Raw genomic sequence first — 71,548 nt, 5'->3', positions numbered from 1 at the left:
ACCCCACAGGCTCCGTTTGCGGTTAGGTTTTATTTAGACCCCCCTAACCATTCATTCCTAGGCACGGTACGCATCACACCATAAATGAGGGGTTCTTCTGTCGGGTGTGGGATCACTGCGTCCATTTTTTAGGACTATTGTGATATACCCTATTACTCTATGTACACAATGTTTTCCAGTAGCAAATGTGCCTCCGGAATACTTTGCGCATTTGACTGAACTTTGAACCATCTGCCATTGATGGGCAGAAGTCCTAGGTTGCAGTGTTGTAGTTCCCCCAATCTGGCGTGATCAGCCTAATAAAGCTAACCACCTCCCTGGGGGATGCGTTCCAAATATCAGCTGGCTGTAAGTAGTGCTTGCCAAATATTTTGAACCTACGATGGATGTGTGCACTGCAAGAGCAGAGAAGGTGTTGTGAGGTTTCGTCCGTCTCGTCACAGAAACGGCAATTTGTGTTTTGGACGACACCGATCTTGTATAAGTGGTATCTGCTTGGGCAGTGACCAGTTATTAGACCGATGTATGTTCTGAGATCCCTTTTGTTGAGACCTATAAGTTTTTGTGTTTGTGTCGTGTTTATTGTTACGAACCTTTTGGACTGATTCGCATTGGAAACTGTATTCCAATTTGATTGAATTTGACCGAACAACCAGTTGTTCAATTCCGTGTTTAGTGCAGAGTTTGAAATGCCAAGGAATGGCTCTGGACCAATGAACATATTGGTTGATCCATTCCTTGCTAGCTGATCGGCAATTTCGTTACCCTCTAGACCCGTATGTCCTGGGATCCAATATAGTTTAACTCGATTGCGTTCAGCTAGGGATTTCAGTGCAAGAATGCATTCCCACACAAGTTTTGAGTTACAAGTGAAAGCCTTCAAAGATTGAAGCGCTGCTTGACTATCAGAGAAAATACAGATGGTGGCATGTCTGTAATTTCTTTTCAGACACAGCTGCGCACATTCCTTGATTGCATAGACTTCTGCTTGAAATACTGTAGGCCACTGTCCAAGAGAGACAGAGATTTTGGTTTTCGGTCCGTATACTCCAGACCCTGTCAAATTATTCATTTTTGAACCATCTGTGTAGAATTTAATAGATCCCGGTGAAATGGTGGGTCCACCTCCTTCCCATTCCTCACGAGAAGGAAAGACCACCGTGAATGGCGAGTCATAGTTTACCACTTTTTCCATCCAGTCACTACATTTTTCAACAATAGGATTTATCGAAAATTCGTTTAATATACTGAGGTGACCTGTTAAGTCCCCTGACAGTAAGACTGTTGATCGTTTTAGCCGAAGAGCACTTTTCTCAGCATCCAGCTTTATGAATTGATCCAGCCGGGGCAGATTGAGTATAGCATCTAGGGCAAACGAGGGGGTACTACGAACTGCACCGGTTATGGCAATACAGGCAGTACGTTGAATTTTGTTCAGCTTAGCTCTAGCCGTAGCTTCCTTTGTCTTAGGCCACCAAACAAGGGACGCATAGGATATTCTAGGCCGAACGATTGTTTTATAGATCCACATGATCATACTGGGTTTTAGACCCCATGTTTTACCACAGGTCTTTGAGCAAACCCAGAGTGAATTGAGACCTTTATTTGTGATTGTTTGAAGATGGGTGTTCCAATTTAGTTTTGCGTCAAGTGTGATGCCAAGATACTTGACCTCATTTGAGTAAACTAATTGTATTTGGTTCAAGAAAAGAGGGTGGAGTTGTACCTTTCGTCTTTTTGTGAACGGTACAATTGTTGTTTTTGAAGGGTTTATTCCTAGTTTCTCTTTTTGACACCAGGAGAGTGTGTGATTGAGAGCAATTTGCATCCTTGATGAAATAACGCTGTCAAATTTGCCTCGTACAATAATGACTACGTCATCTGCGTATCCAACAACTTCAAAACCCCTTCTTTCTAAGCTATCTAGCAGTTCGTCCACTACTAATGACCACAATAAGGGAGAGAGTACTCCCCCTTGAGGGCATCCCCTTGTAGCCATTACAGTAATGCGCGAATCACTCAGCTCAGATGAGATCTGTCGATTTGCTAGCATAGCATGTACCCAGGTTGCAATGCATGGGTCGAAGTTTCTCCTCAACATTGCCGAACCTATAGACGAATAAGAAGCGTTATCGAACGCGCCCTCAATATCAAGAAATGCTATAAGAGCGATTTCTTTTGCATTAAAGGTTTTCTCGATCTTGTTCACTAGCGTGTGCAGTGCTGAGACCGTTGATTTTCCGCTTTGATAAGCAAATTGGGATTTAGAAAGAGGCATAGTTTTCATAAATTTAGAATCTATATACTCGCATAATACCTTCTCCATGATTTTAAGCATTACCGAGGATAGGCTTATCGGTCGGAATGCTTTAGGGTTGGTTTTGTCCTTTTTTCCTGATTTTGGAATAAAGACAACTCGAACTTGACGCCAATCATTTGGAATGTGTCCCAGAACTAAACTTGCCTTAAAAATCTCTACCATGTGTGGAATCAGTGTCTCTTCCTCTTTTTGGATAAGCGCTGGGAAGATTCCATCCATGCCAGCAGATTTGAATGGCTCGAAAGATCTCACTGCCCTAACAACCCTATCGCGAGTAAAAGCTTCTTTGGCAACCTTTATTGCGTCCCTTTTTGCTCCTGAGTCCCCTGATAGGAACCCGTGTGGAACTGAGACGTCAAGTCTGGCACCTTCAGCATTTAGACTCGTTTGTGGGATTGAATCAGGAAAGTGAACTCTTAGCATTTCACTCAGTGTTTCACGAGGTTCCACAGTGAGTGAACCGTCAGTCCTTTGAAGACTTCCCAAACCATTGGAGTGATCCTTCGAAAGAGTTTTATGAAGTCGAGCAGCTACGGGAGTTTTCTCAATGCTTTCACACATGAGAACCCATGATTTCCGTTTTGCTCGTCTCATTTCTTTGTTATACTCTGTCAGAGCCTTTCGGTATAGACTCCAATCAGAAGTGCGTTTGGCTCGGTTGAATTCCTTCCGAGCAGTTTTTCTGAGTTTATCAAGGTTGAAATTCCACCATGGAACATCTCTGTTCGAACTTACTGTTTTGATCGGACAGCTCTCTTGATAAGCATTTAGAATTTTGTTTTTAATAGAATCCGAAGCTGCTTCTAACTGTATAATAGTCTGAATATTCGGCTCTATTATATAGTCTTCAGAACGGAGAATAGCTGAGTAGGTTTCCCAATCAGTTTTCTTGGGATCTTTAAACGACTTTTGAATCATTAGACCCCCTTCCCACTCGAAGACTATATGTTTATGGTCTGACATAGATATTTCATTAGAAACATGCCAGTTTTTTATTTTATCCGAGATGGATTGACTGCATAAAGTCAGATCAAGGACTTCTTGTCGTAAAATGTTTTCAAATGTAGGCTTATCACCGACATTGCATATGTCAATATTTTTGGAGGAAAGAAACTGCAAAAGATGCTCACCTCTGATATTTGAGTTTGTACTTCCCCATACAAGGTGATGAGCATTGGCGTCACAACCGATGACGAAGGGGATGTTGTGTTTTTGACTGTAAGAGACAAGAGCAGCCATCTCTGGAGGAGGAATGTCTTCTGCGTCGCCAGGGAAATACGCTGAAACCATAATGATCTCAGTACTGCCCCTAGCAGTAGAAACCTCCATCCTGACCGCCACGATGTCCCTTTTGATGAATTCTGTAATTGGAAAACATTTAGTATCATTGCGTGTTAGAATAGCTGCTCTGGGAGAGAGCTGGCTGTCATCATATACCAACCTATACGAGTTTAGTTGAATACCTTGTATTCGAGTTTTGTTGACCCATGGCTCTTGAATCAGTGCCACGGAAAGGTGTTCTTTTGTGAATCTCCTGCAAAGCACATCTGTTGCGCACTGAGCATGATGGAGATTCACTTGGAGGATTTTAATCATTGCTGAGGCATTCCGCATTTTCCGGACGTTTGCCGTCCTTCTTTGGATGTTGCGGATCATCAACTTTTGATTTTGGGGGATGTCTTAGATTTTGGTTTATGTCCTTTCCCTTACCTAGGCCTGCTGGCTTATCCCCTGTGGTCAATTTTACACTTTTGACATTTCCACTGCCCTTATTGGGAGCCATTGATGTGACACCGCTTGGGCCAGGAAGTGAGATCAAACATGCATCTTTTCCATCAGAGGAAGACAAGCTAGCCTGTATGGTGGGAGTTGGTTGTGGGATGCTACTAGAGGCCTCCTCAGATTTCTCTTGGGTCGGCTGTCCAGTTGGATTGTCATTGGAGTTTGGGGTTGTGCTCTTTACTTTCCTCAACTGTATTTCTCCAAAGCGGTAGTTGAGGATGAACTTGGATTGAATGAGTTTTTCCATGGACGGTCCATCTACATTAAAGACCCACACCACATGCTTGTTGTTAGGAGTGAGCCGTTGCATGACACGCCAGTTGTTGGTAATCAGATCGTTCTGACTCTCGATGAGAGCTTTGATACGATCATCGGTGTATTGTGCGCTTTGAGGGAAGAAGGCTCGAATCAGTTCTGGACGTTGAATCTTATCCTCATCCATTGCAACCAACTCAACGCCTTCCAGGGGATTTAATGCAGGTGTTATCTCCTTTACCCATTCCGCAGTCTCCTGATCCTTACAAATAAGAACCATATGGCCAGACTTGTAGATAAGGTTAGAGAACTTGGGCTTCATTGTCGCGTTCCGTTGTTGTTCAATCCGAAGCAGCAGTGCCTCCTGGAGAACGTCCAGCTGAGTCGTTGAAAGTTGGGTCGTGGGGAAGTCTTTTGGGATTATTCCGACTCTCCTGCGACTGGTAATTCCACCGTAGCTTAGACTAGTCTGTTTTTTATCTTCTGGTGGGGGTTTGTTGATCGTCGAGGCTGTTGAGCTGTTGGTTTCCTGTTGCCCAACGCGCTTTCTCGGATTCAGGTGTTGTTTCATCCGTTTCTGCTTATGTTCTTCTTCAGCATTTGTAGACTTGTCAAGGTCCTGCCGAGTGCGTTTCGAAGGAGTTGACACCATAGCCTCACCCCCCGTGATTCTGGATAGGGCCTCAGGGCGGCTTAAGCCACTTTGTCGGAGTGCTTTTAGCTGCTTCCTTTGGCTCCGAGTGATCTTTTTGGTGCCAGTAGGTTTTTGTTTGTTCGCGTCATCTGTTGGATGTTGATCGGTCTTCCCATCAATAGGACCCGAGGTGACGTTCGATCCTGTGATTGATGGCTGCGATCCTGTCAAGTTTATTGTGACTGTAATTCCATCCTCTTCGTCGTCCATTGGTTCAACCGAAGGATGGAGTCCTGGGTCGTTCGGGAGTGTCAGAGGGAGGTCGGTTTTCATGTTTTCATGCGAACTACTGAGAAGCTCATCTTCGGTCAGTCCAAGCTTACCAAAAGCATTCTCTGTTTCCGTTTCGTCCGACTGGGAGAGGCCTTTTTCGAACTGAGGGAGGCAGTCGACACCTTTTATTTTGGTTTGCTTATTTGCACTCATTTTTGGTCCCACGAGTCGCTGGGGAAAGACGGTCCGCTGCATCATTGCCCCGCCCTAATGCAGTAAGAGCTACATACTGGAGAGTTCGCCCTGGTGCTCTCCAGGCTCCGTTAGCGATTGAGCATATTTTAAACCCCCTCAACCATTCATCCATCAGCACGGGTCGCATCACACCTTGGGATTGGGGTTACCTGATTAGTAGATTTTTACTACAGGATCAGGCAATCCGTAGTGTTATTCTTAGCCAGTTGAGACAACCACTACCGACACTACACGGCTATCTAGGCTGCTTGGAAAAGAAGATAACATTGAATATTAACTTCTATGAACGACCAAGCAGCCAGAAATGAGGGGTTACCTGTGAGGTGGACTTTTACCACCGGAACAGGCAGTCCGTAGTGTTAATTCTTAGCCAGTTGAAACAACCGCTACCGACACTACGCGGCTATCTAGGCTACTCGGGAAAAGGAGGTTAAGGCCTTTTGGTGCGTCATCACAAAATGGCTTCTTCAAAAATCATTATCATATTGTTATGATAGTATTGGTATTTGCAACATCGATGAAATATAACTGCTTATCACCTGATTTAATGGATAATTTATGCGAAGAAAAATACTTCAGGTGGTATTTCAATATTTAATCACCACTCCCAGATACAGCATTATCAATTTAGCGACAATATACATGAGATTTATATTCTCAAAAATATCTCCGATTTTATGCCGCATTTCATTGCCTCACACAACTACACTTGTAAATAGATGGTGCTTACCTTTTCCATTGTAATTCTGCAGCAAACATTTGTGTTTCGCATTTCATATTGCGTTTACTACACTTCCACTGAAAAAATCTTTCATTCACTTTCCTTAGAGGAACACATTTCAAACGGGAATCAAATATTTATAAAGTTTTATCAATTGCAACACTCAAAACTATTATGGCGGTGGTTTTCACTTGCTGCGAATCGACGTCGCCACCGCACACTGTGTTTATAGTCTAAAATATCCAACTTTTTTTCTGTTGTATTAATTTTCACTGCGGAAAGGTTGGGCAAAGCATAGAAACTTAAAATTCATACACTGAGAAAAATCTACACGTCAAGGTTGTGTGTTTTACTTATAGATTTGCGCAATGAGGAAAACCACATGATTTGAGTGTGGTAGCCATATGGATTTCATCATTGATTTCACGGTATAATAGCATGTGTATCAACATTAGGTTGTCATGTGAAACAAACATGAATTTCCAAATATTAAATCATGAAAACCAACTGATTTGCTTATTGAATTCGAAATGTAGTAGCTTTAGATAGTCATGTGTGATAGAACATAAATGTCATGGGACTGAAAGAAGAAATTTGGTAGAAAAACTTTTGCTCCCCAAAATATGGATCCGAGGCTCCTCTGCTTGTCGCAAGCTCTCTTGATTTTTTTTTTTTCAAATCCGTGAGCCAGCAACAAGCGGGGCGCCGCAAATCCATAATTTGGGAAGCCATAGATAAGCATATTCCATTTTTTTCGAAACTGAAAGCCAGGAAAATCTGTTAGTGGAATCCGATTTTTCTACTAAAGAGTGATTCCAAGCAACAGCACCAAAATTTGGTAAATTTTTTAATTCATTTTTTTCTATTGAGCTGAAACTTTGCACAGTTTTCCAGTTCCATCTAAATCGTCGTTTTCCGATATCAAATCTTCAAGTTGAGTCACGACTAACTTTTCAAAAGGGTGTATGTGAAAATGGTTCAAAAATATTCAAAAAGCTGCACAGCAAAAACGGTTCGTTCGATTGTTAGACAACTAAAGAAACAAAGTTAGACAACTAAATAAAGATTCCAAAAAAAAATACACACAGTAAAAAAAAAATTTTTTTGCATTAAAAAACATAATTTTTGACACAAAAACTCAAATATCTCAAAACCCTATCGGAATACCAACGTAATTTTTTGAGGGAAAACGGTCCATTATATTAGCTATCTACCATAAAAATTTGGTGATGGTAAACCAATAAACAAAAAAGTTATGACATTTCAAACATGTCACAATTTTCACATTTAGTAGAAAAAAAAAATTTTTTTTTTCGGTGTAAATTATTACGGGAACCGCAGTTTGTTGCTGATTTTATTGTTAAGGGCCTTGCGTGAATTAAACAAGTCGTTTTCATGTATTCATTAGTGTTATGTATATTATATGTATAAATATTATGTATATGTATAAATATTATATGTATATGTATATATGTATAAGTTAAAATGAATTAACAGATTACATGAAAATATTTTTTTTTACCAGGATATTTTTTTTAGAGTATGATCGGTGAGTTTCTAAATGTTATATATAAACTTTAAAAGTTTTGGATTTGGGTATGAGTTATGAGATCATGAAAACATTTTATTAATACTTATTTATTTATTTATTGTTATTCAATTTTTTTACAATATCGAACACTTTTGCATCATTATCAGTACAGTTCGAGTATAGTTTTGTTTTAATTTTATTTTCTGACAATGGAATGAAACAGTGAAATTTTTGGGTTCCTTGGATCGTTTTCGCGTTATTATATTGCTCGCTGAGCTCTGATGCCGTTAATTCGTACTCTTCAGTAGTAGTAAAACAAAATGATAATTTTGTTAAATCTTCTTCTTTTCTGCGATTCGCCCAATCAAATAGTTCTTTTGCAGTTTTAATTGGATGCTCACGTTCTTTGGCTAAACTTGCTCTTGTGGCCATGCGCTTTATGGTTCCTCCAATAGCATCACAAGGACCTTTGCCATGTGACGTAGCAAAGAAATGCCATTCTGCATCAATTCCGTACTTTGATTTAAATTGACATAGGCTCGAAAAATTCTTACGGTTTTTGTACTGCGATGCTGCTCCATCAGACATGAAATATATCTTTCTGATTTCTTTATCCTTATCAACGCGTAAAAAGTTAATCATTTTGGCAATGAACAAATTTACAGATACTGAGTCGTGTCTTAAATCTTCGGAAATTACAATAAAACTAAAATGTTCAATTTGCGTACTTCCATTGAAATAAATAACGAATGGATGAATTGTAGCTTGTTGTACGTTCCAGTGATGGGACTGCACTTCATCTTGCAATACAAAGCTATGGTTTTCAGAAAAATCACAAATGACTAAAAATTCACCATCTTGTAATGTATTTTTCGTATTTTTTAAAAAGCGGGATTGCTCTGTTTTAATAAAGTTGTGAGGAATTAAACTTTCTAATTTCAAGCAAAAAAATGACACAAACTCATCTACAGGTTTTACAATAGTTTCTAGGTCACACCTATCCATGGTCACCCATTGCTCAAATGATAACTGATCAATATAATTTTCTTCAAACTCAGCGAATAAAGTACAAGATCGTAGATAGCAATTTGATGTTGTATTTTCACACAAAAGACTACCAGTTAACATTTCAATATCCTTTGATAAATTGATTCTTTTCAAACTATGTAAGATTAGGTTAATATTTTCGTGTGTTGTGCACACACAAACATTATGTGTTCCTGAATTGGATAGAAGCTTGCATTGCCTTGGACGAAGGCTTGCAAATGAGGAAAAACCTACCTTAATATTTTCGTTAATTTCCTTGAAGAGTGTATACGCTTCTTTCAAAGTAGTCATCATTAATCGTTTTTAGATTGCTTGACGCTTTCCATCTTTTTTTACAGATACATAATCTTTCATCGTCTTCAAAATATTGAATTATTTTTTCTTTTGTCTCATCTGTTAATGAAGTACTCGACCTAGCATTTTTGGTTGCAAGACAGTTATTTTTGAATTGTTTTGCCTCTTTTGCTGTATTTCTATTGGTTTTGAACTCATCAATGGCGTCTTGAATAGATCACGAGCTTGGCAGCATCGACAAAATCAATATTTTTTCTTTCCTTGTCGTGGCTAGATTCGAGAACCTTTCCTTCATATTCATAATTACCTCATCGTAGTCTGTATTTTCCACATCCTCAGGTCCTAATTTGAAGAGGTTTCTTCGTACCGCTTCGTTGATTTCACGGTATTTTTTCTCGGGATAATTGACGTAACCCATCTTCGTCCATTTAATCGGAGTCACTTTTATTCCAGCTATCCCATCGTTGAAGCGTTCGATGTTGACCTTCTGAGCTCTTTCGAACACTTTTTTTCTGCAAACGGCCTGCAACAGTTGAGAAAGCGACTACTCATGTTGCTCGTTAGATTTTAATAAACAAAATCACTTTTAAGTTTCTACTGACTAGTTTGGTGTCGTTTGCTTGACTGAAGAAAAATTTTACAATTAAATCTTTTATAACCATATTTTTAGCTTTTTCGTGAGTATGTTCATGGTATGTACCTATCATGTTTTTGATGTTGTTGAAGTTACTAGTCGTATACCTGTATAGAAAACTTTTTTTGTAGCTTTTGTCTTCAATATTAGATTTCTTATAGGTTTCTTTTATCAAAAGGTTTCAGCACTATTGAGAGAATTTTTCTTCAGTTACGTACAATAAAAATATGACACTATCAAGACTTTAGATCACAACACTGGATCGCGTCTAACTTTCTAATAGATGCTATAATAGTTATGAATAATTAAATAAAATATCATGAAAACAACTTGTTAACCTCATGGGTACCACATGAGGTTAACAAGTTGTTTTCATGATATTTTATTTAATTATTCATAACTATTATAGCATCTATTAGAAAGTTAGACGCGATCCAGTGTTGTGATCTAAAGTCTTGATAGTGTCATATTTTTATTGTACGTAACTGAAGAAAAATTCTCTCAATAGTGCTGAAACCTTTTGATAAAAGAAACCTATAAGAAATCTAATATTGAAGACAAAAGCTACAAAAAAAGTTTTCTATACAGGTATACGACTAGTAACTTCAACAACATCAAAAACATGATAGGTACATACCATGAACATACTCACGAAAAAGCTAAAAATATGGTTATAAAAGATTTAATTGTAAAATTTTTCTTCAGTCAAGCAAACGACACCAAAAAAATTCAAGCAACAAACTGCGGTCCTAAAAAAAATCAACAATAAAAAAAAAATTCACTAAGTGTCAAATTTGTGAAATATTTGAAATGTCATAACTTTTTTGTTTATTGGCTAACCATCACCAAATTTTTATGGTAGATAGCTAATATAATGGACCGTTTTCCCTCAAAAAATTACGTTGGTATTCCGATAGGGTTTTGAGATATTTGAGTTTTTGTGACAAAAATGATGTTTTTTAATGCAAAAAAAAATTTTTTACTGTGTGTATTTTTTTTTGGAATCTTTATTTAGTTGTCTAACTTTGTTTCTTTAGTTGTCTAACAATCGAACGAACCGTTTTTGCTGTGCAGCTTTTTGAATATTTTTGAACCATTTTCACATACACCCTTTTGAATAGTTAGTCGTGACTCAATTTGAAGATTTGATATTGATATCGGAAAATGACGATTTAGATGGAACTGAAAAACTGTGCAAAGTTTCAGATATATTTGAAATGGTCGATCAGAATCGACTTGCATGCCTCCGTGGAATCCCTCTAAACCAGTGGTCACCAAAGTGCGGCCCGCGGGCCGCATGCGGCCCTCGAGAAGGTTTTGTGCGGCCCGCGAACGAATTTTGAATTCTAATAATGTGGCCCATTTGATTTTGTAATTGTAATTGTAATTGCTCAATCCACACCCTGGCAGACAATTATCCGCCCATCTAGACACGGGCTGGGTGAGGACCTACCAAGCCTCCCCCGTTAACATGTCCTATACCGTTTAGCACACCGGGATCTTTCACAAGCAGGCGCTGGAATTAAAGCGGTCCCACAAGCTTCAGATACATTAAATAGATATAGTCCCTCTGGCACTAAACCGAATAGCGGCCTTTATATCATCACTAGCACTGCCTATCCCGCACGCCAAACAAAATGCCGGAAGTAGCGTGCCGTGTAGAACATCCGATGTTCTACACAGCACATCACCTCCGACACCATGCTCAACGTACAGCAAAGACATCGCTAATAAAAAGCGGAATGCGTCATTCGATTCAGTGCCAGAGGGACTATAAATGTAACGAAGAGGAAATGAAAAGATAGTAGAGATGGTTTGGTTGTTGGATTGCTGAAACGAGAAGAAATAAAGTCATTACGTTCAAACGTGGTTTTTATAGTTGAATAAATGTATCGATAGTTTCTCATCTGTTTCTTTTCCGTGTCGTAGTTGCGTCGATTCTATCCACCTCGAGTTTTGTCGTCTCCGCTCGAGCAATGAGGACCGCGATGAAATGAAAATATAAAAATATGACCATTAGTGTTTATCTATTATTTAATATGGTTCTCATTTGCTTTTAAATACCTAAGTAACATGTGAACTCTGCCTCTATCAGAAAATTCTAATGAATTATATTTTATTCTCCTGCACTTTCCCTAACACAAAGTATTCCTATTTAGTAAGACATTTACAAGTGCAAAAGCGCAAATAAAAGTGTGGGACCTCATCGAATCATGTTGATGCCCTCAGAGCACTCATTCTTCGATTTGCGAAAAATGAGTCCGCTGAAAACACCGACCCGACTCGACGCAATCGCGCACCTCTACCAACGCCTCCGCACATGTAAAAACTTCTGCGATAAACCTGTGGTGTGAAAGAAATGCGCAATATTATTTTAATTTCAATCCTAACTGCATGACCCGTAGGCTCTATGCGTATGATTGTTTATTATTTTAGCTAAATATACCAGTTATTCCTGTACATCAGAAGAAAAGAAAAACGATTAAGAATATCTTGCAGCGTAAAGTTTAAGTGATCAAATATTAATCCTTTCTTCGAACCTAATTTCATTACACATTGGGTTATGCTATGCTTCGCGTGTGATACGAACAATTAGATTTATCAATATAATGCATTAGCATCCAAACAAATACCCTAGAAAATTTTCTTATTGTCCGACAAACATTTCAAAACAATTACGAACTGCAAAAATTCAACGGTAACTTTACTCAACAAAGCTTTCATTCGATCACCCTTAAAATACACAGTCATCACTATAATATCCTCCTAATATAACGCTGAGCTAAAAATCCTCTCTTGCGTTACCCAATCTGAACAAGAAAACATTTTCAAATACTTCCCATAATTTGTGCACGGCAAAACAGATTCCACTTTCTACGTAATGTAACCTAGTATGAACAGCTGCCCAACTCTCCAGACCTGCGCCCTCCAAGATCCAAGGTGCTGCTGCCTTACGTTCAAAACTTCTTTCCTCAAAGTCTGTCTATCAATTCCGAACTCTATTGCATACTACCATACCAATCAGACCCTATTCCTGACAAGACACAGAGTCATAACCCCAATGTGATGGATTTACCCAGTAAATCCACAACCTTGTCCTAACCCCTCTTACGTTTCGCTATCCTCGAAAGTCACCCATATTGAAGCTTGGCAAAAAATATCAGTATTCAATCCACAAATCCCAAATTACACCACATTACGTTGGTCCGTTTGGCGTCGCCGGTGGATACCTGTTCTGACATTCGTTTCTTTTAAACTCCATTTCAACCATGTCCCTCCACTTTATCAATACGAATGTTGACGAATCACGATAATCTGAAGATCGTGACCAGAACGGAGGTAGGATAAATCACTAGGGACCAACTACCACCAATAATGTGGCCCATTTGATTTTAATATAAAATTGATTGTTAAAATCATAGCGGATATTTTCTAAAGTGAATTTGTTTGAATGTTATCGAAGCCGAACATTTCAATAACAATTACTGAAGATCTCACGCTTGAGATTTTTATTGCATCAGTTATCAATCACGCAACTCACCAGTCAAAAAATCATGGATGAGTTGACTCATTGTCTCGTATTTACACAGTTTTCTCACAAATAGTGAAGATTTCTTGTTAGTCTTCGAGTTTTTGAAGGGTTTTATGACGGAATCAATTTTGACGGCTTAAGAGTGATTGAGTGATTTTGCATAAAAAACTCAAGCATGAGATTTGCGAAGCAGATCTCTAATGAGTTTGCTCCCGTGGGAGAGCTCAACTAGGGTGAGACTAGAACATTCTCTAAAATTCTGAAGTTTCTCATATTCTCAAGTACTCTTGAATTCAAACAGAAAGCTTTTGGCTTCTAAACATCCTCTTGTGTGTGACAGTCCTCAAAATTTGAAGAGATGTCTCAGTCTTCTAGTAGGGAAGTTCTGCTCTTTTTTGGCCATAATATCCTCCTGGAGAGGGCTTTGTTGAAGGATGCAATAATGTCGAATTTCATTCTTTCAGATAGATTTAAACAATTTAGATAGATATAATTTCTTATGGATTAATTTTATTAAGTTTTTGAATTTGTAATAGTAGGGGTAGCTTTTTTAACATTTGGAGTCATTAACACTAATCATTAGGCTGTTACAAATTTTATTTTTTTTATGTAAAACCCCCTTTGAAAAGACGTTTTTCTTAGATTTTGAAGAAGAGAAAAACAGATCCATTATTTTCTTGGCCCCTGGTATTTAAACTTTTTAAAGTAAAAGCAAGTAAAATGACGATCCAGAGGGCGATTGAATAAAGTATAAAGATAAACTTTATAAATAACAACGCAAAAAATGAACTTCTTTTTATTTTTTGTTCCTTATTTATTTTTGCCCCACCTTGTACCTTTCAAGTTGTTTCGGATAACAAAGAAAATTAATATTTGTATCAGCCCTACTAAGCTTGCGGCCCGTGCCATGTTTTGAATGCATTGAGATGGCCCGCATAGTCTGTTAGGCTGAGGACCACTGCTCTAAACTATACATTATAATCAATGTTTTCTTATAGAAATGTAGAATTCTCGTATATCGGTCAACTTCACTAATAAAAGAAAAATCGAATTCACATATTTTCATCTAACACTTTCGGCTTCAAAATTTGCTTCTTCTCTTTGGAAGCATGATGATGACTGTCGTTCGACACGAGGTCCAACCGCAATTCAGTTCACTATGCATCTAATGGGTTGATCACAAACAATTTAGAAGCTTTGAACATGGAAATCGATAGCATAGCTCATGGATTTCATCATAACAGTCTCATTGCGCAAATCAATGAATCGACCAACTTGAACATGATGATTATGACACAAGATAACCATAAGCAAAACACACTGAATCCGTGTTGGAGTGATGATCTATGCGTCCATAGGTTGACACATACGAATCTGAAGAGAAAGCTTCGGGAACTTATGTGGAAAAAATATGGAATCCCTGTTGTCGGTTACTGAATCAATCCATGAAGCAAAACACAGGAATTTAATGTGTAACACACACGAAGTTTGCAAGAAAATCATAGCAAATCGATATGGACGTTCATGAATCGATCCATAATTTTAAACACACAGATCGAGCGTGTGGATTTTTATCAGTGTACGTTGTTTGTTTTTCGATTCTCTCAAATTACAAAAACCATCTCTACGAAGCATAAAATCATACCAAGAGTTTATCAATTTGAACCACCCAAAATAATTGAAAAGCTCCACAGTGCGATGCGTCGGGATGCGTCGGGACGCGTCTATCGTGTGCAACGGGTGTTTTGCTATTTTCAAGGCTTTATGCCTACAGTAGCGATGGGCATGAGTTTCACTGGCTTCGCTGACTGTGATTGGCTTTGCTTGGTTACTGTAGAGTGAATTTCATGATTTTTCCCAACCCTGCACCTGGCAACACAGTCATCCCTTGCAAACATAAACCGTACCGATGTATAACAGAAAAATGCGATAAATCCAATTAAAAACAGAGAAATTCTGTTGCCCTTCATTGAATTGTAATGTTTTCTTTTGATATTTACAATTGAAGAGTTGATTTTGATTTCCAATACTCGTCAATCTACTAAATTTCCCATGTGTTTACATAAAAAATATGCTTAACACAAATGTTATATTTTTTGTTTGTTTGTTTTGAAAATATACATGAGAAGGCGACACTAAAACTATTACATCAATGATGATTTTAATGATTCTTTGAGTTACACGCCGCTTCACCTTAATATTGATGATTAACTCCTGACGTGCCCAAGCAGCGCCAAAACTATTCAAAAGAAGAGACTGGTGAAGTGGTACTATTTGAGTACTATTTGAATCTAAATCCAAAGGCACACATCTCGAGATCTTAAGGTGAAGATGAATCGAAGCCAAACCTCAAATTTTCAAGAGCACAAATCTGGAGAACCAAACATCCGTTTGACCTGAAAACTTAATCGATTGGTCACTAGCTGGTGGTGACCAATCGATTAAGTTTTCAGCTCTAACGGATGTTTGGTACTCCAGATTTGTGCTCTTGACAATTTGAGGTTTGGCTTCGATTCATCTTCACCTTAACATTATTTAATACAGTCGAAGCTCGTCATAACGACAACTTTTATTGCGACAAATACCTCTATAACGATATTTCCAACGGTCCCTTTTATAACGACTTTTCTTTGTTTCGACCGTTCTCTTTTACGACGTTCGAGCAGAGACCAAGATTTTTTCATCATTTTGAGTAATTTCTACTTCCAGAATCCTACGAAATTGTCTCATCGAAATGAAAATCTTGTTGGTAGCTGCATTGCCAATCGATTACGAAAACAGTACAATACATCCGTTACCGTTCAAGTCGAGTACTGCGAATCGAGTAATAAGGCGTCGCTTGGTAAAATATTGTCAGTTGAAAGAAGATAACAAGACTAAGTACTGATGTGCCATTACAGATTGGTTGGAAATGGTTTTCATTGGCATCTGCATTGCAATTTTTGGTCTGACTGTGTATGCATCATTCAACAGGAAATCATCAAAGTCTAATGGATCTACAGGTATCTGATTTGAGTGATCATATGTCTAAATACGCCAATCTTCGATATTTTTCTGAATCTTGCAGAAATTAATCTGGTGAATTCCTTCGCTATTCAACGATCTTGGAGAAACTTTTGGTACCTTCCAACCAGCAAAACGCACCAGGACTTCCAATACATAGAAGGCGTTCGAGTTCTAACCTGTCTGACGATCGTATTCATGCACACCAGATATGAACCGCTCATGCTGCCGACCTCCCATCCGGACAAGCTTAAGTTGTCTCTCCTGGGAAAATTGGGAAATGTGATGACTCCAACCACCGTGCAGATTTTCTTCACCATGAGTGGTCTGCTGATGGCAGTAAACTTCTTTTCGGAAGCGAAAAAACAGCCAGTGACGTGGCAATTCTTGCGAAACAAGGTGGTGAACCGGTTGATCAGATTCCTTCCGGTTTACGTGCTGTGGATACTTTTCACCGGTTCGGTATACGGCATATTGAGTAGCGGCCCGATGGCTTATCACACGCTCAAAGCGCACAGTTTGCCGTGCCGTAACCTCTGGTGGGCCAACCTGGTGTTCGTTAACAATCTCCCTATCCAGGACAACTTCTGCATGATTCATGCGTGGTACTTGGGAGCTGACATGCAGATGTTTTTGGCCTCCCTTGGATTGCTTACGTTGATGTGGCGGTACAGTATTGATCATTTCTTAAACGCATTCAGATGAACTTATTGATTTTTCTTTTTTAACAGGTTCCCAAAAGCTGTTCCCAAGCTGTTGCTAGCTGGAGCTATTGGCTCCGCTGTGATCATGATCTGTGTTTCGTACAAACACGCGTTGGACCCAGTATTTAGGCTTGGACTTGAGTACGATATTTTACGTTTGAATTAGTTGGTCACATTACCTGTAAGTGATTATTTTTATTCTAGTGACGTGCTGATTGGGCTTTTGCTGTTCAAATGGTTGCGTTTTCTCTACATGCCCGGATATACGAATTTGTGGTCATATCTAAGCGGAATCATCGCAGGGTATGCGTATGTTACCCTCAGCAATGGTGGATATGATTTCCGTGACACTAAGGTATGCACAAATTTTCATCAAAGTTCTCTACAATATAACTAAATTGAATTTCTTTACTGTATTCCAGACCTACAAATTTGTACGAGCCCTATCAACAAGTCTGGTGGTAGCCGTGCCGTTGATCTCCCTAGCCTTCTTCGACGTTACCTACGACCTGCGACCCTCACTTTGGGTGGCACTGATGACCACGATTACACGGTGTTACGTCCCATTATTCGTAGCGGTGCGTTTTGTTGAGAAAATTGCCCGTCCAGTAAATTCAACCCGGAAGCTTCTGAGTAAACCGGCGTTCTGCTATCTCGGGAAGTTGTGCTACATAGTCTACATCATTCACTATAGTATTATAAAGATGCTGTTCAGCCGAGATGATCCAAACGCGATGGTGGATAACGTCAAGCTTTGGGAACGATTTTTCATTGCAACGGTGTCGTCAATTGGAGTAGCGTTTTTGATCTATCTGCTCGTGGAGCAGCCTTTGGGAGCTTTTCTTAGGGCGAAGCTTATTAGGATTAATAAAACGAAAAAGATTCAATAAAAAACTACAAACTCAGTTTTCATTTACTGTAATATGTTTTCCACACAATAACAATGAAATCTCAACAATTCTATGCCTCATCACTTCGATTCGAGCAATCCTCCATTCTCCTCACTCGCCAAATCTTGTAGGGGAACTGGGGGTAAAATGAACACCCTAAGCATTTTTCATGTTTTCTTGCTTATGAAGCTGTCAGATTATTTTTCAATTGCTCAGAATTGAAGAAGGATGTTTATGCAATGTAACAAGTTGAAATATTATGATGGAAATTATAAGTTATGGTTTTGCCAAGGCTAGTAGAAAACATGCGGACTTACCGGAATCTCATCCCAGGGGCTGCCTAGCCTACAGTTCCTGATTTACGGCGGCCCAAAGCCGTCGGATGCTGGACGCCTGGTTCACCCTGGTCCGTTATCGGGGCTTCTCTCCGGCGGGCTTGGAGGTTAACCGCCACACACTTCACACTCGCGAATCGCGGGATCCCAATCTTAGGTGGTTTGGGATATGTTTCACGCAGTCACTTTGGGTTTCAACGGCCTTGGTGGATACTGTCACTGGCCGGGTTCACGTGGTCACCGATGTAGTTTTCTTCACGTGGCACTTCACCGACCGGGTTTTCACGGGTTTCGCGGGTAACTATTCTTAACTATGTTGGCCTTCACAACACTTGCCAACTTCCAGTGTCTAGGCGAATGATTAAGGCTAGCAAAAGTCACTAATTTTCAAAGGGTTTCACTTTCACTTGCGGGGATACTTTATGTCGCGGACCGTACCGAGCACAACTTGCTTGCACGAGCACCAAGCACAAAGAGAGCGAGCTTTCGTTGGGCCATCCGAGTCGGAAACACAACTCGTCTAAATTTTTTGCTCTTTTTCGCCCATTCTTGCCGCGAGTGGGGTTTAGTACAACGGGGGGAGTTGGCGTTTTTCCGACGGCGTGTCGATGGGCAAGTTTTATAAAATACATTTAGCTCCTATTTTCATTTTAATCATTTATATTTTTGATGTTTATTTATAAATTTTAGTTTATTTTTCTATGGGACATTCTCAAATGTAACATTTCCCCCGGGGCACAATAAAAAAAATGTATTTAATATATTTTTTTGAATAAGCAACGAAAAATGTAAGAAACAATATAATAAACAATAAACATACCAAGCTATAAATACTATAAGGAACAAAACTAATTAATAATCAATAATCAAACAAATGGGTTATTTATAAAGTGCTCGAGTTGGGGTTCGCGCATTTGGGGGGACTCCCGTGATCTGGCACGCCATCACGGTGGGTCCAAAGATTTCTAGTCGGTCTCCCCGAACACTCGTAAAGCTCTACCTTCAATTAGAGCTGCGCTGGTTAACTAATTAACTCTAACCGACTCTAGTAGGTCCTGACATCTTCGTACAACCTTTCCAAACACCGAACAAATGAAGTTCACGAAGGTGGACATACAAATATCAGACAATTTTGGTTCACGCTGCTTGCAATCGGAGGATGATACAAACATCCCTCTGGTCACTTCTTATGATGCATTAGGAATCCCTAGTAAACTATCTTTCCTACCGAAAGACACACCTGGATTCTAACGATCTATTCATTATTAAATACACATAATGGTTGGCCGGCCATATACATGTGATCAACATTTGATACTGAAATCATTCAATAATACTCGCGCGAGATTTTTAAGAATGAGAAGCCTTTTTGCTTCCTTGAACGGTTGTTTCTCCTATGCTTTCTCCTAAAACCCTACTCCTGCTGAGAGAGACACTGGACATCACAGAGTAGAAACAACAAATCCACAGCATGCAATTAACCTCTCTCAGAGCTCATGAGAGAGAAAATTCACCAGTGGATTGGTGAGCAAGTGAGAGCTTGTCCTCTCACCGGAGGCTAGATTAATGAACCTATTAATAACATGAATGAAATAAGAATAAACAATGAGAGATAAACATAATTCGAGAGAGTTCAGGGTTTGAGATGCTCAGCTGGCCATACTCCTATACTCTTACCATTTTCGTCTTCCAGCTCGTAGGAACTGCTTCCATGCTTAGTGACGACACGACAGGGTAGGTACATTGGGGCAAGCTTCGCGTTGTAGTACTCTCCCGCATTAGAGGCTTTAAAATTACGACGGTAGATCAATTGTCCTGGTTTGAACTCTTCAGGGCGAGCTCTTTTTCGGAGATTGTATCGATTCGCACTTGTTTCGTACGCCTTTAACAAGCTTTTCTTTACGAGATCGTAAATTTCACCACTGATTTGCTTTTGCTCATCAGCACATAAACCGGATGAATAGTCTTCCTTTCGACGTATTCGTTGGTGATCTGTGCCAGTCACAGCGATCTCGTGGTTGTGGGTGATAAAAAAGGGGGTAAATCCCGTCGCAGAATGAACGGTGTTGTTGAACACATGTTCAATGTCTGGTATGTTCAGATCCCAGCAGCGTTGATCTTGCTTGCAGTAGGTCCGAATTGCGGCGTTTATTGACCTGTTCAGCCTCTCCACAGGGTTTCCTTGACTGTGATGCCTAGCGGTGGTCCAATGCTTGATTTCAAATTTATCTAACAAAGCTTTGAACTCCTTGGATAGGAAGGTGCTGGAATTATCTGTTAGTACTATTTCCGGGATGGAATTCCGAAGAAACCAACCTTCTCTTAAAGTCTTTCACAGACTTCCTGACTCTATTCGTCGCATCGGATGCAGTTGGCACCACTTGCTAAATAAATCTTGTATAACAAGGATATGCATGTATCCTGATTTACTTTTAGGCAGTGGACCCACATAGTCCATGGCGATTATTTGCCAGGGATGGTCTGCCACCTTCTGTTTTCCCATAGTCGGTATTGTGGGTACGTATGCTGGCTTACTTTCTTTGCAGGTTTGGCATTTCTGGACGAATTTTCTAGTGTCCGACGCCATATGCGGCCAGTAGTATCGGAGTTTTAGTCGAGACAGGGTTTTCTCCACCCCAAGGTGAAAACTTTCCACATGTTCTTTCTCGATGATTTGGTTTCGGTTCGCAGGGGGAGGGACCAACTTCCACTCGAACCTTACGTCGAAGGGTTCATCGTCAACGCCGACGTATTTCCACAATTGGTCTTCCTCGAACCGAAAGTCTGAATATTGCTCGGGGTCATCCTGAACCTTTCGTATCAATTCATCAAAGGATACTCGGGATTCGGATGAGCTAGTGGAACAAATGCTACGGGATAGTGCATCGGGGACTATGTTTTCTGAACCCTTACGGTGCACTATTGTCATGTCCAGGTGTTGAAGATCTAGACTCCAACGACTCAATCGTGAAGCAGGGCGCCATTTGTTGTTGCGAATGTATTGAAGGGCCGACGCATCCGTGATTAGGGTGAAGTGTGATCCTTCGATGTAACCACGGAATTTGTCAATCGCAAGAAGCGCCGCTAAAGCTTCCTTCTCCGTGGCGGAGTAGTTCTGCTGGGCGGAATTTAGCTTTTGCGAGAAAAAGCTTATCACTCTCTCTGAACCTTCTTGAAGCTGCGTCAACACTCCGGCGACTGCACGGTCACTGGCGTCTGTTTGTACAGTGAACTCCATATCGAAGTCGGGATTAGAAAGGATTGGAGCAGTGATAAGTCGTTCCTTTATTGTTTTGAAGGCCCGTTCGGCTTCCTTCGTCCATCGAACAATCTTAGGTTTTCCAGCCAAAAGGTCTGAAATCGGAGCGGTGATTTCACTGAAGTCACCAATAAACCTCCGGTAATAATTTACCATTCCCAAGAAACGGCGAATTTGGCGGACGGTTTTTGGAGCTTCGAAATCTAAAATTGCTTGTACCTTCGAGGGATCGGGTTTGAGACCATCGCGAGAAAGGAGGTACCCTAAAAACGGAACCTCTGAACGGCAAAATTGCGATTTTTGTAGGTTAATCGATAGATTCGCCTCTCGCAGCCTCCTAGCTACTTCCTCGAGAAGCTTGATGTGCTCCTCGAAGGTTTCGCTGGCGACGATAATATCGTCGAGGTACACGAAAATCTGAGGTTCTAATGCACCCGCCCCGAGTATCTTATCCATAAGCCTGGAAAGTGTGGCCGGACTATTGGTAAGACCAAAGGGAAGGCGAGTATATTGAAACATACCTCTGCCTTGAATACAAAACGCTGTCAGAGGTTTCGATTCTGGACTTAAAGGTATTTGGAGAAAAGCGTCTTTAAGGTCGATTGTGCTCAAATAACGTGTTTTTCCCAATCGTCCCAGTATTCTCCCCACGTGTGCTAGTGGATACGCATCACGTTTTGTTCGCGCGTTAAGCTTACGCGCATCGAGGCATAACCGAATAGATCCGTTCGGCTTTTTTATTGGTACCGCATTAAGAGCCCAATCAGAGTTTGACTCTTCGATGATACCGAGAGCGAGAAGCCGATCGATCTCTTCGTTAAGTGCTTTATGAATGGATGGAGAGTATGGGAAGGGTGTTACACGAATTGGAGCGGCGCTCTTAAATTCGTCTTTCAGTTCTATAGTGTGTTGGACCAGCGAGGTTATCTCTAACTGGTCTGACATAGCGGGCTTGAAGAGTCTCTTGACATGTTCTATCTCTCGATCCTGCTCGGAGCTAAGCTCGACGAGATCAGGAGAGGATGTGAGGCATTCTTCAGCATTTATCTGGAACAAAAACATATTGTCCATTGAAATGTGAATGTCGAATGCATCAAAGAAGTCTATCCCTGCGATACAATCGACAGGTAGATCTTCTACAATAGTGGTTTCCATGACTCTGGTTTTATCCCCTACTGTGAATGGGAGGTAAACTCGACCAGTAACTTGCAAGGGGTCGCCAGAAGCACTTGTTAGAGTCAAATTTGAAGGGAAGATTTTAGTGTTTGACAACCTCCAGATGGGCGATGTTTTATCGGAAAGTAAGGTCTTTTGGCTGCCACTATCTAGAAGCGCCTTAACAGAACGACCGAAAACAGATATATTTATGAATGGTCGGTTGTCAGTTAACACAGAGAGAATGGAGTTCGGGTTCAAGTCTGGTTTGGACAGAGCGTCGCCGTTGAGCATCGGCTCGTACCCAAGCGCAAATAGAATTTCATCGATTGTATTCAGTGCTCTTTCGCTGGGCCGGTCTCCCTCCGGCGCGCAGAGTTTTTTGCACAGAAGGGACAACGATGGGTTGGAAAACCACTGAACCCACACACCTGACAATGTACCTTGTACGGCTTCGTACACTGGTGTGTCAGATGCTCTTGACTACGACAATTGAAACACACAAATTGGTCATTGAGTGGAGTGAAGTCTTGTGTTTTAGACTCCATGTTCATTGGTGTTTTCGAATCACCTTTAACGTTGTTAGCGGATGTCTTCTTCTCGTCAGTGGCAATTTTATTCGGAACCTTGGCATTAGGATTTCCTGTGCCGGGTTCCTTTCGCGTCCACTGCTTTCCACCTCCGCTTCCTTGATTAGGCCCATAACCCTGGCGTGGCGTGTAATTTGGGTTATTATTCGGACCCTTATTTTGAAAATGGTTCGGATTCGGACCTTTTCCTGACTGGTTATTATTCCCCCCGGAACGTTTTTCAGCAACTTGAACCGCATTAGTCTGTGAGGAATTTTGTGGTTTTACAAACAAATATGTATTGGTAGCGTCTATTTCCTGTCCTGCCATCTGTAATGAATACAGGTCATACAGCTCTCTACCAATTAATGCACGTTTGTATTCTGGACGGAGATTGCGTCGCACAGCTTGTACAATCTCGATCTCCGACACAGGGGCTGTGAGACTTTTGAATTTCTTTTCAATGTCTAGGAAAAATTCCAAAAATGTCTCCGTTTTCTGCTGCCTCTTCTGGTAAATGTCCAGTAAAATAAAATGATCCAGGTCTGGATGCCTAAAGGTCAGCTTCAAATTAGCAATGAGCTCCGAATACGTATTGAATCGATGCTTATTACTAGTGAACCACAATTTGGCACGACCTGTCAGTAAATTCCCAAATGAGCGCAGAAGCTCATATTCAGATATTTGTTCTGACTTCGTCCAATCACTCACCTCCCACAAGAAGTCGTTTAAACCCATTCCACGGTCTTCACCGGCATACCTCATAGGCCATTTCACAACCGGAATTGTTTTCACTCGGTTAGCTGTTGGATTGAAATCCAACTCTTCGAAAGGATTTATGCTAGGAGCGGGAGTGTGCACTGGAGGAGGGGGTGTTCTCCAGCTTGTTCCCGACAGGCCAACAGCGGGAAGATTACTACTGTAAAATCCCTGATGGGGAGCGTGGGGCACAGAATAGGTCGCGCTCCGCATTGGCTGTGAGACAGAATACGGTGCTGGCTGTGAAGGTGACGGCACATAATTCCTTTGTGAAATAAAAGGGTTAAACTGGGAGTTATCTCCAAAGTTGTCATAATTCCGAGCACCATGATGACGAATGTCATATTGGTTTGTTTGCGAAAAATTCGCATTGCTCTGTGAGGGTTGGTGTGGAATATGCGAAAATTCACAAGGATCGGACCACTGAGGTCGAGCTTGAGAATATTCACTTGGGTGACTCATCCTTGGTTCAGGACGATCGATGTTTCGTGTTGAACCGGTGGGAAGGTTCTCACGAAATTCGTCCCAGCGTGAAAACACGAACGGTTCACTACGATATATCTCACTGACTCTGGGAGTATCAGACACTGCTGGTCTGGATACGCGGATTTCAGGTGCAGATGAAATCAAATTGTTTTGATCCTCTTCCAAAGAACGCACTGAATCAAACCGAACATGCCGCGATTGTTGAACACTGCACGACACTTGATACCGCGGAGTGGACCAGATGGGAGGCATCTGTCCTAATGAAGTAACACTCACGTAAGAAACACTTGTCGATGACGTAGTCACCATCGTAGGCAACGATGACGAAACTACTACTGTCGACGGAACATCAGAACGTGTGCTTCGCGGAATCGCTCCGGCATTGGTCACAACCGGCACCACTTCGACTCGATCGTACACTCGCGAATCCGTTTCAACCGCACCAATTGAATTCGAACTTAAATTGACATATCCTAAAACGTTTTGCTCCGATCGGCTCTGCATCGAGCTAACCGGTGTTGCTAAATTCGCTTCTGCCCCTACAGGTGGCGCTAAATTTATTAAATCACTTTCTAATGCTGCCTGAGCTCCTAGGCTGGCTGCACCTTCCAAATCAACTAAATTCGGCGAGTCAGGGAGGGTTGGTAAACGAACATCCTCCACGAAATTATTTAAATAAGTTTGGACCACATTGGAAAAGATCCAATTTGCTTCATTAACGCAATCTCGAGTGGCATATGTTCTCTTCAACAACTTCAAACGATTGTACAGATGTAATAATCCCGTTTTCGACATCTCCTTTACTACATCTTCTAACTGGAGCTCTACCCACGCTCTCTCCAACCTACGCTGACAAATACTCAGCTCTTCGCGCGCTCTCCGATGGTACACGAATACACGCTGGAGCCCTTCTACCTCTTCCCGTATCGCATTTCGCAGTTTCCTACGCTGAACTGTGATAGCACTCTGTCTATCGAAATGCATATTTCTTATCTCTAACTCGAATTTCAATTCATCGTCGGTTAGAAATGTAACCGACATTTCATTCTGGTACGCTCTCTCGAAATCGTAGCTCATTTTGCCAAAATCAGAGCTCTTCTCAAACCTCTAAACTACAACCCTGAATCAAATTGAATATTCTATTGGATATTGTTGCAGGAACGATCATGCAAAAAAGGAACGGTAGAAATTTGAAAAACAACTATTGCCTTGACCTTGACTCAGCTCGGCCGACAAACAACTTTTTGGCTACTGCTGGTGTGCCTTCTATCTTCCACTCTATAGAAATTTGTTATAACCTAGCTATCTGCGCGCGCACGAGTATACTCTACGCTGCCCATTGAATCAACGGATAGTGGGTAGTGAAATGCGATACCACCGACGAATGAAGCAGAGTGAACCAAATTATTAAATTTCGCAATTTGAGAGTTGATTTTTTTCTCCAGTCAAACACCAAAGGAACTTCCCTCAACGTCCAATGAAAAAAATCAACTTTCAGAAAACTGTAGGCCAATTTTCCGTTGGATCGTCAAATATAAGTTATGGTTTTGCCAAGGCTAGTAGAAAACATGCGGACTTACCGGAATCTCATCCCAGGGGCTGCCTAGCCTACAGTTCCTGATTTACGGCGGCCCAAAGCCGTCGGATGCTGGACGCCTGGTTCACCCTGGTCCGTTATCGGGGCTTCTCTCCGGCGGGCTTGGAGGTTAACCGCCACACACTTCACACTCGCGAATCGCGGGATCCCAATCTTAGGTGGTTTGGGATATGTTTCACGCAGTCACTTTGGGTTTCAACGGCCTTGGTGGATACTGTCACTGGCCGGGTTCACGTGGTCACCGATGTAGTTTTCTTCACGTGGCACTTCACCGACCGGGTTTTCACGGGTTTCGCGGGTAACTATTCTTAACTATGTTGGCCTTCACAACACTTGCCAACTTCCAGTGTCTAGGCGAATGATTAAGGCTAGCAAAAGTCACTAATTTTCAAAGGGTTTCACTTTCACTTGCGGGGATACTTTATGTCGCGGACCGTACCGAGCACAACTTGCTTGCACGAGCACCAAGCACAAAGAGAGCGAGCTTTCGTTGGGCCATCCGAGTCGGAAACACGACTCGTCTAAATTTTTTGCTCTTTTTCGCCCATTCTTGCCGCGAGTGGGGTTTAGTACAACGGGGGGAGTTGGCGTTTTTTCCGACGGCGTGTCGATGGGCAAGTTTTATAAAATACATTTAGCTCCTATTTTCATTTTAATCATTTATATTTTTGATGTTTATTTATAAATTTTAGTTTATTTTTCTATGGGACATTCTCAAATGTAACAAAATAGAATTTTATCAACATTATTATTATTTTGAAAATTGCTTTCCACAGAGTCAATGTTCCAAACATGTGGGTAAAATGAACATGTAACGGGGGTAATATGAACATATACTTGGGGGTAAAATGAACATACAATGGGGCTAATATGAACATATACTGGGGGTAAAATGAACATGTAGTGGGGATAAAATGAACACCATTCAAATTGAACGGGTTGTGGCATGATTCTCGGCATCTGGTACATGATCAATGCATATTTCACAGATATTCTGAAATCGATGGAATGTTCAGCCGCGACCATTTGGATGGCTATCCATTACTGTCTTTGTATTTCCTCCGGTACTTTCGGTATGTGATATAAAATCCGGTAGTATTTGTCCTGCCATGGTGTTCATATTACCCCCATCTCGAGTGGTTCATTTTACCCCCAAAGAATCAACATATTCAAATCATTTGTTCTAAGAATTTAGAAGATAAATATGCTTCCTATTTCCGTCTACTTATCATAAATACTTTAAAGATATGATGTGCAACGCAGTTCAATCGATTTTTTATTATTTTAGTCATAAAAACTTCAAATTCCACGAGTGAAAATTTACATCATATGAGAAAACGAAGAGGCGTACTTTATTTTTGTTTACTTTTGCAACTTTTGACAGTTCAAGATCGCGTTAGAGTTGTCGAAATAGCTCCTTTATCTGAGGATTAAGGATGGTGCTATATTTTGCATAGATTTATAGCATATTTACCGTAATACACTAACCTGTTCATTTTACCCACAGTTCCCCTACTTCTAGCAGTATATTTTGTCCTCTACGATCCATGTCTACTCCTCTCGGATATTACCGTTTTGACTCATATTAATATTAATATCAATCACCATGGTGGGGCAAGTGGATCTTCTTCTTGGCATAACGTCCCCACTGAGACAGAGCCTGCTTCTCAGCTTAGTATTCTTATGAGCACTTCCATAGTTATTAGCTGAGAGCATTCTTTGCCAAAGTTGCACATTTTCGCATTCGTCAGTAACTACGGCTGTCACTCACATTATGCTGGAATTGCAGCGCCTATGGCGCGCTGACCAAGAGTTGGCTGCAGAGGATTAGCCCTGCCAAGGCTGGTCCCTTGAAACATTGTTTAAGTCGGCTAGGAGAAGCAGTTTCCCTGGACAACTTCTGCCACACGTGTTGTGCTATATGCACCGGCCCCTCCCCGAAGAAATACCGTAAGGTGGTTCCGGGGAGATAAGGGCCTGAGATCAAGGGTAATGTCGATGCACTGTACACCACTTGTGCAATTCTAAAAGTATTGCTCAAGTACAGTGCATGGGCTGGTTTTAGCGGGTTGTCGTTGGTGCGTCATCCCCGCATTCCCTGAGTTACCTTCTCAGGGGATCTGTTTGCAGATTTCCCCCCTGTAAAAAAAAAAAAAAAACAAAAAAAAAATCCTACGTTATTTGCGTTTTGGTTTTTCCCTTCCAGGTTCCGTTCTTGTCCCTATATACTTATCATAATGTCGCAAAAAGATGTATATACACATATATATTTTTGAGCATTCAATAAATCTCATCTTTTTCATCTTCGGTAAGTAGGCCTTGACCGGGTTACAGGTCTTTTTTTCTGCGCTTGTCAATTTTTTTCTATTTTCAGATAAATTTTCACCCCGGAGTTTTGCAATTTTGATTTTGTGTGTAAAGCATTTGAAGAGAAGGTGTAATTGGCGAGCTGTGCTGTTGGGAAAATTCAGATAGCAAGACTCATCGTAGGTGTTGGTATTTCAGCCTTTTTGGATTACTGTTACTGGTGTTGCCGAAATTAATTGATGCCTTATCCGAATTTGCCGCTCAAGAGTTGTAAACCAAGGATTTGGATTTCAAGTTTACGTTACTCTTGCTGTTGGAGTTTCGTTCGCTGCAAAACCTTGAGTATAGTTTTTTCTTATTTATTTATTTCTTCTCCATTTCTTGTATTTCTCATTAGACATAGTTATTAATTTCTGTGATCAGTTTTCATTATGGAAACTGACGGGGATGAGGGGGATCCTAAAGAAAACACTGATTGTTCAGAATCCACTTCCTTGACCAAGCCTTTCCGTGTAAAAGTTTATCCCTCTAGTTTTTCTGGGTCTTTTGTCGTATATTTCCAAAAAAAGGAGAAACCCATTAATGTTTTGCTGATTTCCTCTGAGATTTATAAAAAGTTTGAATCTGTGAAGGAAATCAAAAAACTTTCTTTAAATAAATTAAGAATAGTTTTTGGATTACGAGATGAAGCAAATGCTCTCTTGGAATCCAAATTGTTTTTTAATTCCTATCGTGTGTATGCGCCTTGCGACTCATGCGAAATAAATGGAATTATATATGATGAATCCTTGAATTGTGATGACATTAGGAATCATGGCTCAGGTTTTTTTTGGAACAAATCTATTTCTCCTGTCGAGATTTTGGATTGCGCCGTTTATCGAAATTATTTATTGATGGTAATAATTCCAAATATGTACATTCTAATTGCATAAAGATTACGTTTTATGGATCTGTACTTCCAGACTACGTAAATGTTGACAATGTTATTTTTCGCGTGAGACTTTATTACCCAAAGCTCATGCATTGTGACCAATGCCTTCTTTTTGGTCACACTTCAAATTTTTGTTCAAATAAACAAACATGTTCTAAGTGTGGTGAATTTCATTCTTCATCCACTTGTAAAAATCAATCTAATTTGTGTGTTTATTGCAAACAGAAACACAATTCTTTGAAAGAATGTGCTGTTTACATTGAAAATCAATCAAAATTCAATCAAAAAATTAAAAAATAAAAATCTTTTATCTTATGCAGAAGTAATGAAATCCACAGATAACATTACTTCCGCAAATACATTTGAAATTTTGTCAGATGATGATGGTGTTGTGAACCAAGAAAATTTTGGCAAGTATGTTTACAAACCTCCTAGCAAAAGAAAAAGATCGAACAATAAAACTTCTGAGAATCATAATCATTTTTTTGAACCTCAACCGTCTACTTCCTTTGATATTAGTTTTCCTTTAAATTCTTCTAAAAACATTCCCGGATTTCATAAAATAGATACAGATCCTTCATCTAACAGTAAAAATCAAAATTCAAACAATTTATCGGAAGAAAAAGCAAAAGAAGATACTGACAATTCTATTTTGAACATCTTAGAAGAAATAGTAGATTTCTTGGGAATGAACGATTTTTGGAAAAAAATAATTAAATTATTTTTACCTATTTTGGCTACCTTTTTAAATAAATTGAATTCTTTTGGTCCTCTTTTATCTTTATTTTTCTCTCTGTAATGGCTTCAATTAATTTAAATAAAATGAACATTTTACAATGGAATTGCCGTAGCATTATTCCAAAATTTGATAGATTAAAAGCTTTGATATGCAATTATAATATTGATTTGTTTTGTTTAAATGAAACTTGGTTAGATTCATCCGAATTCTTTCATATTTCAAAATTTAATATAATTCGAAAAGATAGAGATTCTTCATATGGAGGAGTTCTTATTGGAATTCGTGATGATATAGAATTTAAATATTTAGATTTATCAATGCATTCACAAGTTGAGTATGTTGCTGTCTCTATTAAAAAAGAAAAGTGTGAATTTTCAATTATTCGCTTTTATATTCCTCCAAATTCTACGTTTTCTTTATCACAAATTAAAAATATATTGAATGAAGTTCCTCCTCCATTTTATATATTAGGCGATTTTAACGCACATAATTTTGCATGGGGTAGTAACAAGACGGACGGTAGAGGTTCATTGATTATGGATCAAATCGATGATTTGAACTTGCATATCCTAAATGATGGATCTTTTACTAGGATTGTCAAATCATCATTCATGCATTGACTTGTCTTTATGTTCTAATAGTTTATCTTTGAAATATTTTTGGAAAACTATTGATGATCCTAATGGTAGTGATCATTTACCAATTTTAATTGAAATCCAAAATTCTGCTCGTGGTAAATTTGTTAATGAAACTTCCTGATATATGTAACAATGTTAATTGGACGAAATTTACTGATCTTGTATCCTTTACATTAATTCATCTTATTGATTCGGTATCTCCAATTGACAATTACAATAATTTTTCAAAATTAATAATTGATTGTTTACTCAAATCACAAAACAAAAAAAATGTTTCGCGATTTATTAAAAAAAATCGCCCTTCTTTCTTATGGGATAATGAATGTTCCATTGCTTTGAAAACTAAATCTGATGCTTTTAAATTATTTCGTAAATCAGGCTCCAGAAATCGATATGCAACGTAAAACTGAAGCACAGTTCATAAGACTAACTAAATCCAAAAAGTTAAATTATTGGAAAAATTTTGTTCAAAATTTAGATAGAGAAACTTCTTTATCTACCTTGTGGACTGTTGCCAGAAATCTAAGAAATTATGATCATGCCGTTCCTACTGTTTTAGAATATTCAGAAAAATGGATACATGAGTTTGCTTCAAAAATTTGTTCTGATTTTGTCCCACGTTCCTTTAAATTTAAAAATAGTTCACTAAATTATTTTCCTGAGCTCTGTTGTCCATTTTCATGACCCGATTTTAATTTAGCATTATCAATTACAAAAAATACTGCCCCAGGTATTGATAACATTAAATTTATTGTGTTGAAAAATTTACCTGATGATGGAAAAATTCGTTTACTTTCAATATATAATGCTTTCCTATCTCAAAATATCATTCCTAATGAATGGCGCCTTATCAAAGTTATCAGTATCCTAAAGCCTGGACCTATTAGTTTAATATCTTGTTTGCGTAAACTTTTGGAAGAATGATTTTGAATCGTCTTGAATTGTGGGCTGAAAACAATAAAATTCTTTCCTCATCGCAATTTGGATTTAGGAGAGGTCGTGGTACTCGCGATTGTGTTTCACTTTTAGCTTTACAAATTCAACTTTCATTTAATAAAAAACAGGACTTTGTTTCCACTTTTCTTGATGTTTCTGGAGCCTATGATTCTGTTCTAATTGACTTATTGTTTGAAAAAATGAATAATTTCAAAATTCCCAGTATGTTTTCTAATTTCTTATATGATTTATTTTCTTTCAAAATTATGAATTTCTTCCATAATGGAGACTCAAAATTATTAAGATATAGTTATTTTGGACTTCCACAAGGATCATGTTTAAGTCCATTTTTATATAATTTGTTTACCAGCGATATGGCATCAATAATTCCTAATGGCTGTTATTTGCTTCAATTTGCTGATGATAATGTTATTTCTTTTAGCGGCAAAAGCAGAGAAGTCATTAGTCATTTTATGCAATGTGCTTTGAATAATATTGATTCATGGGCTCATGAGAACGGATTTTCGTTTTCTGTTCAAAAAACTAAATATATAATTTTTTCGAGAAAACATTCGAACATTTCCATTAATTTATATCTTAATGGAATCGAAATTGAACAAGTTGATGAATTTAAATACCTTGGCATATGGTTTGACTCTAAATTAAATTGGAACTTTCAAATTAAACAAATTCAAAAAACATGTTCGAAACGAATCAATTTTCTCCGTACTATTACAGGTACTTGGTGGGGTGCTAATCCATCAGATTTGATTACACTTTACAATACTACTGTTCGTTCAGCCATGGAATATGGTTGTTTCACTTTTCTAAGTGCTGCACAAACACATTTTATCAAACTTGAAAAAATACAATTTCATTGTTTGAGAATTTGTTCGAAACTTATGAATTCAACTCATACTCAATCAACAAAAATACTGGCTGGTGTCGTCAGGCCCGGATTTGGGGGGGTGCCAAGGGGGCAAATGCCCCGGGCCATCCGGCCAAGGGGGCCCCCCGAGAAGCGAAATAGCGAAACACAATTCAAAAAAATAGCTTTCAGATTAATAATTTTAAATTCAAAATACAAATTTGATACGATTTCTAACCGACCTGAGATTATGTTATTTCATAGTTAACAGAAAATACATACGATTTTCAACTGATTTTTTTTTTATTTTCAATGCAAATTTTTCTATAAGCTAATGAACAAACAGTATACTGTCAGAGCTTTCTGAAACGATTCGGAAATACTGGACTATTCTTGAAAAGACAAAGGTACTCGATAATTTATACATTTTCTTGGTTTTACTACCAGGGTGAAACTAATTGTCTATCAAACACATCTGAAATTCTACCGGAAATTTGATATTTTCAAATTCTACTGTACTATTTCACAGCTTTTTATAATTTTATAAAATTATTGTCATGGTTTTGATTGAACATTTCAATTTTTACCTAGAGCTTCAAATTTACTATAATTTTGTCCCCATTCTACAGAATTTGTTTAAATATTGCAATTAATACTAAGAGTTTAGATTTTATCATAATTTTGGTCCAAATCTACAGATCCAAAATTATTTTTCCCCGATTTCTAAATGACTTGCCCAAGTATATAGATTATCAAGGAAATTTTTCTATGGTCTTCGCAAGATTTTCGCTCGTGGGTTATTTACAGGGATTACATCATCTACAAGTTGTCTTAGCGTACACATGTTGTTCTTTCAAACTGTCCAAGCATTTTGTCAATATCTGGAACATTGAAGTAATAAAGCAAGGGACTACGATATAAGCTTTGGGGAAGGCTCAAAGCTAATTCTGAAAGTTGTAGGTTGACCGAAAGTGAAGCATGTGCTTCTCTAGAAACAATTGCTCCTTGTCTGATTAAAGCAGTGCTAGACAATCGATGGTTCTTTTATCGTTACGAGTATCAAATTTAGTATTTAAAAGCATATTGTTTAATAAAATCGCAAGAGGATTATTGTTTCTACCAATAAAGGTAGGTTATCGGAAAATGTCTACACATTAAAATAAAATACTTAATCAATTTGCTTATTGCTTCAATAACGCTCGTTGTTCAAGTTCATTGAATAGAAATACCTGCAGCAAAATTGAAAATAATGTTTGCTATTGTTATCCAAGTCCCGATGAATCATATAGCCATGATTTCTAATGGAACATTTTTAATTTTGGACTAGATTGAGAACGATCCAGCTAAAATTCAATCTAATTTCATCTATCATGTACGACTTTTCAAGTGTTCTAATAAAACAGAGGATTTGTTTTACACAACATTCACGAAGTGGTGAGAATATAGTCAAATTTGAGTAATATTACAATTTTTTGGAGTTATCCGGATATTCTCTTTTTATAATACTGAGCTTTCCTATGCTTGCGAGAAACTCATTTTGTACCAAGGGCCCCCGTCAATAGATCTGACCCAGGCCCCCCGAAGCCCAAATCCGGCACTGGGTGTCGTACCACTTAAAATTCGTTTTCAAGACCTGAATTGTAAATTTTTGATGAATTGTTTTTCAAATAATCATCTGAATATTCACACTTTTCAACCTTTGATTGACTTTTCTCTATACCATGAACTGAAACAAATTCCAAATCATCTGTATTCTTCTTTTGCCAATACAGTCGCCTCTCCACATCTCGATATCGAAGGGACCATCGAGATAGGGAGAGATCGAGACGTAGAACAAATTTTTAACGAATAGAAGATTGAAAACCACTCCGTTACCAGGAAAACTAAAAACAAACAGATGTCATTTCGTCTTCGCAAATTGTTTTGAATCTCTAAAATCTGGTCTAGTTACCTTTGATAATAGACATACATCGACATATAGAGAGAAAATTGGGAACGAAAATCACATCGAGATAGGGAGATATTGAGATAAGGAGGATATCGAGATATGGAGCGTGAGAATGTATGCAGAATGAAGGGACCGAATAAATCATCGACATAGGGAGAGATATCGAGATGTAGAACATCGAGATGTGGAGAGTCGTGCGTAAATTTTATTTCACTGATGGATCCTTAACTCAAGGTATCGCGGGTTTTGGAGTATACAATGAATTTTTGGCTCATTTTTTCAAATTAAAATCTCCTTGCTCCATATTCATTGCAGAATTGATTGCTTTATACTTTACTTGTAACTTGATAAAGGATTGTCCACCAAATGTTTACATTGTATGTTCTGACAGCTTGAGTTGTCTTCGTGCTTTGAGTACCATCTCTTTCAATTTCAAAACTCATCATATTTTATTCATGATGAAAAAAATATTATTTAATTTGCATAGTCAAGGATTTATCATTAAATTTGTGTGGATCACTGCTCATTGTAGAATATACGGTAATGAGCAGGCTGATTCATTGGCTAAACTTGGTGTTATTCGGGGTATAACTTATGATCGTGATATTTTTCCTTCTGAACATTATTCTAAATTAAAAATACATTCCCTTGATAATTGGCAATCTTGTTGGAACTCCAGTAATAAAGGAAGATGGTGTCATTCAATTTGCCCAAAAGTTAGTCATTTTCCTTGGTTTAAAAATATACCAGGAACCAGAAACTTTATTTGTTCATTTTCGCGATTGATTTCAAATTATTACATTTGTAACAATCATGTATATCTTTTTTTTATTTTATTGATGTACAAGGCTCCAGCATAAGTTTCAATACTCACACCGTCCATAATACACCGAGGGGGTTTTGGAGTTTGGGAAGTAGGCAACGCAACATCTTTGACCAGAAGGTTCTTTAAGTTTTGCTTCTACTCTTGACTTCCAATAGGGGAAGGGGTGGTAAAATGAACACCTTAAGGAAATCATCTTGTTTCTGATAGAAAAACGAGGAATTTGTATAGTTCTATCAAACAAAATCAAAAATAAGGATGTAATCTATAGCAGCGACATGGATTCAGACTAAAACAGCTAAATTTTCACATATTTTCATCGCAATCAAAAAGCGATGCAAATGTTCATTTTACCTGCACTATGTGGGTAAAATGAACAGCGGTTGGTGGTAAAACGAACAACATGCAAAAAACGTGAGCATAACAAATATTTCTAAAAAATGTCATTGCCCCACCGAAAATACATCCATTAATGATTGTAACCCATTCAAAAAGAATTCTAAAGGTATCAGATTTGACATCATATTATAACGATATTCACCTCACTGAAAAACCTCAAGTCTTTCGAGCTAAAAGTTACGTCAGTTCTAATTTTCAAACGTGATTTTCTAAAATCTTGGTTTTCGTTGATATTTTGACTTCAATTGACCTACGTATCAACTCGAACACTCAGGTTTATGCTCTAAAGCGTCCGTGTGTGATAAAAATTCATCGAAATTTGTTTTTTCTCGGTAAAAGGCACGGTGTTCATTTTACCACCCCTGTTCATTTTACCACCACTTCCCCTACATGTATGAATGATGCAAGGTCAAAAGAACATGAATCAGTCATACATATAGCGGTAGTGAAGTATTTTGCCTAAGGATATGGGAAAGGAGGGATTTTGGGTGGTGTTTCGCAAACAGCTCTGTGGAACAAGTTTGTTATTAGTTAAAAATTTAGTTAATCTGATTCACCTTGCAATCAGTAATAAGAATATTTACAAAAACATGATACTTATCTTTTCTCATCGAATACGCTGCCATGTCTTTCCTCTCCAATGGATTTTTCCTCGTTGTAATGACGGGTTAGATATGAAAACAAGGATAAAGAGAGAAGAAATGTTAGTGATTGTTACATGCTTTATCGCTGTATTGGCCTACAATGAAATCATACAAAATTCGCTCTTTGGATTCCCATGATAACAATCCCCATGCAGCTTACGAGAAACTCCATGGCAATGATCACTGTACGGCATGTGCGGCATTCAGGACATCTCAACAATACTGAGGACGAACAACAAAAAATGAATCCAAAAGAGCGAAAACCTCAATGTTTCAATGTAGGACAATTCAGCTTTAATGCATGTGAGAAGTTCTTGGTGATATTCTCACAACGGCCATTCAGAATGATTCGACGGATGTAGATAAAAGATCATTATGATAAAATTAACGCGACGACATGTTAGTGAGCTCAAAACAATTATTGTATTTGCAACTGTTAATTTCGATAGAAACTTAGGATCGTTTATTGTTTATTAGCTTTTAAGATAAGCAGGAGTATAGCACGAACGCGAAGTAATGACCTTCCATCCCATCTTCAAGTGCTCCCCACAAGCACAACACTTCATTCTGGCACTTTAGAACGTCCATGTTGTAACTTGTTCACACAAGAAATCTGCCTCGACCGAGTTGGCAGAACGCGCCCATACCCCTTTCTGAACCAAAGGACAGGGTACATTTGTAACAATCATGTATATCGTATTAATATTGTGGATTCAAAGGAGATTGGGCAAATCTGGGCCCGGAATGTACACAAATGACTCATATGTCATTTGAAAGATCTAAATGAGACAAGAAAAAGTTGGTATGGGGTCAAAAATATCCGTCGTGGGAGAAAAAAGTTATTCCTCATGGTTTGAGATTTATTTTTTTTGAATACATATATTTTTCTGCACCTATATGATGATTAGAAGCTCTATGTTGTAAAGAAATGAATTAGGACTTTGATTCAAAGATGAAAACATTACAAGGTGATGTTAGACCGTAATAACATTAAAAATCGTTTTAAAATACATATGTATATTCAGTAAAGTTTTCTACCAGACCCTGCTACCCACATTATACTAATCAAAATTCCCAACGGTTTTTCAATCGACTTATACGATATTTTTTGTTCGTAATAAGATAATATTACGACTTGTATTCAAGTAAAAAAGTTGGCCTCATTCGATGAAAAATAATTGGGAAACAGTGATTAAAGAAAAGTTTGTGGTGTCTTATGAAAAAACTGACTGCAATTGGTTTTGCTGAAGTAAATATTTCTCCAGAACGAATTTTGCGAAGACATCAATAAAACCATCAGCTCAACCTCAATGAACAACATCATCAGCATAAAAAAAAAGTTTAATGTAAGTTGAAATGCTCATTGCTAAATGCTACGCAGTAACATATGCGTAGTTTTAGGATTTCATGTGTATAAATCAATGACAATCTATCTCGCTAGTATAAACCATCTCGCGCTGTATACTCCATACGAGGATATTTAGTATCACCTGTACTACTACATTATCCAACCAGTCTTAAGTTAAAATGTCAATCATTATCGTTTTACAAGTTGGTATACAAAATCCGTGGAGTTCAATGACGTTATTTTTTCTACTGAGTGCATATCTTATATTATCTCCTATCTCTCTCTTCGTCTATTACCCTCCAGTAACTTGTGTTCAAGCCCTTGACAATCTCTATACTAGTATTACAGATAGAAGAAAACACAGATAGATAAGCACTAACGTTTTCTGTAGATAGAGTATTTAATCCCTTGGGTCTACTCCTCTTGCAGATGTTATGTCTGCCAGGTTCTTACTATCAGCCGATGCAGACAAGCGATCAACTTTTCCGGGCTCTTCTTGATGAGTTCCAGTCAAATACCATCCACAGCAATTGCTGTGTTATTCTTGAGCTGTTGAACGTTATCCTTCACTCAAATGGGATCTGGTTGGCTGCTTTTGTCCAACATTCGAACGTAGAAATGCTCTCCTTTGCCTTGAACCTCCGGTCCTGTGTCATCAATCCAAGTCTGCTGCTTCCGCTTATGTGTATGGTGCTTCACAATCTTTTCCTTTAGAATAATTTTACACACTTCAGTAAACCAATCGTACCATGGACTACGTTCAACTTACAATGACTCCACCCGTGAGATGATGGCTACTTTTACTGTAGTACAACAGCCAAGAAGGGTTTCAGCAATCAAAACCTATTCCGGTTACGCTTGCTAGAGATGTAGAACGATACTGTGACGACAACCGTCTTCTTCAGACGCTGAAGGTCATGCTGAAGCGGGCATCGGTACCGTTCACTGTTAACGACAGGAAGTTTGAAGCGCATTTTTACAATTATCAGGTAGTGGGTAGAGTGAATGTTAGAACCACGATAGATTTTGACGTTGAATATGTCGGAGATGTGCAATCATCAAGCAATACTTGATCGATTCGAGATTCCATTTGCTGTGAATAACTGGCGGTCACCATTGGTACGGGAGGTTATCTTGGAAGTAGGTGCTAGACCATAATGACCGTATTCTTAGAGGAGGCAAAACAATCAAACATTGGACATTCATGTTTGCCAGTCCAAGAGCACTGATCTTCCCAATCGTCCATCTCAATTCCTTTTGGCGTTTTAATCTCCTATAATGATCTTGACAGTGACGGTCCTACTTGCGTTCCAGCTGCGTCTTTCATTCATTCGTTCGATCATCATTCGTTGATCTATTCTTTCTATATTCTTTTGTTGGTCAACCCCATCCGATCTCCTGTTTTTGCATGTCGTTCATCAGCTGATCCCAGCTCAAGTGTGTAGCGCAGCTCTGGAAGATGGTATGATTACTTCTAAACATTCACATTATTGACATCCTTATGAGTATTTAGCGTTCTTAGCGAAGCATTTGTAGAGCCACATGTGCTCAGGCATCGCCAATGGAGCTGACATTGATAGCAAACTGAAGTGGTTCTGCTCGGATTATTGGCTGCTCGGATTATTGGCATATATTTTTGCCCAATCTCCTTTATGTGAATGTGGTGAATCCTTTGAAGACATTGATTATATTGTACTTCAATGTTCTAGGTTCATTTTACCGAGGAATAAACTATTGATTAATATAATAAATTATGGTCATCCAATTCCTGTATCTATTCGGGATATACTGGGTACAAGATGTTATCATATACTTAAACTCGTATTTAGTTTTTTGAATGAAATCTCATATTTTGTTTGATACTCGTGCTTTGTGTGTGTTTTTTTATTTTTATTTGCAGATATGAAGATGGATTCTTTTTTGACAGACCCTCTCCCTCATCCTGTTTTGGAAGACAACCCATAATTCATTTAACAATGGATCCATGTTGCAGTTTGTGGCTCTGCTATGGTCATATTTTTGCCGTATGAGCCTTTAGTTTTAAGTTCTTTTTTAATTTGTTTTGTAACGTTATATGAAAAGATGAAGAGGTTTTGTGCCTCTTTGAGAAAGATTTCATAACGAAATTACTCAAAGGGGTTTTTCCCTCTTCCAAAATGTTGTGTTCTTCTTCTTCTTTCTGGCGTTACGTCCCCACTGGGACAGAGCCTGCTACTCAGCTTAGTGTTCTTATGAGCACTTCCACAGTTATTCACTGAGAGCTTACTATACCAATGACCATTTTTGCATGTGCATATCGTGTGGCAGGTACGAAGATACTCTATGCCCTGGAAGTCGAGAAAATTTCCAACCCGAAAAGATCCTCGACCGGTGGGATTCGAACCCACGACCCTCAGCTTGGTCTTGCTGAATAGCTGCGCGTTTACCGCTACGGCTATCTGGGCCCCTAAATTTTGTGTTAAAATAAATAAATAAATAAATAAATAAATAAATAAATAAATAAATAAATAAATAAATAAATAAATAAATAAATAAATAAATAAATAAATAAATAAATAAATAAATAAATAAATAAATAAATAAAAAATCTCATCTTTGAGTCAGAAGATGTATCAAGCTACAAAAGTTATCCACAATCGCTTTGTGCATGCGCATGTATTATGCATCATAATCCTCAATGATGATACTGCATCAATTATATATCGCTTTTATTGAATTCATGTCACAGTAATTATCCATACATGTCATTTAACTATTAACACCATTGTTGGTCGTACTATCGGCAGCAGTTGATCCGTTCTTTGTAATCTCATCGGCTTTTTCCAAATCGTTTGCTTGTTTGGAGTTACCTAGAGAAAGTAAGTGTTATCAATTTTCAGTTCAAACACCATTTTTTGCAATAGATTACCAACCTCTCATACCGCCAAAAGCGAGCTTCTGTAGAGCGGAAACCGGAAACTCTATGAGCAAACATAAAACTAGCGCCATCAGGTAGGAGAACATAGCCGATGCAAAAATCAAAGAGAACTAAAAGGCAAAAATTTAATAAATTTGTTGAACAATGAAACGCGTAATCTTCTTCATACCGTTCCGATGTAGTTGAAGTGAATCGGCGTCCGTAAATTGAATACGGTCAACCTCATGACGAACACGTGTCCCAGGTAGGCCGAGTAGGTCATCCGTCCTAGTGGTTCAAACACCCGATGGTTGAAAATCCGCTTCAGGATCGGCGATATTCCATAGATTTGACCCATCATGAAGACACCGGCGTAGACTCCCCACGAGTACTTAGCTATGGGATAGAACGCCGCCATCCACAGGGACGGTTTGGCGAAGTCGTACTCGTAGAAGATGTAGTTGATGAGCAGGGTGCCCAAAACCGCCGGGAAGACAAAGTACCACAGGATGTGGAACCAGCGTTTTTGGACCGGATCGGTATTTGTCTGCCTAAGACGTAGATAGATCATCCCGGCGATGATTCCCGCTAGGTAGTTTCCGAGGTTCACGTGCAAGGGGATGTACGCTCGCTGGTAGAACTCGTCGAACCACAACGTGAAACGTTGACCTCTGTTGAATTGGTAAGTTATAAGATTTTACTTGGTTTAAATGATTGTGATATCCTTACTGAAGTGTTATGAGGAATATGCCTTCTAATTTCTCGTAATAGATGAAATAAGCTGGAACGAGATATGCGGCGAGAGCTGCCATCACTAGGATCGATGAAGAAAACTTCCGCAATTTTAAGATCACCATGAGCAGTAGGGTCCCTAAGATGAACAGTTGAAAATCACATCCCAGATACCATCCTTGTTGAACGCACTGAAATTTGAGTTGATAATTTATTCATTGGATTCTGTAGTTTATGAGGATTTACTAACTGGCTGATCTCCATGAACGTAATTGTTAACGTAAAGCAGATTGGTCCACCAGTTTCTTCGGCAAAAAGCTCGCTCGGTATCAGTCGCCAGTTTCCAGACGGGACCATCTTGGAGTTTGGGAAGCCACGTGGCGTGAAGGAGAACGACAAACGCGTAGACCGGAGTCAACCGAATGTATCGATAGACGATGGCCTTCAAGAGAAACAGGATTCCGGGCGATCGCGAGCTATTCTCCGCGTACTTGATCATTTGGACGGCCAGCAGGAAGCCACTCATGGCGAAGAAGGTCTGCACGATCTGCGGTCCGCCGGTGAGAATCATCGTGCCAAGTTGGTGGAACATCTGGGATCGAAACGATAGATGGGTTTCAGTGTGACCTTGTACGTGTTGGGATCACCTACCATTTCAATCTTGATCGTGTTTTGCGACGGTGCGATACTGTAGATCAGCGCAGCGTGTCCGAGGATAACCAGCATCATGGTAAGGTAGCGAATTGCCTGAAAGAACCTCAAATCTTTGTCCAGGACATTGTGAGAACGAGACGTCAGTCGGTACCAATTTCGAAGGATCGAAAATGAAACGAACAGCATTTTTCCTGTGGATCAAATAAATTCGTTTAGTGATCCAAAACTTTCTGAAGAATCAAAATTTACTCACTTGGGCTATCAAGCTCTTGCTTATAGTGCACCACATCCTGTTTATAGTTAACAGTCTTGTCGTACCAACTGGATAAGATCGTAAGGAAAATGATCGTGGCTAGTACAAGTAGAAAAGAGAAGTCCAGAATATCTGTAGAAAAAGAAACATGGCAATACAACAAAACTTCCAAAATGATGACACCCAATTTACAAACCTACATCGAAGGGCTCCACATTCTTGTTACAAACTTCAATTTCTGTGTATGCTCTCAACCGATACGACTCGTTTAGTTTGTAGTTGACGCAAATATCTAAAAGTTCTCCGTATCGATCGCGATCCTTTTCCGCGTCCTGGTAGACTGTTGGGTCGAAAATGTACTGGAATGGGGTTGATAAGTGGTGTATAGTCTGACAATTATTCATGAAATATCTCTTATTGTATGTACAAAGTAATAACCCAATGTTCTCCGGATATTCTCTTTAAGTATTTTCTTAGAAATCATGTAAATTTATCCAGAATTGCAGGCCTGGAGAAAATCTTTGATCTTTGTAAAATCCTTTTACAAATGTACAGGGTGTCCGTAAATTATACGAACAACAAAATACTGGAGAGATTATCTCTCATTGAAGACAATGAAAAGTCATTGTTCATGTGCCTTATTTAATATATTAACTTTTAACAAGCGATACAATTTTTAATAATTTCTACAGTGATACCTCCATGAGTCGATGTTCCATAACTCGATATCGACTCATGGAACCATACTAAAACCAAAATTTCATGGTTACTACGATGGTCCCCTCAAACAGCTTTCCAAACCATTTGTTTCCACGACTCGATATTTCCATGAGTCGATGGTCCCTTCAGATATCGACTCATGGAGGTTTCAGTGTAGCTAAAAACAAGGAGCTAGAAGCTCTAGGGATCTCTCAAGCGGCTCCGCAGCTTGTAGGTTGAAGCGCCCATCTAGCGAATAGGCAGTCGTGGATTCGATCCCCACCGGAGCACGTGGTTTCTTTTCGCAGTTTTAATTTCAATTTGTACATTTGACACGTGTTTCGTCGTGTACCACAATCCAGGGTAACATTGATCGGAAAGACCCCTCATGTATAGTACGAATCTACCTTTTTTCTTCGAAACATTTACAATGCGTGAATAGTGCTTATCAAAATTAAGGTTTTTACAAAAATTATTATGTTCGTACGTTAAATTTTCAGCTTTTTGAAACTGGGATTTATATGATTATAAGTTCTGCAAATGATACAAGCAAGGAAAATGTGAAGTTAACTTAAAATTACATCGCTGAAAACGATTCCGTTGTCAAGATTTGTATAAGTATTTTCAATTCAGCAAAATTGATTAATTACTTTGAAGAATGTAGAATTTCCTTACGTAATTGCCTACATTAAGGCGTATTCCGCGGTTCGAAATGTTTTTAATTATAAAATAACTCAAAAAGTAAATGACTGATAAGAATTTGGCCGCCATATTCGGCTCCAGGGATCATGATTTTAACAAGTAACGACGTTCCCTATTTTTACGGACGTTATTTACATAGGTGATCAATGTTACCCCATATCAGCTAAATAAAAAATCGCCTGAAACATATTTTTAAACATGATTAAATATTCCAGTTAACAAAATCTAGTATACAGTTACGAGCGATGGGTGCCAGTACTTATTTAAAAAATATTAAATTTGCAGCATTTGCAAATTTAAATGAAATTTTCAAGAAATATCCAAAAATGTGATCGATTTTACCCCGGATTCAAACACGCTCAAACCTTATAACAGCAAGATTCTTTAGGCGGGAAGCCAGAAGCTAGAAGCTAGAAGCTAGAAGCTAGAAGCTAGAAGCTAGAAGCTAGAAGCTAGAAGCTAGAAGCTAGAAGCTAGAAGCTAGAAGCTAGAAGCTAGAAGCTAGAAGCTAGAAGCTAGAAGCTAGAAGCTAGAAGCTAGAAGCTAGAAGCTAGAAGCTAGAAGCTAGAAGCTAGAAGCTAGAAGCTAGAAGCTAGAAGCTAGAAGCTAGAAGCTAGAAGCTAGAAGCTAGAAGCTAGAAGCTAGAAGCTAGAAGCTAGAAGCTAGAAGCTAGAAGCTAGAAGCTAGAAGCTAGAAGCTAGAAGCTAGAAGCTAGAAGCTAGAAGCTAGAAGCTAGAAGCTAGAAGCTAGAAGCTAGAAGCTAGAAGCTAGAAGCTAGAAGCTAGAAGCCTAGAAGCTAGGAAGCTAGAAGCTAGAAGCTAGAAGTAAGTAAGCTAGAAGCCTAGAAGCTAGAAGCTAGAAGCCTAGAAGCTAGAAGCTAGAAGCTAGAAGCCTAGAAGCTAGAAGCTAGAAGCTAGAAGCTAGAAGCCTAGAAGCTAGAAGCTAAGAAAGCTAGAAGCTAGAAGCCTAAGAAGCTAAGCCAGAGGCTAGAAGCTAGAAGCTAGAATCTAGAAGCTAGAGAAAGCTAGAAGCTAGAAAGCTAGAAGCTAGAAGCTAGAAGCTAGAAGCTAGAAGCTAAAGCTAGAAGCTAGAAGCCTATAAGCTAGAAGCTAGAAGCTAGAAAGCTAAAGCTAGAAGAAGCGTAGAAGCTAGAAGCGTAGAAGCTAGAAGCTTAGAAGCCTAGCAAGGCTAGAATGCTAGAAGCTAGAAGCTAGAACTAGAAGCTAGAAGCTAGAAGCTAGAAGCTAGAAGCTAGAAGCTAGAAAGCTAGAAGCTAGAAAGCTAGAGCTAGAAAGCTTAGAAGCTAGAAGCTAGAAGCTAGAAGCTAGAAGCTAGAAGCTAGAAGCTAGAAGCTAGAAGCTAGAAGCTAGAAGCTAGAAGCTAGAAGCTAGAAGCTAGAAGCTAGAAGCTAGAAGCTAGAAGCTAGAAGCTAGAAGCTAGAAGCTAGAAGCTAGAAGCTAGAAGCTAGAAGCTAGAAGCTAGAAGCTAGAAGCTAGAAGCTAGAAGCTAGAGCTAGAAGCTAGAAGCTAGAAGCTAGAAGCTAGAAGCTAGAAGCTAGAAGCTAGAAGCTAGAAGCTAGAAGCTAGAAGCTAGAAGCTAGAAGCTAGAAGCTAGAAGCTAGAAGCTAGAAGCTAGAAGCTAGAAGCTAGAAGCTAGAAGCTAGAAGCTAGAAGCTAGAGCTAGAAGCTAGAAGCTAGAAGCTAGAAGCTAGAAGCTAGAAGCTAGAAGCTAAAGCTAGAAGCTAGAAGCTAGAAGCTAGAAGCTAGAAGCTAGAAGCTAGAAGCTAGAAGCTAGAAGCTAGAAGCTAGAAGCTAGAAGGCTAGAAGCTAGAAGCTAGAAGCTAGAAGGAAGCTAGAGCTAAAGCTAGAAGCTAGAAGCTAGAAGCTAGAAGCTTAGAAGCTAGAAGCTAGAAGCTAGAAAGCTAGAAGCTAGAAGCTAGAACTAGAAGCCTAGAAGCTAGAAGCTAGAAGCTAGAAGCTAGAAGCTAGAAGCCTAGAAGCTAGAAGCTAGAAGCTAGAAGCTAGAAGCTAGAAGCTAGAAGCTAGACGCTAGAAGCTAGAAGCTAGAAGCTAGAAGCTAGAAGCTAGAAGCTAGAAGCTAGAAGCTAGAAGCTAGAAGCTAGAAAGCTAGAAGCTAGAAGCTAGAAGCTAGAAGCTAGAAGCTAGAAGCTAGAAGCTAGAAGCTAGAAGCTAGAAGCTAGAGAAGCTAGAAGCTAGAAGCTAGAAGCTAGAAGTAGAAGCTAGAAGCTAGAAGCTAGAAGCTAGAAGCTAGAAGCTAGAAGCTAGAAGCTAGAAGCTAGAAGCTAGAAGCTAGAAGCTAGAAGCTAGAAGCTAGAAGCTAGAAGCTAGAAGCTAGAAGCTAGAAAGCTAGAAGCTAGAAGCTAGAAGCTAGAAGCTAGAAGCTAGAAGCTAGAAGCTAGAAGCTAGAAGCTAGAAGCTAGAAGCTAGAAGCTAGAAGCTAGAAGCTAGAAGCTAGAGCTAACTAGAAGCTAGAAGCTAGAAGCTAGAAGCTAAGAAGCTAGAAGCTAGAAGCTAGAAGCTAGAAGCTAGAAGCTAGAAGCTAGAAGCTAGAAGCTAGAAGCTAGAAGCTAGAAGCTAGAAGCTAGAAGCTAGAAAGCTAGAAGCTAGAAGCTAGAAGCTAGAAGCTAAAAGCTAGAAGCTAGAAGCTAGAAGCTAGAAGCTAGAAGCTAGAAGCTAGAAGCTAGAAGCTAGAAGCTAGAAGCTAGAAGCTAGAAGCTAGAAGCTAGAAGCTAGAAGCTAGAAGCTAGAAGCTAGAAGCTAGAAGCTAGAAGCTAGAAGCTAGAAGCTAGAAGCTAGAAGCTAGAAGCTAGAAGCTAGAAGCTAGAAGCTAGAAGCTAGAAGCTAGAAGCTAGAAAGCTAGAGCTAAAGCTAGAAGCTAGAAGCTAGAAGCTAGAAGCTAGAAGCTAGAAGCTAGAAGCTAGAAGCTAGAAGCTAGAAGCTAGAAGCTAGAAGCTAGAAGCTAGAAGCTAGAAGCTAGAAGCTAGAAGCTAGAAGCTAGAAGCTAGAAGCTAGAAGCTAGAAGCTAGAAGCTAGAAGCTAGAAGCTAGAAGCTAGAAGCTAGAAAGCTAGAAGCTAGAAGCTAGAAGCTAGAAGCTAGAAGCTAGAAGCTAGAAGCTAGAAGCTAGAAAGACTAGAAGCTAGAAGCTAGAAGCTAGAAGCTAGAAAGCTAGAAGCTAGAAGCTAGAAGCTAGAAGCTAGAAGCTAGAGCTAGAAGCTAGAAGCTAGAAGCTAGAAGCTAGAAGCTAGAAGCTAGAAGCTAGAAGCTAGAAAGCTAGAAGCTAGAAGCTAGAAGCTAAAAGCTAGAAGCTAGAAAGCTAGAAGCTAAAAGCTAGAGCTAAAAGCTAGAACTAAGAAGCTAGAAGCTAAAAAGCTAGAAGCTAGAAGCTAGAAGCTAGAAGCTAGAAGCTAGAAGCTAGAAGCTAGAAGCTAGAAGCTAGAAAGCTAGAAGCTAGAAGCTAGAAGCTAGAAGCTAGAAGCTAGAAGCTAGAAGCTAGAAGCTAGAAGCTAGAAGCTAGAAGCTAGAAGCTAGAAGCTAGAAGCTAGAAGCTAGAAGCTAGAAGCTAGAAGCTAGAAGCTAGAAGCTAGAAGCTAGAAGCTAGAAGCTAGAAGCTAGAAGCTAGAAGCTAGAAGCTAGAAGCTAGAAGCTAGAAGCTAGAAGCTAGAAGCTAGAAGCTAGAGCAGAAGCTAGAAGCTAGAAGCTAGAACTAGAAGCTAGAAGCCTAGAAAGCTAGAAGCTAGAAGCTAGAAGCTAGAACTAGAAGCTGAAGCTAGAAGCTAGAAGCTAGAAGCTAGAAGCTAGAAGCTAGAAGCTAGAAAGCTAGAAGCTAGAAGCTAGAAGCTAGAAGCTAGAAGCTAAGAAGCTAGAAGCTAGAAGCTAGAAGCTAGAAGCTAGAAGCTAGAAGCTAGAAGCTAGAAGCTAGAAGCTAGAAGCTAGAAGCTAGAAGCTAGAAGCTAGAAGCTAGAAAGCTAGAAGCTAGAAGCTAGAAGCTAGAAAGCTAGAAGCTAGAAGCTAGAAGCTAGAAGCTAGAGCTAGAAGCTAGAAGCTAGAAGCTAGAAGCTAGAAGCTAGAAGCTAGAAGCTAGAAGCTAGAAGCTAGAAGCTAGAAGCTAGAAGCTAGAAAGCTAGAAGCTAGAAGCTAGAAGCTAGAAGCTAGAAAGCTAGAAGCTAGAAAGCCTAGAAGCTAGAAGCTAGAAGCTAGAAGCTAGAAGCTAGAAGCTAGAAGCTAGAAGCTAGAAAGCTTAGAAGCTAGAAGCTAGAAGCTAGAAAGCTAGAAGCTAGAAGCTAAGAAGCTAGAAAGCTAGAAAGCTAGAAGCTAGAAGCTAGAAGCTAAGAAAGCTAGAAGCTAGAAGCTAGAAGCTAGAAGCTAGAAGCTAGAAGCTAGAAGCTAGAAGCTAGAAGCTAAGAAGCTAGAAGCTAGAAGCTAAGAAAGCTAGAAGCTAGAAGCTAGAAGCTAGAAGCTAGAAGCTAGAAGCTAGAAGCTAGAAGCTAGAAGCTAGAAGCTAGAAGCTAGAAGCTAGAAGCTAGAAGCTAAGCTAGAAGCTAGAAGCTAGAAGCTAGAAGCTAGAAGCTAGAAGCTAGAAGCTAGAAGCTAGAAGCTAGAAGCTAAAGCTAGAAGCTAAAGCTAGAAGCTAGAAGCTAGAAGCTAAAAGCTAGAAGCTAGAAGCTAGAAGCTAGAAGCTAAAGCTAGAAGCTAGAAGCTAGAAGCTAGAAGCTAGAAGCTAGAAGCTAGAAGCTAGAAGCTAGAAGCTAGAAGCTAGAAGCTAGAAGCTAGAAGCTAGAAGCTAGAAGCTAGAAGCTAGAAGCTAGAAGCTAGAAGCTAGAAGCTAGAAGCTAGAAGCTAGAAGCTAGAAGCTAGAAGCTAGAAGCTAGAAGCTAGAAGCTAGAAGCTAGAAGCTAGAAGCTAGAAGCTAGAAGCTAGAAGCTAGAAGCTAGAAGCTAGAAGCTAGAAGCTAGAAGCTAGAAGCTAGAAGCTAGAAGCTAGAAGCTAGAAGCTAGAAGCTAGAAGCTAGAAGCTAGAAGCTAGAAGCTAGAAGCTAGAAGCTAGAAGCTAGAAGCTAGAAGCTAGAAGCTAGAAGCTAGAAGCTAAAGCTAGAAGCTAGAAGCTAGAAGCTAGAAGCTAGAAGCTAGAAGCTAGAAGCTAGAAGCTAAAGCTAGAAGCTAGAAGCTAGAAGCTAGAAGCTAGAAGCTAGAAGCTAGAAGCTAGAAGCTAGAAGCTAGAAGCTAGAAGCTAGAAGCTAGAAGCTAGAAGCTAGAAGCTAGAAGCTAGAAGCTAGAAGCTAGAAGAAGCTAGAAGCTAGAAGCTAGAAGCTAGAAGCTAGAAGCTAGAAGCTAGAAGCTAGAAGCTAGAAGCTAGAAGCTAGAAGCTAGAAGCTAGAAGCTAGAAGCTAGAAGCTAGAAGCTAGAAGCTAGAGAAGCTAGAAGCTAGAAGCTAGAAGCTAGAAGCTAGAAGCTAGAAGCTAGAAGCTAGAAGCTAGAAGCTAGAAGCTAGAAGCTAGAAGCTAGAAGCTAGAAGCTAGAAGCTAGAAGCTAGAAGCTAGAAGCTAGAAGCTAGAAGCTAGAAGCTAGAAGCTAGAAGCTAGAAGCTAGAAGCTAGAAGCTAGAAGCTAGAAGCTAGAAGCTAGAAGCTAGAAGCTAGAAGCTAGAAGCTAGAAGCTAGAAGCTAGAAGCTAGAAGCTAGAAGCTAGAAGCTAGAAGCTAGAAGCTAGAAGCTAGAAGCTAGAAGCTAGAAGCTAGAAGCTAGAAGCTAGAAGCTAGAAGCTAGAAGCTAGAAGCTAGAAGCTAGAAGCTAGAAGCTAGAAGCTAGAAGCTAGAAGCTAGAAGCTAGAAGCTAGAAGCTAGAAGCTAGAAGCTAGAAGCTAGAAGCTAGAAGCTAGAAGCTAGAAGCTAGAAGCTAGAAGCTAGAAGCTAGAAGCTAGAAGCTAGAAGCTAGAAGCTAGAAGCTAGAAGCTAGAAGCTAGAAGCTAGAAGCTAGAAGCTAGAAGCTAGAAGCTAGAAGCTAGAAGCTAGAAGCTAGAAGCTAGAAGCTAGAAGCTAGAGAAGCTAGAAGCTAGAAGCTAGAAGCTAGAAGCTAGAAGCTAGAAGCTAGAAGCTAGAAGCTAGAAGCTAAAGCTAGAAGCTAGAAGCTAGAAGCTAGAAGCTAAAAGCTAGAAGCTAGAAGCTAGAAGCTAGAAGCTAGAAGCTAGAAGCTAGAAGCTAGAAGCTAGAAGCTAGAAGCTAGAAGCTAGAAGCTAGAAGCTAGAAGCTAGAAGCTAGAAGCTAAAGCTAGAAGCTAGAAGCTAGAAGCTAGAAGCTAGAAGCTAGAAGCTAGAAGCTAGAAGCTAGAAGCTAGAAGCTAGAAGCTAGAAGCTAGAAGCTAGAAGCTAGAAGCTAGAAGCTAGAAGCTAGAAGCTAGAAGCTAGAAGCTAGAAGCTAGAAGCTAGAAGCTAGAAGCTAGAAGCTAGAAGCTAGAAGCTAGAAGCTAGAAGCTAAAGCTAGAAGCTAGAAGCTAAAGCTAGAAGCTAAAAGCTAGAAGCTAGAAGCTAGAAGCTAAAGCTAGAAGCTAGAAGCTAGAAGCTAGAAGCTAGAAGCTAGAAGCTAGAAGCTAGAAGCTAGAAGCTAGAAGCTAGAAAGCTAGAAGCTAGAAGCTAGAAGCTAGAAGCTAGAAGCTAGAAGCTAGAAGCTAGAAGCTAGAAGCTAGAAGCTAGAAGCTAGAAGCTAGAAGCTAGAAGCTAGAAGCTAGAAGCTAGAAGCTAGAAGCTAGAAGCTAGAAGCTAGAAGCTAGAAGCTAGAAGCTAGAAGCTAGAAGCTAGAAGCTAGAAGCTAGAAGCTGAAGCTAGAAAGCTAGAAGCTAGAAGCTAGAAGCTAGAAGCTAGAGCTAGAAGCTAGAAGCTAGAAGCTAAGAAGCTAGAGCTAGAAGCTAGAAGCTAGAAGCTAGAAGCTAGAAGCTAGAAGCTAGAGAGCTAGAAGCTAGAAGCTAGAAGCTAGAAGCTAGAAGCTAGAAGCTAGAAGCTAGAAGCTAGAAAGCTAGAAGCTAGAAGCTAGAAGCTAGAAGCTAGAAGCTAGAAGCTAGAAGCTAAAGTAGAAGCTAGAAGCTAGAAGCTAGAAGCTAGAAGCTAGAAGCTAGAAGCTAGAAGCTAGAAGCTTAGAAGCTAGAAGCTAGAAGCTAGAAAGCTAGAAGCTAGAAGCCTAGAAGCTAGAAGCTAGAAGCTAGAAGCTAGAAGCTAGAAGCTAGAAGCTAGAAGCTAGAAGCTAGAAGCTAGAAGCTAGAAGCTAGAAGCTAGAAGCTAGAAGCTAGAAGCTAGAAGCTAGAAGCTAGAAGCTAGAAGCTAGAAGCTAGAAGCTAGAAGCTAGAAGCTAGAAGCTAGAAGCTAGAAGCTAGAAGCTAGAAGCTAGAAGCTAGAAGCTAGAAGCTAGAAGCTAGAAGCTAGAAGCTAGAAGCTAGAAGCTAGAAGCTAGAAGCTAGAAGCTAGAAGCTAGAAGCTAGAAGCTAGAAGCTAGAAGCTAGAAGCTAGAAGCTAGAAGCTAGAAGCTAGAAGCTAGAAGCTAGAAGCTAGAAGCTAGAAGCTAGAAGCTAGAAGCTAGAAGCTAGAAGCTAGAAGCTAGAAGCTAGAAGCTAGAAGCTAGAAGCTAGAAGCTAGAAGCTAGAAGCTAGAAGCTAGAAGCTAGAAGCTAGAAGCTAGAAGAAGCTAGAAGCTAGAAGCTAGAAGCTAGAAGCTAGAAGCTAGAAGCTAGAAGCTAGAAGCTAGAAGCTAGAAGCTAGAAGCTAGAAGCTAGAAGCTAGAAGCTAGAAGCTAGAAGCTAGAAGCAGAAGCTAGAAGCTAGAAGCTAGAAGCTAGAAGCTAGAAGCTAGAAGCTAGAAGCTAGAAGCTAGAAGCTAGAAGCTAGAAGCTAGAAGCTAGAAGCTAGAAGCTAGAAGCTAGAAGCTAGAAGCTAGAAGCTAGAAGCTAGAAGCTAGAAGCTAGAAGCTAGAAGCTAGAAGCTAGAAGCTAGAAGCTAGAAGCTAGAAGCTAGAAGCTAGAAGCTAGAAGCTAGAAGCTAGAAGCTAGAAGTAGAAGCTAGAAAGCTAGAAGCTAGAAAGCTAGAAGCTAGAAGCTAGAAGCTAGAAGCTAGAAGCTAGAAAGCCTAGAAGCTAGAAGCTAGAAGCTAGAAGCTAGAAGCTAGAAGCTAGAAGCTAGAAGCTAGAAGCTAGAAGCTAGAAGCTAGAAGCTAGAAGCTAGAAGCTAGAAGCTAGAAGCTAGAAGCTAGAAGCTAGAAGCTAGAAGCTAGAAGCTAGAAGCTAGAAGCTAGAAGCTAGAAGCTAGAAGCTAGAAGCTAGAAGCTAGAAGCTAGAAGCTAGAAGCTAGAAGCTAGAAGCTAGAAGCTAGAAGCTAGAAGCTAGAAGCTAGAAGCTAGAAGCTAGAAGCTAGAAGCTAGAAGCTAGAAGCTAGAAGCTAGAAGCTAGAAGCTAGAAGCTAGAAGCTAGAAGCTAGAAGCTAGAGAAGCTAGAAGCTAGAAGCTAGAAGCTAGAAGCTAGAAGCTAGAAGCTAGAAGCTAGAAGCTAGAAGCTAGAAGCTAGCAGAAGCTAGAAGCTAGAAGCTAGAAGCTAGAAGCTAGAAGCTAGAAGCTAGAAGCTAGAAGCTAGAAGCTAGAAGCTAGAAGCTAGAAGCTAGAAGCTAGAAGCTAGAAGCTAGAAGCTAGAAGCTAGAAGCTAGAAGCTAGAAGCTAGAAGCTAGAAGCTAGAAGCTAGAAGCTAGAAGCTAGAAGCTAAGCTAGAAGCTAGAAGCTAGAAGCTAGAAGCTAGAAGCTAGAAGCTAGAAGCTAGAAGCTAGAAGCTAGAAGCTAGAAGCTAGAAGCTAGAAGCTAGAAGCTAGAAGCTAGAAGCTAGAAAGCTAGAAGCTAGAAGCTAGAAGCTAGAAGCTAGAAGCTAGAAGCTAGAAGCTAGAAGCTAGAAGCTAGAAGCTAGAAGCTAGAAGCTAGAAGCTAGAAGCTAGAAGCTAGAAGCTAGAAGCTAGAAGCTAGAAGCTAGAAGCTAGAAGCTAGAAGCTAGAAGCTAGAAGCTAGAAGCTAGAAGCTAGAAGCTAGAAGCTAGAAGCTAGAAGCTAGAAGCTAGAAGCTAGAAGCTAGAAGCTAGAAGCTAGAAGCTAGAAGCTAGAAGCTAGAAGCTAGAAGCTAGAAGCTAGAAGCTAGAAGCTAGAAGCTAGAAGCTAGAAGCTAGAAGCTAGAAGCTAGAAGCTAGAAGCTAGAAAGCTAGAAGCTAGAAGCTAGAAGCTAGAAGCTAGAAGCTAGAAGCTAGAAGCTAGAAGCTAGAAGCTAGAAGCTAGAAGCTAGAAGCTAGAAGCTAGAAGCTAGAAGCTAGAAGCTAGAAACTAGAAGCTAGAAGCTAGAAGCTAGAAGCTAGAAGCTAGAAGCTAGAAGCTAGAAGCTAGAAGCTAGAAGCTAGAAGCTAGAAGCTAGAAGCTAGAAGCTAGAAGCTAGAAGCTAGAAGCTAGAAGCTAGAAGCTAGAAGCTAGAAGCTAGAAGCTAGAAGCTAGAAGCTAGAAGCTAGAAGCTAGAAGCTAGAAGCTAGAAGCTAGAAGCTAGAAGCTAGAAGCTAGAAGCTAGAAGCTAGAAGCTAGAAGCTAGAAGCTAGAAGCTAGAAGCTAGAAGCTAGAAGCTAGAAGCTAGAAGCTAGAAGCTAGAAGCTAGAAGCTAGAAGCTAGAAGCTAGAAGCTAGAAGCTAGAAGCTAGAAGCTAGAAGCTAGAAGCTAGAAGCTAGAAGCTAGAAGCTAGAAGCTAGAAGCTAGAAGCTAGAAGCTAGAAGCTAGAAGCTAGAAGCTAGAAGCTAGAAGCTAGAAGCTAGAAGCTAAAAGCTAGAAGCTAGAAGCTAGAAGCTAGAAGCTAGAAGCTAGAAGCTAGAAGCTAGAAGCTAGAAGCTAGAAGCTAGAAGCTAGAAGCTAGAAGCTAGAAGCTAGAAGCTAGAAGCTAGAAGCTAGAAGCTAGAAGCTAGAAGCTAGAAGCTAGAAGCTAGAAGCTAAAAGCTAGAAGCTAGAAGCTAGAAGCTAGAAGCTAGAAGCTAGAAGCTAGAAGCTAGAAGCTAGAAGCTAGAAGCTAGAAGCTAGAAGCTAGAAGCTAGAAGCTAGAAGCTAGAAGCTAGAAAGCTAGAAGCTAGAAGCTAGAAGCTAGAAGCTAGAAGCTAGAAGCTAGAAGCTAGAAGCTAGAAGCTAGAAGCTAGAAGCTAGAAGCTAGAAGCTAGAAGCTAGAAGCTAGAAGCTAGAAGCTAGAAGCTAGAAGCTAGAAGCTAGAAGCTAGAAGCTAGAAGCTAGAAGCTAGAAGCTAGAAGCTAGAAGCTAGAAGCTAGAAGCTAGAAGCTAGAAGCTAGAAGCTAGAAGCTAGAAGCTAGAAGCTAGAAGCTAGAAGCTAGAAGCTAGAAGCTAGAAGCTAGAAGCTAGAAGCTAGAAGCTAGAAGCTAGAAGCTAGAAGCTAGAAGCTAGAAGCTAGAAGCTAGAAGCTAGAAGCTAGAAGCTAGAAGCTAGAAGCTAGAAGCTAGAAGCTAGAAGCTAGAAGCTAGAAGCTAGAAGCTAGAAGCTAGAAGCTAGAAGCTAGAAGCTAGAAGCTAGAAGCTAGAAGCTAGAAGCTAGAAGCTAGAAGCTAGAAGCTAGAAGCTAGAAGCTAGAAGCTAGAAGCTAGAAGCTAGAAGCTAGAAGCTAGAAGCTAGAAGCTAGAAGCTAGAAGCTAGAAGCTAGAAGCTAAAAGCTAGAAGCTAGAAGCTAGAAGCTAGAAGCTAGAAGCTAGAAGCTAGAAGCTAGAAGCTAGAAGCTAGAAGCTAGAAGCTAGAAGCTAGAAGCTAGAAGCTAGAAGCTAGAAGCTAGAAGCTAGAAGCTAGAAGCTAGAAGCTAGAAGCTAGAAGCTAGAAGCTAGAAGCTAGAAGCTAGAAGCTAGAAGCTAGAAGCTAGAAGCTAGAAGCTAGAAGCTAGAAGCTAGAAGCTAGAAGCTAGAAGCTAGAAGCTAGAAGCTAGAAGCTAGAAGCTAGAAGCTAGAAGCTAGAAGCTAGAAGCTAGAAGCTAGAAGCTAGAAGCTAGAAGCTAGAAGCTAGAAGCTAGAAGCTAGAAGCTAGAAGCTAGAAGCTAGAAGCTAGAAGCTAGAAGCTAGAAGCTAGAAGCTAGAAGCTAGAAGCTAGAAGCTAGAAGCTAGAAGCTAGAAGCTAGAGCTAGAAGCTAGAAGCTAGAAGCTAGAAGCTAGAAGCTAGAAGCTAGAAGCTAGAAGCTAGAAGCTAGAAGCTAGAAGCTAGAAGCTAGAAGCTAGAAGCTAGAAGCTAGAAGCTAGAAGCTAGAAGCTAGAAGCTAGAAGCTAGAAGCTAGAAGCTAGAAGCTAGAAGCTAGAAGCTAGAAGCTAGAAGCTAGAAGCTAGAAGCTAGAAGCTAGAAGCTAGAAGCTAGAAGCTAGAAGCTAGAAGCTAGAAGCTAGAAGCTAGAAGCTAGAAGCTAGAAGCTAGAAGCTAGAAGCTAGAAGCTAGAAGCTAGAAGCTAGAAGCTAGAAGCTAGAAGCTAGAAGCTAGAAGCTAGAAGCTAGAAGCTAGAAGCTAGAAGCTAGAAGCTAGAAGCTAGAAGCTAGAAGCTAGAAGCTAGAAGCTAGAAGCTAGAAGCTAGAAGCTAGAAGCTAGAAGCTAGAAGCTAGAAGCTAGAAGCTAGAAGCTAGAAGCTAGAAGCTAGAAGCTAGAAGCTAGAAGCTAGAAGCTAGAAGCTAGAAGCTAGAAGCTAGAAGCTAGAAGCTAGAAGCTAGAAGCTAGAAGCTAGAAGCTAGAAGCTAGAAGCTAGAAGCTAGAAGCTAGAAGCTAGAAGCTAGAAGCTAGAAGCTAGAAGCTAGAAGCTAGAAGCTAGAAGCTAGAAGCTAGAAGCTAGAAGCTAGAAGCTAGAAGCTAGAAGCTAGAAGCTAGAAGCTAGAAGCTAGAAGCTAGAAGCTAGAAGCTAGAAGCTAGAAGCTAGAAGCTAGAAGCTAGAAGCTAGAAGCTAGAAGCTAGAAGCTAGAAGCTAGAAGCTAGAAGCTAGAAGCTAGAAGCTAGAAGCTAGAAGCTAGAAGCTAGAAGCTAGAAGCTAGAAGCTAGAAGCTAGAAGCTAGAAGCTAGAAGCTAGAAGCTAGAAGCTAGAAGCTAGAAGCTAGAAGCTAGAAGCTAGAAGGCTAGAAGCTAGTAAGCTAGAAGCTAGAAGCTAGGGAAGCTAGAAGCTAGAAGCCTAGAAGCTAGAAGCTAGAAGCTAGAAGCGAGAAGCTAGAGCTAGAACTAGAAGCTAGAAGCTAGAGCTAGAAGCTAGAAGCTAGAAGCTAGAAGCTAGAAGCTAGAAGCTAGAAGCCTAGAGCTTAGAAGCTAGAAGCTAGAAGCTAGAAGCTAGAAAGCTAGAAGCTAGAAGCTAGAAGCTAGAAGCTAGAAGCTAGAAGCTAGAAGCTAGAAGCTAGAAGCTAGAAGCTAGAAGCTAGAAGCTAGAAGCTAGAAGCTAGAAGCTAGAAGCTAGAAGCTAGAAGCTAGAAGCTAGAAGCTAGAAGCTAGAAGCTAGAAGCTAGAAGCTAGAAGCTAGAAGCTAGAAGCTAGAAGCTAGAAGCTAGAGCTAGAAGCTAGAAAGCTAGAAGCTAGAAGCTAAGAAGCTAGAGCTAGAAGCTAGAAGCTAGAAGCTAGAAGGCTAGAAGCTAGAAGCTAGAAGCTAGAAGCTTAAGAGCTAGAACTAGAAGCTAGAAGCTAGAAGCTAGAAGCTAGAAGCTAGAAGCTAGAAGCTAGAAGCTAGAAGCTAGAAGCTAGAAGCTAGAAGCTAGAAGCTAGAAGCTTAGAAGCTAGAAGCTAGAAGCTAGAAAGCTAGAAGCTAGAAGCTAGAAGCTAGAAGCTAGAAGCTAGAAGCTAGAAGCTAGAAGCTAGAAGCTAGAAGCTAGAAGCTAGAAGCTAGAAGCTAGAAGCTAGAAGCTAGAAAGCTAGAAGCTAGAAGCTAGAAGCTAGAAGCTAGAAGCTAGAAGCTAGAAGCTAGAAGCTAGAAGCTAGAAGCTAGAAGCTAGAAGCTAGAAGCTAGAAGCTAGAAGCTAGAAGCTAGAAGCTAGAAGCTAGAAGCTTAGAAGCTAGAAGCTAGAAGCTAGAAGCTAGAAGCTAGAAGCTAGAAGCTAGAAGCTAGAAGCTAGAAGTAGAACTAGAAGCTAGAGCTAGAAGCTAGAAGCTAGAGAGCTAGAAGCTAGAAGCTAGAAGCTAGAAGCTAGAAGCTAGAAGCTAGAAGCTAGAAGCTAGAAGCTAGAAGCTAGAAGCTAGAAGCTAGAGCTAGAAGCTAGAAGCTAGAAGCTAGAAGCTAGAAGCTAGAAAGCTAGAAGCTAGAAGCTAGAGCTAGAAGCTAGAAGCTAGAAGCTAGAAGCTAGAGCTAGAAGCTAGAAGCTAGAAGCTAGAAGCTAGAAGCTAGAAGCTAGAAGCTAGAAGCTAGAAGCTAGAAGCTAGAAGCTAGAAGCTAGAAGCTAGAAGCTAGAGTAGGCTAGAAGCTAGAAGCTAGAAGCTAGAAGCTAGAAGCTAGAAGCTAGAAGCTAGAAGCTAGAAGCTAGAATAAATATTTGCGGCAATACCATGTAGGAAGTTCTGTAAAAAATCTGAGATGAATTGACAGGAGTTTTGAAAAACCCAAAATAAATAACTAACATTCCAATGAAGCATTGTGAATTATTCCATCGAGAAATACTAGGAACAATATTTTAAGAAGTCCTGAGATAGTACCTGAGAAACATTGCAAGAACTCTTGTGAAAAGAGTGCTAAAGGTATGTCTCCGATAAATTTGGGATTGCTGAATCGGTTGCGGTCCTCAGAAATATTCCAGCACGTCCCAATTTCGTGCTACAGGTCATCAAATTTGTTGTTTCTTTTATATGGCCATCTACAGTTCTCTTCTGAAGTATCAATAAGTACCATTTTAGCGTTAGCGTAGCTACGATATACTTCGTAGATTGGATACTAGCAACATTCATGTGTAATTTGATAATTTTACCCAGATTGCTTTCAGGAACAAGGCTGGGGAGTAAACCTTGGCCCAATCTTGGACAATATTACCAAAAGCATGAATATTGCTATTCCCGGCCACACCCATCTTTACCGTAGCTTGGGATAGGGGAAGGAAATGTTGATGTAGGGTAAATTATGTATTTTAGACAGGATAAGGATATGTCTGGAAACGGCGATCGATTAACTGCAGTAGATACAAATATTTTATTACGTAATATTACTTATCTGCTTAATGTCGCATTGTACTTTGAGTTTCTGGGGATAAAAAGCTTACAAACTGTAGTATTAGCTTCCATAATAGCGTTTTTTGGCGGCTTGTCTGTCATACATTTCGGACACCTAATATACATTTTGGACACCCTCATGTGAATATAATTTGGACAGAGGCGTTATCTCAATATCCATACAATGGTTTCTTACAAAGACGATTATATCATAAAACTTTAAGAGTTTACATGTGACTTATGCATTTTTAGCTTATTGGATGTGTATATTAGTAAAAAATAATAATTTAATTTAATGCAAGCAAATATCATCAGATCCACGAAAAACGCCTGCAAGTATGCAAGCATGCATTCCAGTGTGTTTCATCAGATGGCCAAATTATATCAACTGAACAAAAACCATAATGTATTTTGGACAACACTTTATTTATGCCTTATATACTCATGTTAAGATTTTAGATGACCTTAGCTTAAATTTTAGACATATTTAATCATGTTTCCACTTTCAAACTTTTTATAAATTCCAATTCTGAGCGCTATTATTACATTTAATGTATGTTCTTGAAATGCACATCCTCTTGCATTCGTAGGTTTCGCAGATGTTCTGTTGATACAATTTACAATTTTTATATTTTTGAAGCCAATTTGTAATTGTTATGAAAATGGACATCATTAATAAGTAGCATAGTGTATTAATAATGCAATACATGATTTCCCGTACATGTTTTCCTCACCATTTCATTGGAAATAAGCATAGAACGACTAGCCTGTCCAAATAATATGCATGTCCAAATTATATACGTTACCCTAGCACTTACTTAATGAGACCGACTCAGCGACACCCTCATAAGTGTTGGAATATAGGTAGTGTCGCACCTCAGGTAGAAGAATCGTCGGTTGAGAAGCATGCGTCGTCGTAGGTAAAAGTGTGGAAGATTTGTTGTGAGGTATAATATTTGTGTAGGATGTTTAATTGTAAAAATAGATACCTGGTTTGAATAAAGAGAGTTGCAGCTGCTGATTGAGGTATCAGTCACTTAGCTGCCCAGTTGAAGGAAACATCTACTGTATTGTATTTCTTTATGATTTGCAATCGGATGTGGACGGGCTAGCCTCGCTAGGATCTGCGTGGTCTTAGCGGACTAGCTCTTCAATAATAAGTGCTACGGATTTTTTTTTTTTTTAAATCTTTATTTGAGTGTATTTTAACGCACGAGGGCTAGTTCTACACTAAGTGCTACGGAGGAGGAGAATGGGAAAGGTTTGACGTCAGGATTCGCCTGAAAAGCTAGCGATAGACAAAGGGCATTTGTGGTTAAGTGTTATTCTTTTGAATGCCGGCAATCAAAAGAGAACCTTTTTTTACTGGATTTATTATTAGGAACTTGTTAGGATGATTCGGATGTTTTTTTTTCTGCTCAGAAGTAAATACAAAGCAGAACCAATCCCTCTAGGGTCATTGGATCGTAAAAAAAAATAAAAATAAAAAAAAGCAAAACGCAATTAAAACATTTTACAATATACGAATAATACTCGGCCAAGCAATCGTATCGCACTATCAGCAAGCTATCATCAGGGCGGAATGCGCGAACCGAACAAAAATGTTTATCTCCGAAGATTTGCGAAAAAAAAAGTTCCCGTAACGAAAACACGCAGCAAGTTCCTTGAAAGCAAACCCGTCAAAAGGCAATTATCGATCCGATACCTATCAAAACGCGATTCATAAAATAATGGACAAACTCACCGGATTGTTTCATTAATACATGTGCCATCTGTAAACCTCTGGATGGAAAAATGCTGGACTGGATCACGGCACCCAAAACACAATTCATATCACTATTTATTGTTTTATATGACACTTCTTTTCACTAAAACTTTTGATAATAAAACTACAACAATTAAGGCCTTTTGGTGCGTCATCACAAAATGGCTTCTTCCAAAATCATTAACATATTGTTATGATAGTATTGGTATTTGCAACATCGATAAAATATAACTGCTTATCACCTGATTAAATGGATAATTTATGCGAAGAAAAATGCTTCAGGTGGTATTTCAATACAGTGCCTTCCCGATTTTGGCAACACCCACTTTTGTCTACCCCCGATTTTAGCAACACCCGTTTTTGGCAACATATTCTTCCCGATTTTGGCAACACAATGAAAAACATTTCAAATTGATTTTCAAGTACGGAAAACTAATATTTTGAATTAAAACAAATTTAAAATAAGTTCAAATGAAAGTGGTGGTGGCCATTACAAGCTGAAAAACTTAATGTGGAACGTACTTATGAGAATAACTTAGATATTTCGAAGTTGTTGTTAAACGTATAGGAGAAGTTAGTAATATAAAACATGCATGCTGTTTAAATTATTGTTACATAGTTAAATAGGCATCAAAAATTGCTGGAATACGTTGGTAATCGACAAGAAAAAAAAATAATTTAAGCACCAAATGTTAAGATAGTCAGCTAAACTACATTGATCGCAAATGTTTTGTTGTATTGTGTTTGTTTTTTTTTAACATATCAATCGGATTATGTGTGGTGTGTGGAAAGGGGCCCAGATAGCCGTAGCGGTAAACGCGCAGCTATTCAGCATGATCATGCTGAGGGTCGTGGGTTCGAATCCCGCTGGTCGAGGATCTTTTCGTAAAGGAAATTTTCTCGATTCTCTGGGCATAGAGTATCTTCGTACCTGCCTCACGATATACACATGCAAAAATGGTCAATCGGCAAAGAAAGCTCTCAGTTAATAACTGTGGAAGTGCTCATAAGAACACTAATCTGAGCAGCAGGCTTTGTCCCAGTTGGGACGTAACGCCAGAGAGAAGAAGATGTGTGGCGTTCTGGTGAGCCTGATTTTTTTTCAAATTATCTCGTGATCATTGATAAGTTAATCCGCAAGAAAAAAAATGAATAATTGGTGAGTGATTTCTTTTAGGTATTTCTGTAGTCATTTCAATAACAGTTGTTGAGGAAAACATCGAGAAACTTTGTTCATAACTCTAGCTGATAATTTGGACAAAATGTTGAAAATGTGTTTTGAGATAGTAATTGAAAAACGTTTATCGAAAACGGAACGAAATTCTAAAAGTGAATAAAAAAAGAACCCATGTTCAAAATTCTTTAAACGATCCCGTTTTCAAATCTTCCATTTATATGTTCACTCTCACTCCCGTGCAAAAGTTAGAGTTCACCCCCTAAAAAACATGCAAAAGTGTTTTGTCCATATCTATGTGATTACACGTCCAATGGATTAGCTGCTTTGCTCTTGTCCACAGTTGATCCGCAGAAGTTTTCTCGTTTCAGTTTGTATGGGGAAAGGCAACTAACTTCAAAATTCTCGTAAACACAAACTTTTGCATGGGCGTGTAATTCACTAATTGCTGTAAAAAATGCAGAATTTCCTTGGGAAATTGTCTACCTTTAGGAGTATTCCACAATTCAAAGTGTTTTCAATTTTGAAATAACTCAAAAAGTAAATAACTTGTAAGAGTTTGGATTTCATATTCGGTTTCAGGGACCATGATTTTAGTAAAAAATGATATTCTCAATATAACCGAACGTTGTTTCAATGGGTGATCAATGTTACCCCATATTAGATATATAAAAATCACTTGAAACATTTTTTAGACATGCTTTAAATTTTCAAAAAACAAAATACAGTTTATAGACACGAGCAATGGGTGTCAGTACTTGTTTAAAAATATAAAACTTGCAACATATGCTATTTCAAATTGAATTTTTAAGAAATATAAAAAAAAAGATCAATGTTACCCCGGACTACGATAACCATATACCAAACTAATTCGCCATGCGTGCTAAAATAGTGCTATTATAGAGCTGACATGCACTATACTGTCCATAAAGGCATAACTGTCCCATATGAAAAAAGAAGGCATTGAGAAAATAGCGCTCAAAGTTTGAAGATTGTTCTCTTATACAAATTTTCTAGTACATTTTTGCATGCCATATTTATTCAGCACAACCGTAAAGACAACCCATTTTGCTCCTATTCATCAGTAAAAAAAAACTTGAACATAATTCACGTTTTGTAATTGCTATTTGGGTGGAAAGTTCATATAGAGACTGTTATGACTGTTATTTTTCAATATGGGACTGCATCAACTTCATATTTTTCCACAACATTTTCAAACATAGTGTGTCTATTTTTATATGCATTGTATACATTGAAACTTGAATATTTCAATGAAAAAAGGTGTTGGCTCGGAAATCCATATGGGACAGTTCTGCTTTTATGGGCAGTATATTAGCCGTACAATAGCCCTATAAGAGGCGAATTAGCGGGCTAGTGGTTACTTGGGAAATGCATTTGTACAAAAAATTGGAAAAAAATTTAACGATTTTCTTGGGAGAAAAGTAACTCAATGAAATGAATGAAATTTGGAATTTCAGTAGTAAAACTATAAACAATTTTCACTGATATTATTTCAAAATTACTAATAATGATGCTTTAACAACTCCAACATAATTACTTCTTTAACATATATTTTTAAAAGAAATTTCGCCCAATCCTTTGATTATTCATTTTGCTACTCTCAGCAAAATATTTCCCGAATCTTGAATGAGCTAGCTTGATGAGATCTTGACATTAACTCTATTGCTGGATGCGTGGCGGTGCCAGTCTCAATAAAAAGCCTTTAAAAAGTGCCATGATCCAAAGAAAGGCATGTAGTTTTTTAACCATTAAATATTTGATAGATATTTTTTCATTTTCTCTGTTTCTATTCATTTCTGAAATTACATTTCAACCGCGATAACATTAATTTTGACAAAATAATTTATAAGCACTTTTTACATTTTTAACTAAGAACCTTGTTCACTATTTTTACATAAGACGCGTGGTAATCATGTTTTTATGTTCAGGAAATCCTAATAATAAATCCATGAAATAAATTTTTCTGTATTTTAAATCTGTTACTTTTAATATGGTTGTGCTTTAAACTTGCACATTTGCACTCCAGAACAACCGCAAATGGCCTCTGAAGGTAATACAACGCTTGTGCTGTGTACAATAAGCGTGCTTTTTATATGGTACAAGTAATCAGTATATGATGTCTATGATTATTAGTCAAAATCTGATCTTAAAAAGGCTCCCAGAAATTGTTCACATCATTCGTGATAGTTGCCATACATTTTCTGATACTTTTAGAGAATAAAATGATAAAAAATAAAAGCATTTCAAAATTCTCGATTTTGGCAACATCCCCAATTTGGCAACATAAAAATCACGCCTTGTTGCCTAAATCGGTAAGGCACTGTATTTAATCAACACTTTCAGATACAGCATTATCAATTTAGCGACAATTTACATGAGATTTATATTCTCAAAAAAAAAAAATCTCTGATTTCATGCCGCATTTCATTGCCTCACACACGGAGAAAAAACACCCTAGTTTGAAACAACCAAAATTTTTGTTGATTTTCAAACCGAAAATTTGGTTATTTTTAATCCAAAATTGGTTGTTTCAAACTCATTGTTTTGTTTGAAACTAATTTGTTTCATAGGCAATTTTAATGTTGAATCTTCATTTCCTTTTAATCTGAGTTGTAGTTGTTTCAAACCAAGATTTTAGTTTATTTTCACAAACAACAAGTTTGTTTTTACCAAAATATAGGTAGAATGTTTCTCTGAAGTGCTATTATTTTCAAAATAGAATAATGGGTTGATTCGACCAAAACAATGTATCGAATCAAACTAAGATTTCATTTAGAATAAAAACAACAAATTTTTTAGTTTGTAATGAACCTTTTTCATGTATTAACACAATTGTTTCTGCTGTTTTCTGGTTACAAGTGTAAGAAATTAACAGTTGCCGTAAAGATCTGCTGACTTGTTATTTTTGCAATTTGAATAATTTACGTGTGGAGGTAACATAATTGATTCAATGTTTTTATTTCATTCAGCAAACATTTCTTTTTTCCAAGATCCTGCTGGCCATAGCGCAAAATGGGTTCAAAAATCAAACCACGAGTACACGAAGAATGCTGGTGCTGCACATGCCTACTTACAATGGCTGATTTTTTATACTTTATTTGAATGCGGTCAATTACAAATATCGTGAAATTTCTTTTCAGATTGGAGAACATCTTCGACGACGTTATTTGCGCCTTCATTATTAGCAAGATCCAAGACGATGGAACTTATAATCATGTTCATTTTTATTTTAATACTGTAAAATGTCGAATAAATAAATAAAAAAAACGCATTAACATATTATGTCATCAATAATAATTATGAAGAAATATGAAAATACAACAACCCCACAATCCAAACAAAAAAATCGGTTGAATCAACCAGCGCATCAGTTTATTTTGAACCAATTCTTGGTTGAATCAAACCACTTTTCTTAGTTAGAATCAACCTACGTTCTTGTTTGTTTCAAGAACTGTCAAATTGAACAACAAATATTTTGGTTGTTTCAAGCTAGGTTTTGTTGAATTTACCTAGAAAATCGTGGAAAAAACAACTTGGAATCTTAGTTAGTTTTAACCAACGCATGTTGTTGATTCAAAGCAAGATTTTGTTTGTGCATATTTCAAACTAAAGTTTTGTTTGAAATCAACCAATAAATGGTTGAATTTACTAATAATTTTTCTCCGTGCACAACTACGCTTGTAAATAGAAGGTGCTTACCTTTTCGATTGTAATTCAGAGGCAAGCATTTGTGTTTTGGATTCCATATTGCGTTCACTACACTTCCACTAAACACATCTTTTATTCACTTTCCTTAAAGGAACACATTTCCACCAGGATTTCAATATTTATAAAGTTTTATCAACCGCATCACTCAAAACAATTATGGCGATGGTTTTCACTTGTGCGAATCGACGCCGCCACCGCACACTGAGACATGCCTGTGTTTATAGTCTAAAATATTCAACTTTTTTTCTGTTGTATTTATTTTCAGTGCGGAAAGGTTGGGCAAAGCATAGAAACTTGAAACTCATACGTTGTTTGTTTTTCGATTCTCTCAAATTACAGAAACCATCTCTACGAAGCATAAAATCATACCAAGTGTTTATCAATTTGGACCACCCAAAATAATTGAAAAGCTCCACAGTGCGATGCGTCGAGATGCGTCGGGACGCGTCTATCGTGTGTGCACAATCATCGCGATCGTTGAGCGCAGTGATGTCAGAGTTGCTATCTGTAAAATTATAGCATTTATCGTGGATTGATCACTTAAATCATTAAAACTTTATTAAATCAGTGATCTTGTGATGGAAAACTATTTGCAAAATGATTAGTTTTTATAACATGCAGCAAATGTTCCGAAAACAAGCATATAACAATTGCTAGAAAAATCTGTCACCAATCACCTGGCAACACCGTCATCCCTTGCAAACATAAACCATACCGATGCATAATAAAAATATGCGATAAATTCAATAAAAAACAGAGAAATTCCGTTGCTTTTCATTAAATTGTAATGTTTTCTTAGGATATGTACTATTGAACAGTTGATTTTGATTTCCAATAGACCATTTCCGTCAGATCTGACCCCCAGTTTTTGTATTTTTCTTCGAAATACAATAATTTATAATGAATATATACGCTTTCAGATCTTGTTTATATGCACTCCTGATTTTCTTATAAATTTTTGAAAACATGGATACTCACCACATTTTTAAAAATAACTCGAGATGCGGCACAGTTTGTTCAACCCTATGGGTATACAGCGTGGTGATTTTGGATCTCACCCCTGCATTGGGATGTTTATTTACATATGGAAACGTCAAACCAGGTCTGCGATCAGAATGACTGAGATCCCGGTCAGGGCGTTCCAGACCGGAGATCAAACGAAACTAACCTTAAATAACTTTCTTTGCTAACCTCAACTTTGCGTTTTAACCGGTCGGATCTCAATTTTTGCTGCAAGCAGTGGAATAATATGGAAAAAATGCAAATGTAGAATACTAAGAGTTAATTTGTTCACCCTTTTCTCTAAACTATAACACTGAGAATCGTCTTCCAGCAGGAAAATATAACATTTCCCTCCACAGATTCAAAATCCCCGAAAAAAAAACAACTATCATTCACCCAATAGTTAGAGTAATTGCTATTTTTAATTAGAAACGACTTTCGGTATCATTATTTTTGATATTCATGCCGACAAATGCCTTATCAAACTGTTGGCTGATGATCCGGAAGCTTCCCGCCTTGAGTGAGCAATCTTCCGGACCATTCAAACTTCGGCGGCAGAAAAAGATCACGCACGACATCTATTCTGTTTGAATGCAGCAGAACCTTGTAACGTTCGACGGTTGCGGGAGAAGACAAAAATTAATCCGGTGGTCACGATGGTCAACATTCTTCAGCAGAAGAGGAACCCTGGATGGTACTTTCGACAAAAAAAAACAAGATTTCATTTCCTTCCTTTATTTATCCTTTGGTAAAGAATTTGCGGATTTGCTGTTACATCCGGTACTATATCAGACCGGATATTATAAACCAGCCACTCTCCCGTCTCAATACCGAACGAAAACCGCTCCCATCAGCGAACTTATCGAAATTTTCTGGCTTCGAGTTCGGATTCCAGCAGCGTCAGGATAAAAAAATCTAAAATTGTCACCTTCGCGAGACGGGTCCTTGGCGTTGCGGATGATCCGACAGTGAAAATTTTACCTTCGCCTGGCCCACTGACCCTGGGAACCGGTGCGGCTGAGGACATTGATAACTTGAGCCAAAACGATAGACTTATCCATGATTTTGTCTGATTTTTTTTGCTCATATGTGGCCACTAGTACAACAAAAAACGGCGAAAAGGGATGATAACGATCTTGTAAAATGAAATGCCCATATGATGAAAGAAAACATAAACAAAAATCATCTGTCATACCAGCTGATCAAAAACTCACCACAACGTGATGGCAAAATCATAAGGGAAAAAGGGGTCTCCGTTTTTTCGGGGTGAATTAAATTCTAGGGGACCGAGGGGTGAAGTAACGTGCCGCCAGTTTTTCATTGTTTTTCAATAGTTAGAGGCTCCAAAACATATTGGTTCCTTAGGAAAGTTTGTTCAGTAAATTGACAGAAAGCATATAAGCCAATAAAAAAATTTCACGGAAATGGTCTATACTCGTCAATCTACTAAATTTTCCAAGTGTTTACATAAAAATATGCTTAACACAAATGTTATATTATTTGTTTGTTTGTTTTGAAAATATACATGGAAAGGCGATACTACTACTGTTACATCAATGTTGATTCTAATAATTCTTTGAGCGGCGTGTAACGCTTCACCTTAAATACAATGAATAGTCAGAAAAAGACATTTTTGACGACAGCAAAAACTTTTCACGTCCGATTTTTAGCACGGCTCACTTCGATCGTCCATCAGAAAGTACCATTTTAGTACCGAAATTATTAAAAACATCGTTGTTACTTATTCTTTAGCATTTAAAAACTGATTTCTGTAGTAGACGGATTTCACGCCAACTCGACACGTGATTGGCAGCACCCCTTCAGAATTCAATGAAACTTTCTGGATGTCAAAAGTATGTGAAACTAAGATACTTTGCATATTTTGTTTTTTTCAAAATCGATCTAGACTAACATTTGGAAAGGGTCAAAGTTTTTTTTTACTTTTTTTATAAACCCGTATAACTCAAAAACGGTAAGACCTACAAAAAAGTGTTGTATGGAGGACTGTCGTGAAATTTCCTGTCTCTACTCTGAAAAAAAAAAATGATTCAAAACTTTAAAGTCAATTAAAAAAACGGTCAGATTTTGATCATCCTTAAGCAAAAAGTTTCGTAATTAAATTTACTAAAAGTCGTCCATACATTGCAAATTAGGCATATTTTAGAGAAAAAAGTTTTTCTAACATCGATTTTTTTAAGTCCAAAATGATTTTTTTTTATTTTGCTTTGAATAGTCTAGTATGATCATATTTTCAAGTGATAAATGAGTTTTAATCACAAAATAGATCATATTTGTTTTATTGGGAGTAGTTAAAAGAAATAAAACGGAATTATGCAGAGTTTTTTTTTAATTAAATTCAATTGATCTCGCACCAAACCGCTTATGAGAAAATCAACTCCGTCTAACAATCCGATGGGTTTTTTATGGTTGGAAAGATATCACAATAATATTTAATTTCTTATTTGGTCAAAGCCAATCTTAACAGGTGTCTGGAAAGAGTCAATATTATGCTTATGAAAAAAGTCGTGGTTTGATTTTTTATAATTGCTATGTATCCTAAAACGTATCTAAAAGTATCTGCACATGAATATTTAAATTATGTTTGGGCTTTACTGAATAAATTGAATATTTTTGGTTCATCCTCTGAATTGATATACCGTTTGGCTGCAATTTGTGTATCACTAATAGGCATAAAACAATGATATTTTTGGGTACCAGGGACAGTTTTAACCTTATCAAAAAATTCCACCAATTCCTCTGACATTTTAAAATATTGTTCATTAGATATATAACAGAAATTTAATTTGATGATACAGTTTGTTTCACTGCCCAGTCGAATAGTTCTCGCGGAGTTGCGATTGTGTTTCCATAGTATTTTGCAAGACTTGCTCTTTTTGCCATTCGCTTGAGAGTGTCACCAATAGCGTCACAGGAGCCTTTGCCGTGGGATGTGGCAAAAAAGTGCCACTCTACTTCCAATCCATGTATTTTCTTGTAATTACATAAGCTGACATTTTTTTTATAATGAGCTGCAGCTCCATCTGACTTAAAAATAACTTTTGATTTGTTTAACAAAATTTATCAATTTTGAAATAAATAGCTGAACTGCTACTGTGTCATGGGTCTGATACAGTGGCGCAACCAAGGGGGGGGGGGGGTTTGGTGGTAAATTTAATTACGAAACTTTTTGCTTAAGGATGATCAAAATTTGAAATGGCCGTTTTTTTTTTAAGTCGACTTTAAAGTTTTGAATATTTTTTTTTCAGTATAGAAAATGTGTTTTTATTTTTTCAATATTTTTTTCTAAAACGTCAGGAAATTTCACGACAGTCCCTCATACAACACTTTTTTCGTCTTATCGTTTTCGAGTTATACGGGTTTATAAAAAAAGTAAAAAAAAAAAACTTTGACCCTTTCCAAATGTTAGTCTAGATCGATTTTGAAAAAACAAAATATGCAAAGTATCTTAGTTTCACATACTTTTGACATCCAGAAAGTTTCATTGAATTCTGAAGGGGTGCTGCCAATCGCGTGACGAGTTGGCGTAAAATCCGTCAATAAATGAAGCACATAAATCAGCATACAAGCTGGCGAAACTGAAATCAGTAGGGTAAAAGCACCGGTTTTGGCCAGCCTAAGAGAAAATGTCAATAAAAATTAAATGGGAAGCCGTATTTATACTATAAATATGTCAAATGCAAGCTTTCAATCCATATTATATGTGTAAAATATCGAAACTGAGCTATAACCATTTTTTCGCTTTGAAAATCCCGTTGGTCAATATAGGCCAACGGAACCAGTTTCGGCCAGAGATTTAACTTTGGTTCCTAAGTTGGCCAATCGCATTGATTTCTCATGAGAGTGGCCAAATTAGGAGTGCCCTGGCCAAATTAGGTGTATGGGAGTTAAAATTATAAGGGAAATGAATTGTTTTTCTTAAGTTTTGAATCAATTTGGACGAGTAAATGAGTGTAGCTATCTCATGTGAATGTGATCTACTGAACACAAAAGGTTTCATGCTGATTGTCTATGTAAAACGGTGCAAAGGGGATGGCTACAACTGGCGTATGGCCAAAACCGGTGCTTCTACCCTATATAATGCATTTTTAACAGTCAATATCTCAAAAACCAATTTTTTTTGAAAACGGGTATACATTCAACAACCTCGAATAAAGTTCAAAGCTATATTTTGGTGCTGTGTAATTATATGGTTGAAGAGGCATTATTTTGAAATTTTGGTCGAATCCATTGAAAATTGCGAGAATAATTCCTTCAGGATTTCTTGGAAAATTATTGAAAAAATGTGGGAAAAAAGGGAAAAGGGAAATTATCAAAAAAAAAAAAAAAGTTTTCTGTGGCAGTTTTCGAATTTGGTGATTTTGCTACTTATACAATAATTCTGGATAAACTCCTCAAGGAATCCTTAAAAAAAAGTTGAAAAAAAAACAATAGAGAATATCAAGAAACCACAGACAAACGAGCGTAACACTCAATTATGTTCTGTACACCAGTGCTCTCACTCACTTGATATTCGATATCGAATTAAAGAACCTTAGTAGAAGTTTGTTTTCATGACTACCTCGATGGTCCCTTGAAACGCAGTTGCACTGATTTTGTGCTCTATAACTCGATACCTTTCTAACTCGATGGTCCATTCAACATAGAGTTATATAGAGTTTACTGTATATCAAATTTAAGCCTATTTTGTTTTCACATCCAGTATTTTGCTTAACGTGAAATTTACGTGATGCGGAATATTAGTTTTTCGGGAGTGTGACGAGCGTTGATATTGAACTTACCGGAAAGTCAATCGCAAATTTCTCCACCCGTAGTGCCTTCCTGGTTGCATTGGGCAGCCTTCGGACCAAACGCTTGCAGTCTTCCATGCACACAGCCCGATCCAGCAGGGCATGATTGTAGTGCCTTTTCCAATTTTTGGAGAAATTCTGTGGTGTAAAAAAATCAACGTTTAAGTAAGTGCTATAAAATGAAGCCTACCGACTTACCTCAATCAAGTTCCACAGCTCGGAGCTGTTGTCCGGTCTGAGAACAACCCGTGCCACGCAGTAGGCGGCGATTTGACCCGAAGGGGCTTCTTCCATACATTGGTCATAATCGTCTGCCTCGGATAATCGCGGCATGCGGTGATACTGCGCAACTGTTGGAACGGAAGCATGGTGACAAAAAAAGTTTTATTACGGTGCTATGAATGCTTTATGCGGACGGAATGACAGTACAGTATATAATTTACTTCTTACATGTAGCACGACTTTTTTTCATCATTTGTTGCACGTAATAGAGTGCCATTGAACTTGATATGTATTTGAACAACTACCGTAAAACTAAACATTACATGTACTTTGCAATTGGATAAAATGGACAAATTGATGTGAAATTTGCGAAAAAGTTACACATCTTCTCGGTTAGAATCGAACTCACGACTATCTTTTCGCTAGATAGCCGTAAGCAATAAATCATAATTAAAAAAAAAATTGTGTTTAGGTAAGATTTCCAATATCTCCTCTATTTCATCGCTTATCATTCTATCTAATTCATTGTTCTGTCGCCAAATAACATTCTTTATTTTTTTAATTTCATCATTTTTCGGGGAAACGGGTCATTCGCGGAAAAGCACAACACAATCCAAGATATCGTATAGATAGGAAGATAGTAACTTCGGTTGCTAATGACAGCCGAATTGGAAAGACCTTAGCATGATACTCTGAGTGATTTGTACTCGTTAGCCTTTAAGTTTAATATAAAATTATCTTTGGAGAAAACAGAGATGGTTAAACTTTAAAGAAACACAAATGCCATGTTTCTACTTACACTTGGATACTACATTATCTAAAATTCAACTTACAATCTATAAAATCTGCATTAATGGACAGAGTTAGCAGTACAGTAGTCAGAAATACATAACCAAATTGGAACATTTCAAAGCACTCCAATACAATATTTGGTTAAATTCCACTCAACCGAAAACACCACACAACCATTCACATTTGAACTCAGAATCTTACTGCTCTCCACATTCTTGGACATCTGCTCAGCCAAGGATGTTCAGAACACTATCAGAATGTAATAAGTGGATATCATGCAAAAAAAAAACTTAAGTTGTCGCAAATGTCGCGTTG

The 71,548-nt window shown here is 38.7% G+C and overlaps 2 protein-coding genes and 1 pseudogene across 2 annotated transcripts; 1 reads left to right on the top strand and 2 right to left on the bottom strand.

Annotated features, from left to right (window-relative positions):
- The first annotated feature begins 15,991 nt into the window (after positions 1-15,991).
- On the top strand, positions 15,992-17,879 carry LOC5565288 (nose resistant to fluoxetine protein 6). Its single transcript, XM_021841778.1, has 6 exons — positions 15,992-16,120; positions 16,179-16,280; positions 16,346-16,949; positions 17,013-17,126; positions 17,190-17,340; positions 17,408-17,879. The coding sequence occupies exons 2-6, from the start codon at positions 16,190-16,192 to the stop codon at positions 17,873-17,875; spliced, it is 1,428 nt and encodes a 475-aa protein (XP_021697470.1). The 5' UTR covers positions 15,992-16,120; positions 16,179-16,189; the 3' UTR covers positions 17,876-17,879.
- A 22,363-nt stretch (positions 17,880-40,242) lies between these two features.
- Positions 40,243-70,563, bottom strand: LOC5565243 (nose resistant to fluoxetine protein 6). The gene is made up of 10 exons (XM_021841776.1): positions 70,418-70,563; positions 70,211-70,357; positions 42,348-42,510; positions 42,152-42,283; positions 41,896-42,089; positions 41,495-41,836; positions 41,242-41,435; positions 40,703-41,183; positions 40,529-40,643; positions 40,243-40,465 (listed from the first exon to the last, which is right to left on the bottom strand). Exons 1-10 carry the CDS (start codon positions 70,550-70,552, stop codon positions 40,365-40,367), a joined length of 2,004 nt encoding a protein of 667 aa, XP_021697468.1. The 5' UTR covers positions 70,553-70,563; the 3' UTR covers positions 40,243-40,364.
- Positions 66,131-66,743, bottom strand: LOC110675861 (annotated as a pseudogene).
- Positions 70,564-71,548: the final 985 nt, after the last annotated feature.

This window comes from Aedes aegypti, chromosome 2 (assembly GCF_002204515.2).
Source record: "Aedes aegypti strain LVP_AGWG chromosome 2, AaegL5.0 Primary Assembly, whole genome shotgun sequence".
Taxonomy (NCBI): Eukaryota; Metazoa; Arthropoda; class Insecta; order Diptera; family Culicidae; genus Aedes; species Aedes aegypti.
Note: the sequence above shows the minus strand (reverse complement) of the source record. Positions and strands in the feature narration are given on the sequence as shown.

Bases quoted from the DNA above. Each gene is read 5' to 3' on its own strand.
- LOC5565288 (XM_021841778.1), top strand. From the start codon at position 16,190: ATGGTTTTCATTGGCATCTGCATTGCAATTTTTGGTCTGACTGTGTAT. The intron at 17,127-17,189 runs GTACGATATTTT...TTTTTATTCTAG, and splicing joins GTATTTAGGCTTGGACTTGA to TGACGTGCTGATTGGGCTTT. The intron at 17,341-17,407 runs GTATGCACAAAT...ACTGTATTCCAG, and splicing joins ATGATTTCCGTGACACTAAG to ACCTACAAATTTGTACGAGC.
- LOC5565243 (XM_021841776.1), bottom strand. From the start codon at position 70,552: ATGCCGCGATTATCCGAGGCAGACGATTATGACCAATGTATGGAAGAA. The intron at 70,358-70,417 runs GTAAGTCGGTAG...TTTACACCACAG, and splicing joins AGCTGTGGAACTTGATTGAG to AATTTCTCCAAAAATTGGAA. The intron at 41,436-41,494 runs GTTAGTAAATCC...CTCAAATTTCAG, and splicing joins ACGTTCATGGAGATCAGCCA to TGCGTTCAACAAGGATGGTA.